General features: G+C 39.3%; 1 protein-coding gene across 1 annotated transcript; it reads right to left on the reverse strand.

Annotated features, from left to right (window-relative positions):
• Nucleotides 1-7708: 7708 nt before the first annotated feature.
• Nucleotides 7709-60452, reverse strand: TUBGCP3 (tubulin, gamma complex associated protein 3). The gene is made up of 22 exons (XM_010575794.1): nucleotides 60275-60452; nucleotides 49664-49771; nucleotides 47845-47912; nucleotides 44395-44472; nucleotides 43560-43777; nucleotides 40596-40768; nucleotides 37928-38046; nucleotides 35408-35533; nucleotides 31830-31898; nucleotides 27208-27340; nucleotides 25694-25860; nucleotides 23777-23887; nucleotides 23269-23377; nucleotides 18427-18616; nucleotides 17015-17150; nucleotides 16140-16208; nucleotides 15262-15397; nucleotides 12625-12713; nucleotides 12359-12490; nucleotides 11838-11978; nucleotides 11134-11250; nucleotides 7709-8846 (listed from the first exon to the last, which is right to left on the reverse strand). Exons 1-22 carry the CDS (start codon nucleotides 60450-60452, stop codon nucleotides 8688-8690), a joined length of 2826 nt encoding a protein of 941 aa, XP_010574096.1. The 3' UTR covers nucleotides 7709-8687.
• Between the last annotated feature and the right edge of the window lie 725 nt (nucleotides 60453-61177).

Here is a 61177-nt window from a genome sequence, read left to right on the forward strand (position 1 = left end):
AAAACCCAAGAGACAGCTAAGAAGACATCACCGGTGTGTTTTGCAGAGGGATGCTGCGCGGTGCCCAGGCCTGGCAAGGAGGCAGAGGGAATCCGGCCAAAGGCAAGCACGAGCCTTTCTACCCCACCGTCGGCAAATCGGTCGTGCCGGATTCGTTCTTCCCGCAAAACCCCAGAGCTTCGTTTTACCTTCAAAGGTCTGCCACGCACGTCGGAGTCTCCGGGGCAAACAGCTCGGTCTTTTAATCCGCTCCCCCCATCTGCCTGACGGCTCCCGAGCTGCAGGGGGGCTGCAGTGGCGCAGTCGGTGCTGCTGACCCAGCTGGCTTCTACCAATTCAGAGCAAAACCCAACTACAGCCTAATCGCTGCAAAGAGCTCTTAAAAAAATTTACCCAACTTTTCCCAGGGAGGGAGAAGTGCAATATTGGGACCCAGATGGCAAATTTCTCATCGATTTAAAGCCCCCGTGTCAAAGTTCAGGATCACTACAGCCTCCAGCAAGGGTCACCAGTATTTTTTCTCCGGGGACACCGTTCTCTTTACCATTAGACCTCAATATGAAGCTCTGAGCTCCTTTTGACAATGCAGCAGTTCGTTCAGCAAGGGTATAGCTTAGCCAGGTGGAAACTGGAATTTTTCATGCTAGAATAGGCTATAATGTAATTTAAAATACCCAGGCGTTATGAGCCCCAACCTTATCTTAGAAAGCCATAGTACATAAGCAGCACACATTAAAACAGAAGTTACGCTTCGTCTGCACTTTGAATCAGAACTCAGAATTCGTACAAAACCCCCGAAGGATCCTGGACTATGAGGCCAAAGCAGAAAATGTGTCATTTGCAATTCTCCGCTGTCCTCTAAAGGCTGTTTCAGGAATTTCAGCCTCGGAGTTTGCATAGCAAATCACTTCTGCTCTGTGTCCATGTACTCAGGCACAGGCCAGGGGGTCGAAGAAAAATGGGAGGTTTATGCAGAGCTTCAGCTGGAGCTCAGCAAACCCCTACAAGAGATGGGTCTGACCAGAGACCAGGAGGGACCACGTCGGCAAGGTGTGCGACGCCGCATCGGCCGCATCCCTGTCTGCCCAAGGGATGGGATCTGCAGGATTTCTGTCCTTCTGCGTCCTGTACATCCTTGGAAGCCCCTCGGTATGTCTGGGTGCCTGCTGCAAGGAACGCTAACCTGCGTCCGCATCAGCTTGCCGGGTTGAACTTCAAAATTTGTTGTTGCTTGGTACCTACCTACGCCTTCATAAGGAGCTCTTGAGGAGTTCTTTATTTGTAATGGAGAAAGGTCAAGCCTTAAAATAAGCCTACAATTATATAATTGCCTATTAAGAAACCCTATCGTTCAAGCCACAAGCACCTGTAAACTTCTTCTATGCAGCTGTTTCTTCTGAGTCACTTACTGTATTGCCCTTTAATGGTCTTAATTAAGGAAATGTAACATTTATTCTTTTCTTATGCTGCCTGGCTACCATCCAATTACTCTTTCTGTAATTATTTCCTATTCTGTTATTAATGTCTGGTTTGCTCTTTTGGCTTGCAGGAGCTTTGATATATTTTAACTTCCAAAACTTTTTTGTCTGTGGAATATTGGAACCTGGGCACACATTCCAACTCCACGATACGTCTGGATCTGGCAGGTACCATTCCTCTGCTGCTCTGCCTCTCACAGCTACTTTGCTGCTTTTCTCCTAGAAGATGGGACATCTTACCAGTAAAGGTGTCTCTTCACGATGCCAAAACTATTTTTTTCCTGTTTCTTCGGTGTCCCCTGAAGGCTTTTTTGAAAATGCCTACCTGTTTCTATTGCCCACAGGGGCTTATAGAGTAGATCTCACCAGCTAATTGCTCCTGTGGGCAATGAGGTAACCTGGTTGATGGAAACATCAAAGACCTGGAGTATATTGCTTGTAAAGCCTGTACCATACAATGCTGGAGTACAAAGGGAATCTGAGTCCAGGACTCTTCAGCACCTGAATGCTGTTAGGAGGGTGTTGTGGGCAATTCAGAGCAGGTGTTTGCGTAATGTTGTGCTTACGATTATTTGTTTATTTATGGCTTTCTAAAGGATCCACCTTTCCTGCAACTCTTGACTAACTTCATCTCTCAAGAACTGCATTTATAAGATCCTTTGAACTCTCCTTCCTAATTGTATCAAGGATCCCGGAACTCTCCTAGAGTTTTGAAAGGGAGAAAGGAGGCTGGTGGGGAGGGAAACCAAAGTGAAAGGGAAGTTGTGACATGACTTATTTTCAGAATGTAGCTGTCTCTATTTCTCAGTCTTCTTTGAAAAAAAAAGAATGACAAGAGGTTTAGGAAGTCAAGTCACTACACATTCCCTCTTTAGTTGTTTTGGGAAACACTGATCTCCAATTGTTCTTGCAGCTAAGTTGCAAATGGCTTTTGCAGAAGCGCAGTGCTTGTTTTGTCTGCAGTGCTTATGAAACCCATTTTCTGCAGCGTCTAATGCCCTGTCTGGCACTTTGGAGAAAAATAGTGTTGGCTTACCCGTCGTTCCGCTGCAGCTGAGAAATCTGTATCATATCTTTTTCCTTAGCAAATAAAATGACATAATAATTATATTCCTATTGGTCTACTAGCACTTCCATTAATTATGTGCCATGTATTATGTACACACATACATATGTACACAAAGAGTATAAATTTATACTGCATTAGTCTCTTTTACAAGATAAACAAAATATTCCAGTTCATTTACAGTTGTTCTAATAACCTGGATAACAGCTGTCAGAAATATGTTCTGGTTTTGTCATAAACTTTAGTTGTGTTAATAAAAGTTGCAATGAATGGAAATTCTATTTCTTTTTGCATTTATCAAATACCATTTTCACCCCACATTTTATGTTCTATTTATGCTTTCTGTTCTCCGCTAAATGGTGCAGTTTTACTCCTCTCCATCTGATGGTTCAATTGTTTTCTAGAGAATTTTGTTTTCTTCATTTTCTGCCCATTATAATATGCTCTAATTCTTATTTTTACACACCAGGTTGTTAAAGGAAAGTTCCCATTTGCCTTTTTAGTTGCTGTTGTAAGCCTGTCTGTAATTTCCCTCTGTTTCTTTACGCCCTTCAGCACTGTTCATTAGAAACAAGAGGTAAAACTCAGTACAAATACCCTCTTTTAAGGAGTGAATGTGGTGCCTTGTTAGAAAGAAAAGCAGAAGACTGTGTTCTTTGCCTCTCTCCTGGCTATTTTTGGAAAAAACTGTAAAGGGCGATGAAGTGGCCTTGACTAGTTTTGGGAATGTTCCCACTGTAGAAGTGAGAGGGGTCCTAGATCCCCAACTACCTTGTTCTTGTGGTGTGTATCTCAAATGCAAATAATTGGGTTTCATTCTCCGTGGCACTGGATTTCATACATGGGTAATCACCTTGCGACAGCTTTTTCCTATCATACCTTTTAATATTCAGACTGATGGTAATAATCACTCCAATTGCATTTTCCATACTCTAATGTTTAGCTAACTTAATGGCTGTTCTGATGACTTCTGGAGGAAAACATTTAACAGAATTTGTTCCACAAAGAGCTAAAGTAAATTAACTGCGCAGTGATAGAAATTTCACCTCCTACACAGCTCAGATTTTTCTTGCTATGTTTTTCTTTCACTATTCTTTCCTGAGCATCTTTTTGGTCACCATTTGCTGTCTTTCAGGATCCCTGCTCTCTCTCCTCTGCCCTCCTTTCCTTTTGTGAGCGACTACCCATCACCCTGGTTTCTTTAACTTTCCTGACCTCTGTATTCTCTCTGACCCTGTCCACTTCTGTTCATCTTTGTCCTTTCACCTGCCTTCGAGTCCCTATTTCCACTCATGTGGCACTCAGGTTTTGGCCCAATGGTTTTATGAGAGAACATACAATATTGGGTAGTCAAAGTGTATTAGCAAAAAGCTAGCTTCGGAACAAAAAGAAGGAAAATAAATACTGAGGCACCTTTGCTGCTTTTCAGATGAAAGACAGTAAGCACCAAGTTAACCCTTACGAGTGATTCTGATGCCTTAAAGACTGCATTACTCCAAGCTAACATAAAGTAGTTAAAATACTATATCAGAGAGCCTGGCTTAATACTTCAGAGAGACCAAGCGGTTCATACGTTAAATTTGTAGTATTCCCTGTCAACATAAAACTAAACATTTTTTAAAATTGCGGCTCAGCGAGCCCTCAGAGTGATATATGACGAGTTAAATCAATGGCTGCAGAAACTTTTCATTCTGAACAACCGCAGGCTAAGAAGGAGAATATCTTACTTGTCCCTGTTTATTGTTATCTTTGGCACTGTAAGTAATTTTGGTTTGTTAAATTAGGTAGAGCAGGTGATGGTTACAACGCCCTTCTAGAAACCATACAGAATTATTTCCTCCGACTTCTGAAACAGCAAGTTCTTGTATCTGTCCCTGCTCTACTTACAAATGTTTGCACACCTCTTGCAGGTCTCCTAGCTTTTTCCCTCTCTCCAATTAGTAGAATCTTATTAGAGGTTAAAGTGATATTTTAGGTTTCAAGTAGCCAAAAGAGGATTCTCAAAATGAATTAGGCACTTCCGAGAAGTCTCTGAGCACCTTTCCGTACGTGCGAAATGTGCTCTGTCGTCTCTGAGGCTGCTCCTTTGGGTGAAAATTGAAATGAGCACAAGTGTCTACACCCACAGCTGGTTTCCACGGTCAGCATTAGGAAACATTCATGCAATGTCACAGGGGACTCCAATCGTTAAGTCTAGAAGTTTTAAAATGAGCTTCAATTTTCTGTCCAGATGCCTCCCTTTTTTTTGATCCTTTATTACATTTCAACTCTTAGTGTGTTTAAAAATTTACACGTGCACTTAAAGAGTGCCCTTAATACTGAAAATCATTGTTAGATGTGGCGTACTGGAAGTTACAGTTTCACACTGACCAAAGATAATTGGCCATTCTTGATAGAAATGCTATTTTAAAGGGTTGAAAAAAGTTCTTGTCCAAAAAATGGACACCTTAGATATGTGGGAGGATGAAGACAGAATCCTTCCACAACTAATTTTAACAAAGTAAATCATGTAGATTTAGTTTCTTTATAAAGAAAAGTATCCTCCTATGTAGAGTTGAGAGACCTTGGCATTTGTTCACTGCATCTGGTGTGAGAGGAGAAAACCCACAGGGTCTTGAGTGAAAAATAGAATCACTAAAATAAAACTGGATTATGATTATATTCTGTCCTTGATCACCTACCCTAAACCTAAAACTAATTCACTGGAAAATACATTATACCATGGGCTTCTGCACTTCCTAGTGGATGTTTCTAAGATATTAAATTGCATCATCCTGTACCCTGAGGCAGTCAAGCTGTTGTAACTTACAGAGGGAGATTAAATTTTCAGGGCTCTTTTTTAACATTTTCTTCTTCAGAGTTCATATTAGTTAAGATATAATTTCCATGTCAGTTACCAGAACAAATATCCCTTGTAATTTAAAAGAATAAGACATAAATACTTTTCAGCTCTTTTCCTTTCAATGTATTTATGATATTGGTAGCCCCGCGCGGATAGCCCTTCACCCTAGAAGAGTTCTGCATATCGTGTGACTTCCTGAGGTGGGTGATGATTTTATCCTCGATTTCTGCATTTCTGCTTTTTGCTGCAGTTTCTCCTAAATTTCTTTAGGCCTTGGCAACTCTGAAAAGGAGGGAGCCGAGCGTGCGGGGTCAGTTAGCGATGGCCCCGGGGTAGGATGCAGAGAGCAGGAGGAGCTGCGCCTGTTCCAGCCTGGAGACACGGCCCCCAGCTCTACTTGTATTTTCAGACATTGCAGCTCCAACAGCAAAACACTGAAATTACCAGCCAGAAGCCCGCATTACGTATCTTACAAAATGAAGAATAGCTTTGTATAGTAAATGTGGTGTTAAGAATGATAATCCTTAACATTGATTGTAGTAGATAAGCAGTTCAGTGTTAAAAAATAAAGCAAAAAGCTAAAACTCCTGTTTCTCTTTAGGAACGTACCTGAACAGTGCTGCTGCCACCCACTGCAAGGCAAGCCACCGGTGTGGTGGCAGCAGGAGGAGGTTGTCAACTTTTACACTAAGTCCGCACGTTTATGTAGAATTCAGTATTGGTCTCCAGGCACAAATGAAATGCAAGATCATTTCTCTCTCGCTTTTGTTAGGAATTGCTGAATCCAGCAGCCTGACAGAGGTGAGGCTGCCACAGCTCCACAGCCCCAGGTCCAACCAGTAGCAAGGCTTGGGATGCATCCCCTATAGGCACATGCACACACCACATATGTGTGTGTATATATATATATACATATATACACATGGCCAGCCGCACAGATCACCCCAGACAGACACACAGAGCGCTCGCATGAACACAGGCAGCACCAACAGCCTCATCCTGCTCCCCCCTCTGGCTGAGCTGGGTGGAGGTCCATTAGTGGGAGATACAGATGCATTATATATTAGTGGGAGATCTATATATCTGTATCTCCCACTAATATATAGAGAGTGTGTGTGTATATATGCATATATATATTCCTTACCTTTCTAAGTACAATGTTCTGCACCAGGAGGTCAGTGAGTGAGAGAGAGGGTGCAGAGTTCTTTCTGGATCTCAATAAGAAAGGCCTGACAACAAATGGCTTAAAAAACCAGCTGTTTTAACACGACAGAATAAAACCAGGAAAATGAATAGAATAAAAAGAGGAATACAGGTAGTGAGCAAAACTTATACCCCTTCGGATGCTGGAGACCCCACCTTTGTGCAGCACGGACGGAGCCTGGATGGATTTTCCCGTGGTGCAGTGCACAGGTCCCATCCGTGGAGGGTTTCCTTCTTCCCATGCCCCGGCACGCGGGATGGGCTGGCACGGACGGGACACTCCCATCAGGTTCCCATACAGTGGCTGCTCACGCTGACATTCAGGCTCCTCAAGCCCCAGGGACGAGGCCCCGTAGAGCAGACAGGGCTGTTCAACCTCCCTAAATCCTTGAATACAGCACCATCCGCGAGGCTCGCAGTACAAACGCGGATCTCTCCCGTAGCCAGGCTTACACACAGAGTCCAGCCAGCCGCGGACCCCTGGACCCCTTCACCTCCGGATCCGTACGTCCTCTCACAGCAGCGTCCGTGGTTGCTGGCACCACACGCACACCTCCCACCCGCAATCCCACTCCAGTTGCCGCACTCAGACCCCCATCACGGACACCCAGGAGAAGGGAGGGGGATTTAGTAAGGACAGGCAACAGGCTGCACTGATCAGGTGAAGGGTAGCTGCACCAGCAGGTCCTTTAAGGACACATGGTTAAAAGCCTTACATGTTTTATTTAACAAAAGCAAGGACTCCAAGGCCTGCACAATAACGGGAATTCTGGTGTCCGGAGGGCAAACTCGCTAGTCCAGGGCTGCAAGTCAGTGCATAATCCCCATGAGAGTTCGCCTCCATCGTGACTCCCAGCAGTCTCACCTGCGCAGCCTGGCAAGTGCCTCTGCTTCCCAGGGTTCACGCAGAGCAAGGGCAAAGGGCAAAAGAGGCCACAGACCTGGTTGATCTGAGGGTCATTGTTAGTTAATGAATTGCACACAACTCTAAGTATAGATCAGACTAGTACCAAAATCCTGTAATGGGTAGGGGTCTGTGAATCAATACTCTCCTAACTGGAAGCTTCTTTCTTACCCTGTGGAAAAATCATCATCTTTCAATTATAAAAAGCAAAACACTTGATTGAAAGATAATTGTGTTTTTATTTTTCTAAGCTTGCACTTGTGGAACATAATAAATGACCTGATATAATGACAACTTTGCAAAAGAAGAATCCTCCTCACCCCAACATCTGGACAGCAATATATAAATATTTACAATGAAAAAACAGGGAAGGGAAGAAAATGAAGTCAACATTAGCCAAGTCAGTTTGTTTCTACACATCTGATTTTGAACATCAATTATTTCATTCAATTCAATCTTAACCAACACTTTCCTTTCACAGTACTGAGGCTTTAACTTCATTTTTTAGATCTTATGTGCAATAGATACACTCCTGCTCTGCTTCTGTAGTTTTCTCCTGTACAGTAACCATAGAATTTCCCTACTAAATTTTTATTTCAGTTAAACAACAAAAAAATTAAATATAGGTTTATGTCTCCTGATACAAAGGTTCTCACACAGTCAAACACATCACAACACTGAAAATCAGCATAATGAAATGCTGTATAGCTTCTTAACAAGGACATTAGGTCTGGGTCCTAATCTGTTGGCTTTAACAAAAGCTCTCTTCAAATAGAACAAGTACATATAGAAAAAATAACCTTCTTATTTTCTTGTTAAAAAAGGAAATGGTGCTTTCTATAAACAAAAGATGCAATTTCCTTGACACAGATATAAGTTACAGTGGGGAGAGCTCAGAAAGCTTCAAATAAAACCGGCATTTGTTTAAAAGGATGATTTAAGAAGCTGATTAGAAGAGGTTCAATCAGCCCATTTAGTCTGGTAATTCTAGAAACGTCAGTGTAAAAAAACCCTACTTTTTTTCCCTTTCTGCTATACAGTGTCACACAATCACATGACTGAAAACACGTTGCCTGCAGAAATGGTAGACACCGATCACGCACGATTTGGTTGTATTACGTCAACACTGATTGCCTTGTCCAACAAGAGGTTCAACATCCTTCGGATACCGAGGTGCGGTCCTTAGCAGCTGTGTCACATATGTGAGCTTCGTCTGCCTCTAGCGCCCAACGACACACGAAGCCTTGGCTCTCTTGCTTTATAATGTTCATTGAAGTCCAATCTAAAGCTAAGAAACCGAAGGCTTTCGTCAGAACTCGTTGTCAGCAGGACCAAGAACTGCTGGACGATTCCCTGGAGGAGACAGAAAAACCCAAGAGACAGCTAAGAAGACATCACCGGTGTGTTTTGCAGAGGGATGCTGCGCGGTGCCCAGGCCTGGCAAGGAGGCAGAGGGAATCCGGCCAAAGGCAAGCACGAGCCTTTCTACCCCACCGTCGGCAAATCGGTCGTGCCGGATTCGTTCTTCCCGCAAAACCCCAGAGCTTCGTTTTACCTTCAAAGGTCTGCCATGCACATCAGAGTCTCCAGGGCAAACAGCTCAGTCTTTTAAACCGCTCCCCCCGTGCCCTGCTGGCACCCCTCCATCTGTCTGACGGCTCCCGAGCTGCAGGGGGGCTGCCCCTGCAACACCCCCCCAGGGACCGTACCTGGGACACCATTTGGGACCCGACCCACGCCAGCGGGAGACCTCCCCTTGTTTCCGTGTGGCATGTGCAACGTGGGCCAGGCCAGCGTTAGACCACCGCTTGCTTCAAACACGCGTATTTGATGCGGGTTATATAGCAGCAAGCAGCACCCCAGCACAGCAGGGCGCCTGCCCAGTAGTGCAGTCGGTGCCCTACAGACCCAGTAGCTAGGCTTTATGCATTTGGAGAGGTTTTTATGTGGAACTTGCACTCAGCAAGCGGGAAGCACTCTCCTGAAGCCCATCTTCCCACTGGGCTTTAGCCAAGGGACTGCAGGAGCTGCTCAGTATGCAGGAAAGGAGAGGACTTCAGGAGAATGGGAAGACTCACTTGAAGAGCTCATTCCTGATCTCCACTAAATACTAACGTGGACATGCCCTTAACTAGAGCACCCCATTACTTCCAAAGATGACCAAGGCTGGCCAGGTAAGTCCTGCATGGAAAATCTATAGTAGGGCTCAGCAGGAATGCAGTCCACACAGGCAAAAGCTACATTGTCAACTTGTTGCAATCCTGTAGAGCACACAAATTACAATCTATTCACAGCTTACACTGAAATAATTTGGCTCTATTTTCCTCTGGGAGGGAGAACTGCAGTATTTGGATCCAGGAGCAAATTCCTCCCAGCTTTGAAGTCCTCACATCAAAGCTCAGGATCTCTACAGCCTTCAACAAAAGCCACCAGTATTTTATAACCTGGGTGTACTATCCTGTTTTCCTTCAAACTTCCACGTGAACTGAACTCTTTTGACAACGCAGCACTACGTCCAGGGTAGCTATAAGCTTGGCAAAGCTATAGGCAATACAGAAATGGATCTGATGCAAACCACCAGAGAGGAGGACTGGGAAGTGCTCTGCACATCCTGTACAGGTGCTCAGTCACAACTATAATTGCTATAAAGAACAAGTTGTACTCTTACAAGGTAAAACAAACATATGGGTAACAACCCAGCAAAACCACTTCAAACTCATTCATTTACTTAGGGAAACAATGCATGCTTACGTATTTAGCATTTGTCTAAATGTGTATTTATGGATATTGGAATAAGAAAGAAAGATACAAGAAATATCAACAGCAAGAGGGAAGAAAGCAGGCCCTACAACTTTAAGTCAAACTCAGTATCAACATTATTAAAAAAAATCCTAACTTCAGGCATGCCAAAGGTGATAAATAAGAGAAGTTAAAAGGTACACTACACTATATCAAGAGTATCTCGCATATCAAAGTCAAGAGATGAGGTGGGATAGGATTTTGGTTTTCAGTTGACCCAGGGTCTAATCCTGAAAGGCTGCTGTGGCACCTAGTGCTGTGTCATTCCCTTTCATCACTTTCCAGAATGCTTTCCTTGAAATCTAACAGCTGTTTTTTCTGGGGAATGGGAGCTTTAGAATCAGATAACAAATTAAGAGAAAGCCAGAATAATTATCATTAAAGAAGACAGCCTGCGCACATTCGCCCAAACAGCTTACACATTGCCCACCTCAGTGCATTTAAAATCAAGTGTTAGGCCCTTAATAAGGACCCTTTCTGCAGTCTTTAATAGCAATGACTTGCAAAGATGGTGAGAAAAACTGGAATGCAGAAGGAATTTTTTTTTTTTTTCCTTCAGATTACACCAGAAGATAGCTATTATTTCCACTACTGCATGACGGAGAAGACTTACATGAAGAGACTATTCCCCTTTGTCAGGGGAACATACATGATCATAACACCTACCATCTGCTGAGGAACAGTGAATCTAGGCTTTTAAGTAGAGAAGCAAAAAATGAAGACCTAGATCCACAAACTGCACACAAAAATATGGAAGTTACACCTACTCAATATCTGAAATTGAGTTCTATATATCAAAGCTCAGCATCCATATTAAAAAAAATTGTAATCTAAGGGGCACCTGGTAAAAGTGAGTCAGTATTCGCAGCTGTGAACACATTTTGGGTATTGAGTCTTGAAATTCTTTCATCCTCTTGCTCTCCTCTTCATCTTCTGACGCAGTTACACCCCACTTGCCCTACACAGAGACCAAATGAGTTAAGAGGTCAGGTGTCACATGATGAAAGTTGCTAACTGGGCCACCTTCTGCCCAGCTAAACCACCACGTTTATGCAAACCAACCATTGCCATAGTAAGCCACACATGGAGTCTCTAGTATTGAAACCATCAGTCCCCTTGGTGGTTGTACAGCACATGGAAGAAATTCGGGGTTAGCAAAGCAGGCGAGTCTCGCACCAGCACTGCATGTCCCACAGACTGACAGTAGGGAGGCAGGCATGGAGCTATGGTATTTTTTTGCAAAAGGGTTCAGAATCTTAAAGCCTCTTCTATTTCCTTCACCTAAAAGAGCCCTACATTTCTCAGCCTCCAATGGCCACTAGAGAATCTGCTCACCTAGAGGTTTTGTGCAAGACAGAAATGAAAAACACCGTTCAGCAGTTTTGTTTGAATTCACTAGCTACTGCTGATGACTTTTACATTTGTTCCAACTACAATTTTCATTTTCGCTGTACCTCTATATAGTATCTAAAATCCTGACTATGTCAAAAGGCAAGTATATCTACCTCAATTAATTTTCACGTTCTAGTAATATCCCTACTGTACCTCAAGCTCCCGCTGTTTTTTCCTCTCTTCAAATTGCAACCTCAGCTGCAACTCCTCCAAAGCAGCTCTGTACATTGCATCTTGGGCATTCTGGAGCTCAATGATCTGATCAAAAACAGCTCGAAGTTGGTTGAGAAGTACCTGTGAGACAGTTAAGCAACAAAACAATGAAGCAGTTGTACAGCAAAAGAGTTTTAAGTTACTACCATTCTTCAGGACACGAGTAAACTAAATCTTCTCATGCACAGCTGGAGAGACTGTTTTGCAAAGCTCTAAGACAGCTGTTGCACAATCACACAGCTTCTTAGGACTGAAACCAACTGGCCCACATTGTCACAAGTTTTATAATCAGCATCTGTCACTGTGTCTGGGGAATATATACAGAGCCTACCATAATAAGGTCTTATATCAGAGGAAGAAAAATGACTTTTCCCCTTGCTCCTACAACCTAAGAGAAGGTGGTTCCTAATGCATAAGCCAAGATCAGAAAGCTACAATTTCATGCAAAGGAGAAGACTTACCCTGGAATCGCTATCCAGCAAGCACCGAGCTATGATTGTGTCTAGAAAAACTTCATGAGCTGCAATGATGTGATCCAAGTCCTGTGCTTGTTGGACCTTGTTCCAGAGTTCATCCCACGAACATTCAAGCACCTGGAGCAATGATTCAGGATTGTGCTGTTTTGATTTGCTAGATGGCAAGCTCTTTGGAATTTAAGACACACAACACATACAGAATATTAAAAGTACTTAATTTTTAAGCAACTAATTGGGTGGATAGAGTATACCTCAAATGTAATGTAATACTGCATTTGATGAATGAAATGGACCATTTCTGATGCCAGAACGTGACACTGATGCAGCACCCCAGAAAGCTCTGTAAAAAAATCCAAAGAGATGGCATGTTAAAGACCGCAAGGACAGGCACAGCCATCAAACCAGCTTGGTAAACTTTTTTCTACCAAATTGAATACTTCATAAAACAGCCACTAGTCTTGGGTGGTAGCAGCAATACTGGCTGGCAACAGATGAGCAAAGAACATTGCACAATTAACTCCTAGAAAATGTGAGCCACAGATGACACCAACTGCGTGCTTGGACAGTGCTGGAAACTTGCTGAGTATCACTAGTGAAAAAGACCCTCTCGGTCCCCAGAGAATAAAACACAGTTAATGTCCCATGCCTTCTTTCAGTTGAAAATCTGAGGCCACAGATTTGCAGTTGCTTCTGGGGCCTCTCACATCTCTTACCATTAGCCTTCAAACCACAGACAGCATATTTTTGCTTTACTTAGCTACAGTGAGACCAGAAGAGAGGGGGGGTGTGACAGGGGTAGGGAATTTGTGGCTCATGTGGTCCAGGTTCTATTCCCTGATCCACGACAGAGACCCACAGGCGAGTCGCTAATGGCCTCAGCTGCTCACCTGTAAGAGAAGGTACCTCTGTTGCAGAAGGGTAATATCAAGATTACCATCAACTGCCAAAATTCTCTGGAATGAAGATACTCGGCCTTCTGGAACCAGGCAAATATCCAGACAGAAGAAGTAATTTCTTAAAAGCTGCCGAAGTAATTTGCCACTGCAGACAAGCTGCAACACTTACAACAAAAGGAATTCTACATTTTCATATCTTGGGATGTTACAGGACCATCCAATGATTTGAAAGATATTGTAGCAAGCTACTCTTTTCTTCATTTCTTATGCCTTTGCAGGAAGACTATCCCTAACACATTATGTTGCATCAGCTTTAAATAGGATCAATGAAAAAAACCTCCAGGGTTGGCTAAACAATAGAAATTCTTCAACATTGGTGAGTTGGATACATCTGTATTTCTTCTTCCAACTACTGATAGGAAAAGAGCTAGCGTGCCACTACTGTCTAGAAGTACTACTTTAAAGCATTAAAATCCCTGGCTGTTAAGACTTTTGGGGAATTGTGAATATAGCTATCCTGGAAAGTAAATGCTACCTCTTTGGGGTTGAAAAACAAAAGACCCTGGCAGCTGCTTCCTCCTATCAGTTACCATCTTCCATTTAGTGCTCTGTGACTGGAAGGGCAAGGTACTGTTTTGGAGGGAGAAAGAGAAAATAAAAGCAAGTTCTACTACTACTTCATAAATCAGTGCTAGGGTGGACTCTCCATGTATTTCAGCTTCCAACTTAGACATGCCAGTGAGTAAGAAAGAGTCCTGTCCCTCCAGGCAGAAGGCAGTACAGGTTTTTGTAAACATACTCTCCTTTGTCAGAGGCAGAAACTGAGAAATACAACACTGCTCCTTCTGCCAACAATAGCTATAACAACTTGGCCAGCATTTTAAATGTCTGCGTTACTTAAAATGTAGCCAAAACTAAAGGCGACAAGCAACTGCAGTCTACAGAAGACTGCTCCAAGGCAAAGAAAGGCCTCCCAAAGGGGTGTAGGGGGTTTGTAAAAAGGGAAGAAAAAAGGAAGAAAATCAAACTTCCTCTTGAGAACACAAGAACAAATAAAACCCTAGCAATGGGAGACAGCTCCAGCCTGAAGACCCTCAGGTGATGAGAATAAAATCTGTTAACTGCACCCTAGTCTCAAAGGGAACAAAATCCTCTCTCACAGAAGCAGAAAGGAAACGTAATCATCCTGTACAGTTCCAGAGATCAGCCTTGTGCACTAGAGCATACTTTAAAAAAGCTTGTTTCCCAGCAAACTTCTGTGGCCCACCCACCAAACAGTTCCTATTTATAAAAACATAAACAATTTTTTGTAAATATTATTATGTCACAAAGAAGTGTAACCCTCAATAGCTATTTTTTACTGAGAGAAATGTAGAGGGGTAAAAGAGTCAAGAGTGAGCCAGTACAGATGGTCACAAATATGGCTATATTCTCAGCTGAGAAGTAGGATCAAAAAGTCCCAGTCTATTAAACATACACTAGAGCCACTACGCTTAAAGAGCCTTCCTCTTTCTTCTCAAACACCTCTTTCTCTCTTAGCTTCTTCTCTTCTTAGCTAAACAAAAGCATAGGGAATAAGTGAAGGTAAAACTAGTAAATTCAGAAGTGTGTACGTGTGAGACTTACTACTTCCAGCACAAGAAAGAGGAAGACACAGGGTACAGACAGGAAGGCATCAAGGAAGATGAGTAAAAGGGGATGGAAGGGTAACAGTCTTTTTCCAGAGACATGGGATGTTTCATTTGCTCACTGCTACAAAAACTCACAACCAAGGATTAAGTAAAACAACAAACAGGAAACTTCCATTTACAATAATGTTATTTTATCTTCATCATCATGTAACATTAAACAGTCAGTCATGAGAAGCAACAAAATATAAAATTCATCTGTCCCAACAGTCTACTTTTTTCCCCTCTTAACAAACAGTTTAAAATAAGATGCAGTCATCTAAATCCAGTTTACCAGTATGTCATCCATTTGGGCCTCTCTCACCTGGTATACTTTTCAGAAGCTTTGCATTACACATGTGCCCTTTCCATATATCAGTAAGAATATACTCCATTCGCTTTGCTCTCCAAAGGAAATTAAATACTCTAAGATAGTGGCTCATGCACTCACGTGTAAATACCTACAAAACAAACAAGGTATCAGTACAAATTTAATAGACTAATGTTCTGAAGGACCAGGAACCTCTTCACAGTCCATCTTATCTGACCCATACAGTTTATTGGTAAATATTGTCAAAACAAAACCCCTGGAAACCCCAGAGCTTTTGGAAAGATCCTCCCTCAAGGGCTGAACTGAGCTACCTAACATTCAAGTAGGCACAGGGCACTACAGGAGGTGTAAGAAGGGATGAACATGGCAAAGCCTAAACATTTCGCTCTTTTCGAACTACATATGATAAGTTCTTTACAAGTTTTTTTACAGAGGCTAAATGATCAATAGTGTAGCTATTTTCTTAGTAGTTCTAATGAACACTACCTATCAAATTTCATTTAGACAATACAAAGAGGTTCTCCTCAAATACATTCTTCAGTTCCTTGCAAATTATCCCAAATTAGCAGTTACAGACTAGCAATAATGGAAGAGGAGCACGCCAGTTATTAAGTACTTGCTAAAATCTCTGCTGGAACAAATGAATTACTGATTTTCAGTAATGATTGTTTTAAATGTAGCTTTTCAGCACTCACGGTCAATCTATAAGAACTGAGATTTTGGCTCAACTGTTTATATAGTCAGTGCATCCTAGATGCCAAAAAAAAGACCCTCTGATCTTACACTCCAAAACAAAGGTTATTTAAAAAAAAAAATTTAGCAATTCAATTCAGTATCAAGACATGTTTACAGCCAGCAGTATATGACATTACCGTTGCTATTGGCCCATCAACATGATAGTCCAAGCTGAAGACATCCCATCCAGTGTCCCCAGGAGATACCTGTATTAAAAAGATATGCTACTTTCAGTGTATAATCAGAGCATACTAGCGCTGAAGACCAACTCTTGCTTACTCTTCCATTCTCCACAGCGTATGAAGAAACAAGCATCCACATCAATATGAGTTACAGGAGTTCCTTGTTCAAAGTAGTAGATCAAGCAAAAATGAATCGAAGTTTGACACAAGAGTGGGATTCACCTCACCCAAATGTTGATGTTCATAATGTCAATGTTTTTCCATTGGAGTTAGTAAAGGAAATGACAGGAAATAAAAACTTCTTAGGCAGGACTCAGCCCAAGGTATACACTTATTTCGGATGCTACAGTTCATCAGTTAACTTCCATCTCTGAGACTGGAGCGTTCTCATTAACTCAAGTTTCTTACCAGAGGTCTCCTTCATGAAACACACTTTCATTGCTTCACTCTTTGTAACTACTGGTGACAAAGAGACTACCCCCCCAGATTCTTATAAGAGAAACAGCAGCAGGAGCTGTTTGAAGAACCTCAAATCAGGGCCACCAGCATCAATTACTGTAAGATTCCAAATCTCAACTTTGTATTGTCAGTGAAACAGCTGTAAACCCACAGCTTGAAATACAAATAGACAATAGGCAGGAAATAAGAAAAGAAGGGAAGACCTATTAAATGAGGTTTACATAATTCAAAGTAGACTTCAAAGGAAAGGGGGGGAAGGGTGCGTATTTACTATATAAACATATGAAAATTTTGTTTCATGTAGATGTCTGCACATATACACACACAAAATAAGTTATGTTTCAGGTCAGAGTCACCATGATGCAACAGACCTCCAGAAGTCGAACATCCAATCGTTTGAGAATCTCCGGATTATCAAACTGGGCATTAGTTGCCCTCACCGCTGTTTCAAGGATTCCAGTTAGATTATGCTGGTATAAGGTTGTAGCTGGTCGTGCAAGCTCTGGCCTAGTGGTTATGAAACAAACAGTCATGGCATATTACCAAGATATTCTGCAGCAGCAATTTGGTAGTAACTGCAGCACACAGTGAAACACTTTTCTGACAGACTTTCAAAACCTCTCACATTACTCTTTCAGTCTCAACCACAAAGAAAATCAATGAGCAAAATATTTCAGCTGAATATGTCTATTCATATGCAGCTATACACCTGAACATCAGCATGAGGAGTAACTTTACCCTCATTTAATGCCAGTAATTTGAAATTACCAGGATTGCTAGCATAACTATTCTGTAATTTGAGTTGCATTCATATCTAAAATGAGGCAGATTACATCATTAACACATCAAACCAATAATTTCATTTCAGTTTTGAGAGACTTACTGATAGCCATCTCATGGGCTTAGAAGTGCTGGCAGAAGCACAAACCCACCCCCTCTACCTAACTTAAACTTTCCGAAGAGCTGCAACATGCAAGTAACAAGCACCTTGCACTACTCCTCTCCCCCATGATCAGGGCTGGAAAGCCCCTCACTACTGCCTCAAATGTAATACCAACTCTGCAAACCAACCTTATTCTGCTTCACCCTAATTTTCACTTAAAAAAGCATGGTCATGTACAAATTGTCACCAGACAATGTTGATTTTGATTTACAAACAAGTTAATGGAAGCTCTATTACAAAGCCTGCCTTCTAGACCAAAGGAAGGCTTTGTAAAGGACATTTTTGATAGACTAACTTTCATCAGTAGCACCAGCATGTAAAAGCAGTGAGCTTGCAAATACACTACAAACTGAAACTGATACTTGTGGGTGCACCTGAGCGCTTAAAACAGAGGCTGGTGAGGCATCAAATAATTTTTGAAAAATGCACTGAGGAGTTTTGACAGAATGTTTTGGACGAAACACCTCCAAAATATAGAAGCCTAACGTTCACAGCAATGCTGACTAGTGGCATCAAGAGCAACAGAACTTTTCTGCTTAAACTTGCTGACAGGAGTGAGAAGAGTGCTAACATCCTCGAGGCTGATACCTATCTTAGTGCAAGTTTTCAAGACATTGTGAAATGCTTCTGTATGTACTTCCTACCAAAAAGGAAGAACAAATTTTAAGCCTCAGGGTCAAGAAATTAAACCCAAAATAGAATTTAAAAGTTGTTCAATTAAATGTTTGAGTAGTAAGATTCTTAAAGGGTCCCCTTCCAAAAGCAGAACAGTTTCTGTTCTGATCATGCACATTTGCAAGCTTCAGAAATTCAACATAGTTACCCTTCCTACTCTCTTACTTGAGCAAGTCCATTAAATGCCTGATAAAGTCTCCTTGACCAAGTAGTAAGTAGCGCCTCATGGCCTGCATGTGTTCCAGTAAATTGTACTTCTTATTGAGAACATCCAGTAGGTATTTGCTGGTCTCAAAATAAGCTGCATCAATTTTCTCTTGAAATGCATTTTCCAGATCTGTGAACAAATCAGCAGCTAAAACAAAAAACAAACAAACAAAAGTTAAAATTTAATCAGTATTTTTCCAAAACTGAGGCAAAGAAGCTTCGGAATTGAAACACAGAAGCAGAGAAATTGCTATTTATTCTGATCCACTATATTATACATTTGGCACAGCCAAAGTACAAACAAGTCTAAAGCAGCCCATACTTCAACATTACTACTTTTAATCTGTGCCCAGCTTGTACTTTCCAATAAGAGCTCATATTATTGCATCACTTTTACACAGAAAGTGATTTTGTTTTTTTTTTAGCTTGCTGAAATACTGCAATTTACAGAATCAAATAATTTGAAGGAGATCTAAAAGCTCAGAGTTGAGGAAAAAGCTTTGTTGAGGGGGTGGAAGAATCTAAATCAGAAGTCACTTCTAAGGGTGGGGTGGGAGGGATGGGGGAAAGAAATCTAAGAATCAGTCAGAACATTCAACAGAAAAGAGTTCCCACATATAAATCAGAATGAAAGAGGAGGCAATATGCTTATGTTATCTGAGGGACAGCCAGCAACCCAATGTTTTCTTCTCCACCTTAAGTGCATGGCAATTTGGAGGCAGAAAGTAGGACACTGCCCTTTAGTAGGACGTGTATTTCATTCTGTTGTACAACTACAAGCTTATTAAGAAAGGGACTGCAATAAGGCTGTTAGGAGATAGCAAGAAGTGTGGCCTCTTGAGGCAACATGGAACAAAACTCCAAATACTGGACTGCCAACTATCATAAGATTCAGACCTTCCTCAGCATTAAAGGACATGCTCCCACTTTGAATAATTTTTAACCACACAACTATTGTTCTAAAGGTAAAAAAAGAAGATCCAGGTACCAAAGTAGTGTAAGACAGTGCACTGCCTGCTCCAGGATTTGTTTCAACATGCACTGCAGACAGGAAAAATTAAAACCAAGTTTCATGTTGTTCTGCTGAGATTCAGCCTCAATTAATAAAATGCTTTTAAATTGAAGAAATAAACAGTGGTTCTAATACAGAAGTCACTCTTTAATGAGGGAAACCTCACAATGGCTGGTTCAATGACATTCCCTGAAGTTTCCAAACTCTCATTCAGTAACCTGTGAAGCTCTCCGTAAGACACCAGAAGTGCAAGCATATGCAGAGATGTCAAAGAGATGACACTTGTATAACACGTTGCTGCGCTCAAAATCCCTACACTAGGAGAATACTACTTAGTCAAGTAACATGCATCAAGCTTAGGAGATGTGAGAATTAATACAGCCTGTAGTAAGGAATCCTCAAAGTCCCCTTTCCAGTCACTGACAGCAAACCAGGAGAGACAGCTCACTAAGGTCTCTGCTCACTCTGGTCAAGGCAGAGATCTAGTGTGATCTGACAAAGCAATTCCTGCATTGCTCAGGTAAGGAAGCACGCAGCAGCGTTCCCACTGCTGGGAAAAATGGAAAAACATCAGTTTGTGCAAATGCACTTGTCTCACTAGTACAGGGCAACAGGGCAGTGAGAACATCCAGTCAATTCTGACTTTCATCTAGTCTTTCCCCATCAGCAGATCCTGTCCTCTTCACTGCTATCTTCAAAAGATTGGTTCAAGTGTGGCTGCTGCACACATAGTGGTACCAGCCATCTGATCTGCCACATGGCTTCACTGCTGGCTTTAGAGGAAGAGGGAAGAACTTCCAGACGGGGAGGAAAAAAAGCTAAAAGACGTGTTTCATGGACAGAACATGGCAAGTTACAACACCCCAATGATCTGTTCCTGCAAGTGTCTTTCCACAAGATGCTGCAAGCCTAATGAGCAAAGCAGAAGAGGGAACAAGCCAACCCAAAAAGAGTTATGAGCTAATACCTTCAGCTACTGGACGCAGAGGTTGGGCCTAGGACTGGCTTAAGGCACAGGTAAACCCCACAGGAAGCAGGGAATTGCCTAGTTTGCCTGTGCCTTCATCTCTGACTTCCCATTTTAATACATGTTCAGACAGTTTTTTACATCATGATTACTTCAGCATCAAAAGGAAACTGGGGAAACACGAGAGTTAAGGTTCCAAAGCAAATTAAAGAAAGAAAAAAATACAGCCAAACTCATGAAATGTTCAGATTTAAAATGAGAAAAAGCATCCAGAATTCAGGCTGGCATCCTAGCCTTCCATCGTCTTATTATAAGTCATTATCTGAAGGGACTCTCAGGATGTTGTCAGATAGCGCAAACAAGGACGACAGAATGCATTTCCAACACCACTGACAAAGAAAGTTCTTTCTGGATTGAATGGGTAAAATGCCCTAAATACAAATGCAGTTTCGTGCAGAATTAAGGCAGTGCAATACTATGAGGTATTTGGCTGCAGATTATAAGCTCAGCATGCCTTCAGCACATGGCAGATACAGTGGATAACATCCATTTCTAAAACTACACTTCTGCCTGAAACAGGTATTCTCAGCACTTAAGATAATGTACTTGCTTTGAAGCTCTCATCTCCTACATAATAGGGAATTTTTGCAGGTCATCCATTCAATCAAGGAGAGAGAAACGAGTGCAAATTAAAAAAAATATTGGAAAAGCATGGCCATAAACACTGTGTAAAGTGGTGAAAGTAGTGTAGCCAAAGAACGTTTTTGCCTTTTTCTGGAGTAGCTGGCAAGATGATGGTTCAAATGCATTTACAGCTATTACTCACTTAGCCCTGATCCCTCTCTGCAGTTTAAGCGCATCTTTGACTAGGCAACCACTGCACATGGTACAAAAATCACATTATTAGATTAAATATTCTTGCAGACATGAATGGGATTTTATTATTAGAACATCTTCCATGGAGGTACTCATGCTGAAAGTCCATGCTGTGAAGAGTTAATGTAAAAACTAATCCAAGGTTAATCCAGAGGGAGAGGAAAAAAAAAAAAAAAGACAATCCCACAAAACTAAGCTTCAAAGTTATATATAATAAAGTTATCTTTGAGTACAGTAATAACAGAAAAGATATTGTACAAGATATCAGAAAGTGCAAAGAAGGATGTTCTTAGAAAACTAAGTAAAGAACTTGACAGAAAAACAAATGCTTAGATAATTCTTCTCTTGGCAAAAGCTGGATATACTAGTAGGACATCATTACACTTCTAGAAACTACGTACCAAATAGCATCAGAGAAATTATCCCTGTCCTGGTTTCAGCTGGGATAGAGTTAACTGTCTTCCTAGTAGCTGGTACAGTGCTATGTTTTGAGTTCAGTATGCGAAGAATGTTGGTAACACTGACGTGTTTAGTTGTTGCTAAGTAATATTTAGACTAAAGTCAAAGATTTTTCAGCTTCTCACGCCCAGCAAGAAAGCTGGAGGGGCACAAGAAGCTGGCACAGGACACAGCCAGGGCAGCTGACCCAAAGTGGCCAACGGGGTATTCCATACCATGGGACATCATGCCCAGCATATAAACTGGGGGGGTGGGGGCGGGGGAATGGCCGCTTGGGGATTAACTGGGCGTTGATCAGCGGGTGGTGAGCAATTGCACTGTGCATCATTTGTACATTCCAATCCTTTTATTATTACTGCTGTCATTTTATTAGTGTTATCATTAACATTATTAGTTTCTTCTTTTCTGTTCTATTAAACCATTCTTATCTCAACCCAAGAGCTTTACTTCTCCCAATTTTCTTCCCCATCCCACTGGGTCGGGGGGGGGAGGGGGGGAAGTGAGTGAGTGGCTGCGTGGTGCTTAGTTGCTGGCTGGGGTTCAACCACAACACCCAGTGATCTACATCTTAACAATTAGACTCTCTTTGGTATATTAAATGAGTTCTAAAAAAGTTATAGTGGTAAATTATCACCTTCACTAGAAGAAAGCACGTTGTCCTTTCTCCCAGATGTAGCAGCATCCTATGCATTACCTTACCTTCTTTGCTTAGTATTTACGCATAAAGTCTCCTTGTTTTAGATGTTTATTTGCTATCTTTCATCATAACAATGTTAATTTTATTGCAAAGAATATGCCACCAAAGAATAACCGCAAATGGTATATAAATTCTCATTCATTAAAACTGAAATCTCTTTTAAATAGAAAGAAATAACCTGAAGGAATTCTGATAGTTAAATTTTGGTTTAATGTTCAACAGCTGGCAACCCCAATTTTAAGTAATCTTCAAAAAGAATTTTATTAACCTTCCATATACTCAATTTTCTTCAGACATATTAGAGTGGTAGAGTGCATTTACAGAAAGGCTTCTGTCCTGCCTGTTTTTACTGCCCATTCTCTTATTTACAATTAATTGATTATTTATTATTTTTTAATCACAGAATTAATTCAGTATTATTACGGAATTATATGATGAAGTATATTTGATGAGGAGGCACAAGTACTAAATTCTTACCGCAGCACTCCAGAATATCCCAGCCCCCACCCCAGCCCTTTCAATGAAAGTCAGCTGAAGGCAGACTGGTTTCTCAACAGTTTCATTCAGAAATCCAGTACGTTAACAACCATCCAGCAAACCTATCAAATTAAGAAAATTGCACATATGCATCTTCATACATCTTTTGTAAAATGCAAGTATCCATTAGAATATCTTTATTTCAGGTCAGTTGAGACTTTTGTACTCCTTTCCACCCCACTATCCAAAATGTCAGTTTACAGTCTAAACTACATACTGTACAGAGCTCAGTTCAAATATTGAATACTCTACCATCTTTTGAAGACTCTGCAGATTTTGCCACAGCAATCATCTTTGTGGATGGAGTTTGATCATGACAAACTTGATGCAAAAAGTTTATGGATTTTCCTATTAGGAGGACCTGAACAAAAAAGGATATTTTTTTTTTCAAGTGATTTGCAGATAAGAAAAAAAACCACCAAACCAAAAAGCCATCCACAACTACCAGGACAACAGGATATTGTGTCATCCCTGTGTGCTCTTAGCTTCACAATCCCAACCACAGCAATCCAGAACTTCAGTGCTAACACAAAAAGGTTTTAAACACAAACTTCTCTTCCCCCCTTGAGATCTCCTTAAACAAAGTTTATCAGTTAGACAATGGAAAGGAGAAACAGTCTTATAGTCTTCTTCAGCAAACAATTATAAAATTCTTAAGAGGATTATTTATTGTTAAATTTGGTCTCTATTTTCTTAATGGAAATCTAAACAGCAGCATAGGGCAAACAAATCATCAAAAGATTAATTTTTGAATTCCTACCTTTTTTGATTGCTCCATTGTAATAAAAGAAGGGATCATTGATTTCCTCAAAGTGTATTTGTCATGCCACAACCGATCAGTTTTAACTGTAGGATCTGAAGCTACAAAAAACTGTAGATTGAAATAAATATTAAAACCAAAAGACTAATGTAAACTCTCTCCCCTAGCGTTTCATTTCAGTATTTAGAAAACTGTAAAAATATTCTGAATTGTGCCTTTAACTAAAAAAGAAAAAAAAAATTTTTGCTAGCTAACATACAGAGTTGTCCTGGCAATTGATATGTAAATTGTATGTTGACCAATATGAACGCTGAAGAAAAAGTTAAAGAGCTCACATAACTTAATCTCTTCTATACATTATGAAACCTTGACTACCTCAGGGTAAACTGTACCATCTGTAAAACATCCGCTATGAAATACAGAAGCATATAGCATTTTCCGGCAATTTGTAACACAGTTAGGGTAGAAGATAAAGTTCAGACTATAAGTGTAACATGCTTTTGTTTTACTGATTCTATTTTTACTCAAGTCCCTTTGGATTTCCTATTTTAACAGATGCAGAATTGCAGAAAACAAAAACAAACCACAAAACAAAACAAGAAGAAATCCCCAAAACCAAGAAATCCCTGCAATTGAACTGGTCATCAAATGCTAAGGTCTCTCAACTCCATGCAAGAAAATACTTTCACTTGTAAGAAACTAAAATTACAGGATTACTTTTGTTAAAGTGACTTGTGGATTGATTCTCTCCTCATCCTATCAAACAAGATACTGATTTTTTAGACAAGAACTTTTTTCACTGCCTCCAAATACCATTTCCACCAAGAACGACCAATTGTCTTTGTTCAAAAACTGTGTCTATGGTATGAAAATTGTAGCTTTCAGTATACCACATCCAACAGTTATTTTCAGTATTAAGAACACTCTTACAGTGGCCACGTAAATTTTTAAACAAAAAGTTGAAAGCTGATGAATGATATAAAACCCAAAAAAGACAACACCTCACATGTCTGAGGAGTAGCTGGGAAAAAAAGTAAAGTCTATTTTACACTTCTAGCCATAAAGATTCATAGACATTTCACACAAGTCTCCTAATGCTGAGCTTGAAGATCAGCTGTGGGCGATATTGGTACTCATTTTAATTTTGACCCAGATGGACAGTTTCAGAAATCAGACAGCATATTTCATGCTCAAGTACAGTTACTCATATGTGTCTCAGAAGTGCTCAATTCATTTTAAAAAAATGATTCTTTGGCTTCTTGGAACCAAAAAAAATGTCACTTTAACAAGACTGTACTGATTGGAGACAGGAAAAAGAGTTGGGAGAGCTTAAAAAGGCATAAAAACATTTCCAAGAAGAAAAAGGACAGTTACTAGAACTTGCTGTTACAGAAGTCAGAACAAATAACTCTGTAGAGTTTCTAGAGGAACTCTGGAACCATAAATCAATCTCTTCTACCCAATTTGACAAACTGAAGTTATTTATGAAGCTGAGGATAAGAGTGGGTCGTCAGAATAGAGTATTCTGAACTTTAGAATGCAAGCATTGTATTTGGAATAAACAGCTACAAAAGAACTCTGCATACATTACTATTGTTACACTAAGCAAGAAAAGATAGATGACTTTGCCTCTCTTCAGAAGCAAGCATCTACTGCTAGCCCATTCTGCCTCTCTTAAAACAGACCCAGGATATGATTGAAGACAACATACTGCATCACTGCAACCTCCAAATATCACACTGACTGAATCCATGCAGAGTGTCACATTTCATGTTGTTATTGTATATGTTACTTACTCATAAGTTATACATTTCCATCACAGTCTGCTTTTCAAATTCTCCTCTAAGCTTCCCACAGATTATACTCCCACAAAGCAAACGAACAGAGAAAAAATATTTATTGTATCACATACGTTACCTCATGGTATGTATCCTCCAGCTCTCCATCATAAATCCAGCGATAAAGGAAATTCAGTACAGGATGGGATACTAGGCCAAGAATGTGTTGAACCAGAGATCTCATGTAGGGATCTCCTGTTTTAGTATAGGCATGAACTGCTGAGGCTAGTTCACCACCTTTTCTCCCTGTAAGATCATAGGGGAGAGGAACAGAAACATATGAAGGAAAAAACATACACACCACACTTCAATTCAGCAGCCATTGATTTTAGCAAGTTGTATGCCACTCAGAGCTTGCTGAACAGCAATTCTAAAATGTAGCAAAAGTATATTTTTTTAACGTTGATGGGGAACTCCTAGGCATGAATCATTCATCTTACTGAAGCATTAAGCACAGTTCTCTGACACCATATTCTGTCTACTTTATGGTAGCTTGGAGGAATGCAAATTTCAAGGCATCAGATCACACACAAAGGTTGACTTTATGCTTCTTTTCTTCCCCACTGCCCCCACCAGAATAGCATTAAATGAGTCTTAGTATGTTTTCCTTCTCTCCTGTACTTGACTCTCTCTCAGACGTTTTGTGTGCATACATACACACAAACACATCTTTCCTGCTTCTTGGTTATAGTTCCCCCCAGAGCTCCTTTAGGTAATACCTCCAGTGTTCTTGCAATTGAAAGGTAAAAGATTTTTGTTAAAAAAAAAAAAAAAAAAAAAGAACTAGTACTTGTTTTCCTGTTATGCTGCACATCTTAAAGGTTCCTTGCAGCACAGGCTGTAGCATTCAAAATTTTGATGAATGTCTTAAAAGTAAAGCCCACTTTTTTTTCTAAAGTTGTTACCAATTCCAATAATCAAGGTAAAACAGATGTTGTAAGCTTTTTTGGTTAAGATGCTTTTTCCAAAGGGTCACAATCTCCATTTATTTTCAAAGACAGCAAAGCTGAAGTACCCTCAGGGAGAAGCATAGCCTATGGGTCAGCTACTGGGCAAAAATTTTGGTCAGCTCCACCACCACCCCTCAGCATTTTCTTGTGGATTGACAGCACAGCCACACACTATTTGCAGATTTGTAAAGTTTCATGGTTTCACATGAATCTGCAGACAAGTTGCAAATGACTGCTTTATGCCATCATATATAGAGGAATAGCATAACACTCGTACATCGTGAAGAGACTAAGCCAACCATTTCATAGTGTATTAGTGGGTTTTTTAACAGTGTAACATTCTCTGAAAGATGACTAACATTGAATAATTGAAAACAGCTCAAAAAGTGCGTACTTAAAATTTGAAGGATTTCTCAAGCATGTTCTAGTTTGAAAAAAAGGCAAAAAAGTCTAAGTATATCAAACCAGCAGCATAATTCGTCAGTTTTTTGCCTAAACTAAAAGGGAGAGAGAATCCTCTGGATCAGCTACTTCAAATTTTCTAAAAAAACATAACTAATATTATTGATATCCACCTTTGGCATGCACAACTACACAGAGTTACAGAACTTCCCCAGAAATATTAAATTAATGTTAAACAGACCTTGACAGTGATCAACAAGTGCTGCAAGGGTCTTTAACCTTATTTTAGGATCATATGTCCAGACTAGAAGACGGCGAAGCGTTAAACTGCTCTCAAGTCCCAAATTCACGCCCTGATCATCTTCCAATTGCAACTGATCAAATCAGAAACAGAAACACATATCAAGGAACAGAACCGGCAAAACTGAAGCAGAACTGTTGTTTCATAGTTTTAGTTCTGAAGTTAGATTTTTACTAATACACTTGAAATACCCAGTATTATATGTTCTCTCATTAAATCATTGGGCCAAAATCCAAGAGCCTCACAAGTGGAAATAGAGAATCAAGCGCAGATGAAAAGACAGAGACAAGTGGAAGTGTAATAGGGCAGACAGAGCACAAAGGCCAAGAGAGTTAAAGCAAGCAAGGTGATAGATAGTCACAAAAGAAGAGCTAAGGAAAAGAGAGCAGAGATCCTGAAAGACAGCAAATACTGGCCAAAGAGAGGCTCAGAAAAGACTAAGAAAAACATCTAAAGGAAAGGAAGGGTGTAGGAGGTAAAATTCTTATTACTGCACAGCCAGCTTATTTTAGTTGAACATGGGACAAATTCTGCTCAATGTCTTCCTCCAGAAGCCATCAGAGTTTAAGTTAGCTCTCTAGTGAGATTAAGGAATTGCTACCATTGGAAAAAAAAATAAATTAAAAGCTATTATAAGAAAAATCTGTCACAAATCTTCCAATCTGACTACCACAAATCTTCCAACACCATGGGAAATGAAAGCCAAATATTTGCAGCTCAGATGCAAATGCACATCTCACACACGTACAGATGGTGTAAGCAGGACAAGAACACAACCTAAGAATACAGAAGCAAGTTCCTAGAACAGTCCAAGCAGATAAACTCTTAGAAAAAGATGCTCTGTTTCCTGTATGGGCAACCAATCCACTCCATGCTTCCGCATCTAGCACATTTTTGGCCAAATACTATGTATCAGTTAAGTTTAAGACTAGTGTCATCCACGTTAAGCTCAGCCTTAAAGCCAGATTAGCTTCTGGATGCTCCTGGGTCCATGTTCTTTTTGTTTTGTTTTGTTTGGAAATTGGCAATAAGAGAGATATATGAGCAAGAACCACCCTTTGTCTTTAGGGAAGAGACGATACATCATCATGGAAATGGATTTTTAAATGGGCTGACAATGTGAAAACAGTCTGCAAGGAAAAGACCTGAAAAGCTTATGGAATAGTACACAGTACACTCAGGACAACTCTTTCAGAGGCAGAAACATGTTTGGGGGAAGCTGTGAAGACATAATGTAAAGTTATAGAGAGAAAGACAGTACAGAACCCTTTGATGAGATTCTTATGTACTGCTATGCCTGAACTGCTAACTGGAACAGCAGCTAACAACTCCTAAGCCGGCAGCCTGTATGACCTGCTGAATACAGGAACGCGGCATGCACTGGATTCCAAGACACAATTTTCTACATGTTTTCAAGTAACTGAAATGTACAGTTTTGTAAAGAAAGTATCTTTCAAAAAAGTGGATTTTCTTTTTTCCTGTCACTTTTGAAAATAAAATCGACAAGTCACCAAGCTCACCTCTGGGATAATCTGGCAAAAGTCTTGAGAATGCTGACTTCTTTCTTAAAGATTCCTGCTCCATCAATTATGAACATAAGGAATGCCATCCTCTGTCAGAACGCTGGCTAGATGAACTACTGCTCTATCTCCAATAATGACAAAGGAAGCACTGTACAAGAGCAGCACGCAAAGCTGACCCCTCTCTGCAGTCCGTCCCCTTCAGTCTCCTTGCAGCCCAGTTGCAGTGTTCAGGACATCAGAGGATGCATCCTGGCTCAGCCCTTCTAATAGCAGTTTACAGATCTGTCTTCCAGGAATTTGTATAATCCCTTTTCCAGCCTGTTGGTACTCCCTTTTGCCATAACATCCTCGGGAAACAAATTTTGCAAGTTGGCTACTCTGTTTTATACCAACCTCCTGCTAATTTCAGAGTGCCAAGTCCAGCAGTGCGGACAACCACCTGCGAGGTCACCAAGGTTTTTCCCCAAACTGGGCCTGCTGATGCCAAGTCCAGCACTGAGGAAGCATGCATTAGATTAGCTTTCTTCCACATAAAAGACCTTGTACTTCCCACACTGAGTCTCCCCAGCACCGATTTGCTCACACACCGTTTCGTGCTGCTCTTTGCCATGGACAGAGCATCCAGAGTACCAATGCTAGCAAGCTTTCACTGACAGACTGGGAGATTTCACTCTACCTTACCTTCTCCAGATCATCAACATCAACTAAAACCAGTGCCAGTACCTATCTTTGGTGCACACTACTGACCCTTCCCCATCCTGCAGTGTGACCTTGTGCTTCCCAGCCTTCAAGTCACAAGAGAATCTCTTCTCCACTGCTGGATCTCCTTCCTTTCTTTCACAGCCTTTGGGGAGGAAACTTGCCGAGGCTTCTTGAAAATCCAAACATAACACGCCTCTGGGATCCCCTTCAGTCAGGTGCTGAGGGACATCCCCAGAAACTCCAGTCTGCTAGTGCAGCAAAACTTTACATTACAGACACTGTATTGACTGTTCTCTACCAGAATGCATTTAATTAACGTGCTCAATACACTCATGAACTCTTAACACTGGAGATTAATCTGGCAAGGAACATAAAGAGCAGCAAAAAAACCCAGTAAAAGGAAGACTGGGAAAAATGTGTGTCCAACAACTGAATGGTGCTGGGAAAGTGGTGACAGGAAAAATGGAAAAGGCTGAGGTACTTCATACCTTTTATGCCTTTTTTTGGTGAGAACTGCCACTGGGAATACCAGATGTCACCTGAGATCAGAGGGGAAGTCTGGAACAAGGAAGACTTACTCCAAGTAGAGAAGGATCAGGTTAGGGAACATGAAACAAACCACGTATACATAAGTCTATGAAACCTGATGGAATGCATCCATGAGTATTGAGGGAGCTGGCCAATGTCACTGCAAGGCCACTCTTGATCACCTTTGCAACATCATAGCAATCAGAGAAGGTTCCTGACGACTGAGAAAAAGCAAATATCACTCCTCTCTTCAAGGAGGATCCATAGAACTACACCCCACTGAGACTCACCTCATTCCCTGGGATGCTGACAGAGCAACTAATGTTTGGAAATGGTTTCCAGGATATGGAGGACAAAAAGGATTTCCTGGGAAGAAAAGCTCAGGGAAAGGAGGAGGAAGGGAAGACATTTGTGGTGATGGAGCTTGTCTTCCCAAGCAAGTGTTCAGTGTGCTGAGGCTCTGCTTGCCAGGAAGTGGCTGGATATCTGCCTGCTGATGGCAAGTAGTGAATGAATTCCTTACTTTGCTTTGCTTACACGCACAGCTTTTGCTTTCCCTATTAAACTGTCACTAACTTGATTGACTTGTCTTTTTGCCTTCCTTCTATTTCCTCCCCGTTCCTCAAGAGACAGGGGTGAGTGAGAGGCTGGATGGGTGTTTGGCTACTGGCCAGGGTCAACCCACCACAAAGGCAAATGCAGTTTGAAAACAAGGGATGCCAGAACTTTCCTTTCGTTTTCCCCTTACATGCTTCCCCTCCCACCAGACTCATCTCTTCTTTTGGAAGGTTTAGTGGAACAGAAAAGGTAAGAGGAAGCTGCATTTCACAGAAGTCATAAATATTTTCACGGTCAAGAAGTTTTAGAAGTTAGAATAAATCAAAGCTCCAACAAACCAAGAGAGCAAACGTATTTTGGACAGAGCAGGAAATAATTACAAAAAGAGTAACTGGATAGTCGCCAGGAAAAACAAGCCAAAAGTATGTATGGCAGGCATTCCGAAAGTCAAGAGTGTTAAAGAACTGCAAGTGAGACAAAAGGAATAGATGCCTTGAAAATGTTTACAGAAACCTATGACTTAAACTACAGATTTTTTTGAATGAATTTTAAATGGCATTTTAATTTAACTTTAGGTCAATTCTCAGACTAAATTTTTCTCAATTACAAATAATGAACTCCTTGAAAGTCCCATATAAAAAAAAAGTAAGCAGAAGAAAAAAAAAATCTAATTTTTATTTTAGAGCTAGCATCTAGGTGCACATACCTATAAATATTTGTGGACAAACTGCAACATTATCAGCACCAAGCTGGTCTATACATCACAGAAAAAACACACTGAAACATCTTACTCTCTCAATACAATGGAAGCGACAAGGAAAATGCACAAACTGCCCCAGACAGAACAAAAAGTTGGAACTGTTGTTACTAGCTGCTGAACCATGCATTGCTTGAAATACAGAAAGATTTTTTTTTCTCTCTTCAAAGATGTATCAAGCTGTTTGGGATTTGAATGATAAAGATATCGCACAAGATGAAACTGACAAAAAGGATGCAAAAAAGGGACAGAGGCTTAGAAATACACATTATATCCCTTTCTTAGGTAATACATCAAATAACAGTGAATTTCTAAGAGAAAAATATTCATTGGTACATACATCCAAAGAGTAAGAAATGTACAGGTTAGAAATTGTCAGTAGAAATTGCTGTACATCTTTCCCTTTCTAATGGGATACCTAGGTATACCTTTTAGGAGATGCTCAGATAATGTAAAGCAAAATAAGAAAGTTAAACAAGAACCACTTAACTTACCTGAGAATGTAAAACAGACAGAAGTCGGTAGTATTCTTTAAGTTCCTGATGTAAGGCTGCACAAAAACTCTGTAAGAGAAATAAGAGATAAAGAAAAAAAGAAAAAAAAAAATCAGGAAAAATCTTTCTGGTTTAATCTAGAATAACTTTTATTCTATCACCACACTGTGAAGGTAGTTAGAAATTTCCTAAGAGGAATCAAGCTACAAGTTTCAGCACAAAAGCCAACTCTTAGAAAACTGGCCAACGTATAAGTACTTCCCTATGAGATGCACAGGCCTTTTCCAAGAATATATACACACTGTCAAGTGACTTTCTGATTCTTGCTGTCTTAATTCTATCAACAAACTATGATAAGCATAACTCTCCAAATAGATGTGTCACCTCAATAAAGACATTAATAATTACCATAGGGATGTGCAAATCATAACATGACCCAGAAGAAATTTTCTTTAATAACTATGTAACATACAGCATGTAGTAAAGTAATAAGAGTTTCAATTTCAGGAAGGCCTCTAATAACAGAACACAGAAGTCAGGCAACCATCATTATATTTACAGTATAGACTATATGACATGAACAACAAAACACAATGCTCAAAAGAATACTCCCAGTAAGTGCTGCTGGATCAAGTACTCTAAATTTCTGGCTTTTTATCAATTGACAGTCATATATGATTCTTCACTTAACATGGAAAAAATGAATAACACTAAGTACATCCTAAGAAATCTATAAAATGTGCAGAAGTTAACAGGCCTGAACTAAACCAAAAATTCTTCATAAAACAATTCTAAGCACAGCTACTTTGGGTTATTTTAAAAATAATTCCTGAAAGAATACTTGGTTAGTAACAGATAGTTTTCCACAGTTTGGGGTCCTGGGGTTTTGCTTTGTTTTTGTAATCATCTTAACCTAACACACAGACAAAAAAAAAAAAAAAAAAAAAAAAAAAAAAAAATTCCTGCAAAACATTTTCTAAAACCGAATTAAAAATATGGCTCATTAATTCTGGACTGAGTTGAAAATTTTGGACTTTAAGCACTTTTGGGGGTTTTGAAAATTTTTTGGTTTTTTGAAAAGTACTTCTGTGCACACACACAAATTCTTCAGAACCAATTTCTTACCTAATGATTTTGATATCTATTTTAATGGACTTTTTTAAATAGGAAATTCCCCAGGACACTCCCCTCAACCCCTTTTAAAATCATCACAGTCGAAGTAATTTGGAAAAAATACGGAAAGCCTCACAAAAAGAGCCCAAGAGCTTAAAGTAAAATATTTATTCACTAGAGTGTGTAGAAGGGAGAAATCATTACTACAAGCACAAGGAGAAAATAAATCTTTTTTCCTGCTAAGAGGCTAAGAAGCCAAAAAAAAAAAAAGTCATTAATCTTGCCATTGTATCCTTTACAAGGAAAGACAGTTCTTTTCTTCAACTCAATGTTATAAATTAGAAAGAAATTTGAAATTCATTTTATTCCAGGGGATACTGAAGGGCAAAAAGAAATCCCCTTAGGTGTAACTCCACTTTTCATTTCTTCTCACTTGCTTCTTCAGTACATTTTTGAACCTATTAAAGTAGCACTTGCCAAGATAGAGGGCAGAGTAGAGCCTTCAGAAAAACATTCAAAGGCACTATACATCTACTCAAAAAGTGAGAACAGTAATCACTGACTTCAGTAGCCAAAAGGATTTAGGATCTAACTGGCCATCAACTTTTCAGAGAAGCCTTAGAAGTTAAAATTTACATCCAGTGCCAATTCCTGCATCACAAACTACAGCTTTTTGTTTCCCAAACTGTTACGGAAAACTGGACATTATCCTAGAATTCTGCTTTGGTCTACAGCAAAAGAGAATTCAGGAAGAAAACAGAATGCTTGTTCAAGAGAAAAAAATTAAAACGCCCACTACCTCAACTAGATTTAAATGGGCAAAATGTCAAAATATAAGGCAAGTTATATTTCATTGCTGATAATTCTTTTTGCTTTCTGAGGACAAAGTAGAACTTAGATACTAAGCAGCAAAGGCAGAAGAATATAATGTTAAAGTGTAGTATATTGTTATATCTCTACTCCTAATAATTGTCAATACCTGACATTTTGCATGATAAAAACAGCCACCAGAATCATAATAAAAGAGGTGACAGACATTTTATCCTACATGTGGTTTAAACAGGGGTTTACGCAAGCATTCTTTTAAAACATTAGCCAAGAGATGCTTTAGAACGCACAATATATTCTTGTGCTAAATTCTTAATGCACAATGTGCAGCACCTGAAATTGTCAGCTCTAAAAGCCGTGAAAAGCAATGGTATATACTTTTTGCCCAGATACTGACAGCAGGAGTAGAACATATGTTTTTATTTGTACACTTATGTCCTAGAAATATATATATATATGTGCTTGCCTCAAGCAAAATTAACAGCATTAGAGCTATGCAGATTCAGCTAGCTAACTGCACAGCCCTCTGCACAGGATCTGAAACCTGCATATGGTAGCTAAGATACTGCACATTTAAATTCACTGAAGAATTAAAGTTCTCCCCTTGCTGTAAACTTGAAGGTTAAAGCCAGAGACAGTAAAAATAAGCATAAGCAGGAAGCTACTAGATAAAGTATAAGAAACTTCACCCAGATATAAGGGGGAGAGTCTGAAGAAAATGCATATACAGTAGCACTACTATATAAAACATGGAAATCAGCATTGGATCACTAGAAAAATTATTATTTATGTGTAACTAAAAGGGTTACGTAGAATAAGAGACAGAAGGGAACAGAATAAAACATTAGAAAAGTAGGAAGCACTACAGTGTCTCTACTGACCTCTTAAGAAAAATTAGATTGAAGGGAGAAGCACTTCAATTTCTTGGCAGATTAGGTAGGATGTTATGGCTAGAGGCAAGGATAACATTTCTGTCGACTCAGAAGGGATAATATCCAGTTTTACAGAGGGAGCAAGTGAGAGGAAACGGGAATGCCTTAGCAGTAAATGTGGTTTTGGGTATTACAGCAGCTGTGAAGTTACTGTAGACTACAAATCATGATGATGAAACCTATAAAAACAAAAATTAATATTCTTTTGATGCTGTATTCAAAAGAAAGGGCAGAAGATAACGGGGTATTTGCATTTTATCTAAGTTAGTGCAGTATTAACACACAAACATCAACATTAGCTGACAAGAGTGTCTCCTGCATAGGTCACTAACAACTGAATTGGTGATCAATTAGCTCAGGGATGCTACCATCCCATTTAAGCAATATTTTTGTTTATAAACATGCATGAGTACTTAACAAAATTTAAAAAAAAAGGAGATTAATAAAAGAAATCTATGCATGAGACTTTCCAGCTACAAATGACAGGGACAACTCCTTCTTACGACCAGCACGAGCACATGCCTTTCCCTTGCCTTCGGACCATGACCCATACCAAAAGTGGCAGTCCATAAAAGGAGTAAATCAAGGGATGAATGATCCCAGCTCCAAAGTTTACGCATCATTCTAGTACTGCATTTACTCAGCAGTTTCTAAGGGAAACAAGACCAAAATATTGATCTTGCTACAATTTTTTAGCTGACCTACCTGTCCCACAAGTCCAAACGCACGATCCAAGCTTCTCTGGTCTGTGTATTTTCTTATTTTATTATGTAGCCATCCCAACTCTGCAAGTCTACTTGTAGTATCTCTGAGAGATTTGGACAAGCTCACCTACAAAGTTAACAGAAACAATAACTTGCAATTAAGTCAAATCTACCATGCCAATACTTGTTTCTTCACAAAAGCCCTTCTTTCTCATAAGACAAGCCAGTTCAGGAAACAATCATTTTATATTCTACAGCAGAATAGTGCCAAAAAAGCAGATAACCATGTAATTAGCATTACATTTATACACATAAGCATTGAAAAGGCAGCAGCAACAAACTACTAGCAATTTTGTGACCTTCCCTCTTGGAAATCTTAAAATAACAGTATTCATACACTCTTTTCACATTAGGTAATTATGGAATTAACAAAAAAGTCTTCAGAAAAAGAGGAAGAAATCTGTAATTTTATGATGCAGAATCACACTTCATCTTATCGTGATAATCAGCAAGACTGAAAATATTAGAGCACTAGAAGAGGAGTCAACTACTGAAACTAATGAAGAAACCTAGAGAAAATAATTAGCTACTACTACTTGTGAAACAAACCTTTAACAGAAGACAAATGACCCAACGCCAGACTAGGTATCAGGAACCGAAACTTACAGAATCCAAATTCCAAGTTTAAGTCTGATGCACCAGCAACAGATTTTATAAACTATTTAATCACATACCCCTCTGAGATTCCTAGTCTGCTTCTACTTTTCTTACACCAGGTATCTCGCTTCACCCTGCAAGCCTGCCTTAGTCCCAACACCGTATTTAACTACTACTACTATTTTTATCTGAATCAGCACATTTCTTCCTTTAAATTACCAACACATAAGACACTGTTCTTCCTTCTTGAGATTTGCTTCTACCACATTCCGTCACATTAACCAAAACCACCATCATGAAGTTCTCAAAAATTTATTGGACAAAAACCCCCAAACAATCTGACTGATACATAAGGCCAAGAGGCAGAAATTGGGTTTTGCCCACAGCAATTGTGCCTATCCCACCTCCACAGTCAATTTTAACTTGAAGACCCAGCTGGAACAGTCCAAACCAATGCAAGCGCACTAACAAGCTACATGGATTGCCAAAGAACTAGAAGTCAAGCTCGTTCATTAAGCCTTTTAGTTAGCAGTACAGGCATTCTCTAAGATAAAAATCAGATACAGAGTGCGTTAGCTGCAGCAGCGTGGGCTTGAACCAGGCAGCAGCATTTGGTTACAAGACCAGATTTCCATCCCTTGCCCTCTTCTTTAGCTACAGAGGCACAGCTTGAACTTCTTGAACAACATCTGTAGGATATATTCTAGCCCAAACAAGCATAATTGGACACAGTTAAATTGCCCACAGCTAAAACCAGAGATGACATAAGAACTATTTAGAATTCTGCAACTATGCAGTACCTGGCAAGCAGTAAGTACAATACACATCCTCTGGAATCAAATGAGGAACAAGCAAAATTGGCTTAGTGTTATTACATTTGTATCTTTTAGATCAAATCAGAAGCTGCTAGCTTATACAGTGCTAAATGTCACCAACAGACCTAATATTAACACTGACATTAGAAAACATTCAGGCAAGAATAACAGCTTGGAAAGCATGTTTCTTTCTGTAAAAAACAGATTATGTACAATGACACTTTGTGCAGCTGAGGGAAAACTACATGCTTTGACTACTATTTTGCTTAACATGCAGTCAACACAGCTAGAGGAGGTATGAGCTTGGTCCTCCTTGTTTATCAGAAAAAGTTCCAGCTGCAGCTCTAGTCAGTCAAATAATTTCACCTTCACTGGGTCCACTAGCTCACTACAAGTGCCAATAAGGAAGAAGGATGGAAGACAACTGACTTCAAAAAAGTAACTGAAGACACAAAGTTCTCAGGAGAAAGCATTATTGACCACAAACCACCTGAATAATCAAACTCCCTGTATTAACAGATTTAGGAATTCAAACTAAAACAGTTTTTCCACCTCAAATTAGCCTATTTGATATGAAAGCTACACAGAAAATTAACGAAACCCATAGTGCCAATTTTGCAATCACTGACAAAGTTTCCTCCACATTCCTCTCGAAAAATCTATTATGCTACCTTCCGTTTGGTATATATAATCTAACTATGTATATGGAACATAATTAACTCAGTGAAGGTGTTGAGGAATTACAAACTTTGCAGCATCTACACGTACAGAAGATGACATCCTTAAATCTTGTTAATAAACAGATTCTTAACTGATTTAACAAGATTTAAGTTTTCCATTTTTCCCTCCACTAAGCAGCCCTAAATGTCACTGTAAAGTAACAAGGGGAACAATTATACATTTCACTTTCTGCTATTATTACGGTGGAGAAAAGAAAATTAGTTCAGTTATCAACATTAAGATAAGTCTGCTGTGCTCTTGGCACATGAAATGGCCCAAAATCAATTCCCCACCATTTCAGGACTGTCATATTGTCATAGTATTAGTACCTTTCCCTCCACTTTATAGCAATTTTCAGAATTGCACATTTTGATGTTTTTGCCATCTATTCCCTGGAAGACATACAAAACATCTCTTACAAGGTTTGCTTCGGTTATTTCAACAGAGCCTAGAAAGAAAAAAAAAAACAACCAGTATTTAGATTTGTTGGGACAATTAGGCTTGAGTACAACTTCAAAAAGCTATTTAGAAGCCTAGCCAAAAAAAGAAAAGAGAAAGCCTGTGTTTATAAACTGTAAAGAAATGTTTTAAGTCCTCTTAACAACCTGACAGGAAAGCCAAGAATTCCCTTTACCTGCCTCTACCAATAGCTGGGATTCTCTCAGAGCAGGTCAGCTTGGATGACACAGGGCATGTAATATTTTAACCAACACTTCAGCCAGTTCTTAAACTGATTCAATCACCAGTGCAAGTTCTGAGGCAAGCATCACAATAACATTACCTTTCTTCAAACAAACAGCTGAAGCTGTTAAATGGGACTTACAGAATAATCTCTTCTACATTCAGCCAGGAAAACAACAGAGTTAATCCAGAAGGAAGAACTGCTTGTTTAATATTTGCTTTCAATCACATAGGCCACTGCTCAGTGAAAAGATTGATCAAAACCAGACTGCCAGCTGCATAACAGCTATAGAGCTGGCAAACAGAAAAGCGTAAATACTGTTTCTGAAGATAGATATACCTTTGATTTAGTAAAGTTTTTGCTGTTGCAGCATACAGTTTGCTTCTGGCTCATATTTCTAGTTAGAGGTTAGATTATGTTTGAGATTTAGGATATTTATTGATTTAAAGGAAACAGAAGATTGAAAAAGTGCTGTGCAGGCCACTGCAACTACACCCACCTTTTCTGGGCAAAACAGCACCATCTGCTTTTGTAACTTACATTTAAGATATCAAGAATGAAACAATTTCAACAACGACTGTCCAGAAACTGAGATGCTACAACATGCTTCTCCCCAAATTTGACAGCACTCTTACCTTCATCAGTTTGCCTCCCCAACAATCCACTTTCTCAGAATAAAAACAACAAAAAATAAATTCTACTCTTATTTTGGCAAAAGTAGCCATCACCTCAAGATGCTGTTTAAAACTCAGACTCCCCTCATAATACTAAGATGTGGACAAGAGTAGCTAGTCCCCTTTAGGAACTCTTAGTGAAATGGTAAAAGATTCAAGTGCACATTTCTTTAATTGGTAAATAGTATAACAGGTATTAATATCAACCATGCAATGCTCTTGATTATACTGTCTGTGCAGGCATAGCAATAAGAAAACTCCAATTAACAGCAACCAACTTTAGAAGAAATAAACCCAACCCTTTTAATTAGCAGAAATTCATATTCATAGAACTGTATCTTCTTGACAATAGCCTTTTATATTCTGAATGCAGTCCTACTTCTAGTTCTACATCAACAAGTGACTACATTTAAGACAACTGTCAGTCCTTATAACCATACCACATAAGAATCAAGAGTCACAGCTGCTGGCTGACTGACTGAAACAAGTTTCTTGCTCTTTATGGCAATTAGTACAACAAAAATAAGAGGCAGTGCTAGATTTTACTTTTTTTTTTTTCTGTATTTATATATATTATACCCATCATATATATAAAAAGAATATATACTTATGAATATTTATATACATATACACACATGTGTCCTCTTGCACGTCAACAGCATTGTTAATTAGGTTCTAAATGCCAAATGCTGCCCTCAGATATACCAGTATAACTCTGGTCTATAAGCTCCTGCTTTGTGCACTGTTACTCATAAAGATGCAGGGGCTGGCAGATAGGCTGTATTTTAGCTTCTAACTATCCACACTTCGTTATATAGGAGTTATTTAAAAAAACAAAAAAACTCCCAGCATAAAACCCCACATCTTCTTCTCTTTCTTTGCCAGAGAGTAACAGCACTGTAGGATGACATCATCTGCTGTTAGCTCTCTTATTTGGAAAAGTCTCCCACTTTTACAGTAAAAGTAGAGTGGGTTGAAACTTACACAATTGCCACAGAGATCATCTGTTAAACAATTACTCCTTAGCTACACTTGTGTAAATTCAGAATAGATCCTCTAGGCATCAGTTTCAAGTTTACAGCCACTTAATCAAGGAAATAAATTAGTAATATTTATCTAATTTTTATTTATCGACAATATTTTTTATGTCAATTGCTCTAAATACAACCACCATAAACAGTGTGCTAATATGAAGAAAAAAGTTAAGCTCTATATTCTAGTGTGTATTTCCAAATTTTAAAAGACAGAATCACAAATCAATGAGTCTGTTTCAACAAGATCTATTCAATGAGCTCCCCTTCTGACTTTCTAAAAGCAGTAGCATCTTCTGATCATCAAAAGACTGATCATTACTCAACAAACCACAATCATGTGATTCTGACAAACACTGCAATGAAGTCAGTCTTTTAAGAGGACCAGAACACATTATCAAACCAACCACTGCAAAAAGAAATTAACAACCAGCCAAAGAGATTGTGGCCAAATATACTAGTCTTGCATATTTGCTTCTATCCTATCGAATACATTCTAGCAAAACACTCAAAAAATTCAACATGCTACGAAACTACTTCAAAATCATTAAAAAGTAATGGAGGATATAGGTAACAATTGTAATAAGTTATCTTTAACATCTTTGCTCACCACTTGTATCCCCTTCTCGCCTTGACCTTGGCACACCACGGGAGACAGCATTTGAAAAGCCTTTTGAGGTAGTGCTTTGTAAAGAAGGCTGGCTTGCAGTTAGAGTCCATGCGAGACGTGACCCTAATTGCTGACGGAGGCAGTCTCCAACGCCTGGAGCTTGATAGGATTGTCTAAACAGACAAAAGGAAGAAACATCTTTAAAAAGTTTGATTCTATACCCATCACCTGGGTTGGGGTATGCAAATTCTGAAAAATGCCCCAAACTTGAGGTGGGGGGGTTTTATGGATGTTTTGTTTGTGGGTGGTTTTTTTTAATGAAGGAACCTTAAAAAGGTGCAGAACATACAAGTAATTTATTGCTTCCTATAAGCCTACACTTCAACCCCCCCCCCAACCTGTATAAAAGAAAGGAGCTACAAATTTGTCAAATATGATTTCATATCAAAGATTGGCTTTGTTCACACTGAACTGTGTAGACATGCTGAAATGGATTAAAAGTGAAGTTACAACTATAATAAACAACAAATATTGAAGTTCTGTTACTACTTGAAACTGTAGTTACATGTCAAAGAACTAAAGGAAAATAGAGAAGGAGGAGAAAGTTCATTTTCCTGCTACTCTACTGTTTAGGATAGTTTGCATCAGGTGCCTGAAGATGTGATCAAGGAGGGAGTATCTAGACAAGCTCCGATTTCCCTTCCTCTCAAACTTATCAATTCTTCTCACAAAAACAGTCTTAAATGTAAAAAACGTTAAGACTAGAAGGTAACTTTCTGATTATTTCTGTATAATGACAATGAAAAATAAAGTTGAAAATATTTGCAAGGGATTTTTGCTGCTGACCGTTCCTCCCCTCTCCCCCAACTGATTGTAAACATTTGGAAACGAACACATATTTAAAAAAATAAACTAATTCCACAAAGCTGTGAAAGTAGTTGCAGGGAGAGATGGAACAAGATTGCAACACAAATGTCCATGTAAAAAAAGCTGAGGAGTGCCTTTCCTCTCTCAACCACCACATCGTAACTCATGGGATAGTCACACATTGTACTTATATGATTGTAGCTAGTGAACAGAACACAGCCCGCAAGACAGAGCAACTCTGTTGTGCTTAGCATTTGTAATGCCTCAACTAGAGTACAACACTGAATTTAGGCTGTTACCCTTCAAGAACGTACTCTAGAAACAAAGGGAAACATGTATAAAGAGAAGTTCAGGAGGAATGAAGCTCAAAGAAAGATCTAATCTGGGTTGCCCAGCTCACAGACTACAGGACTAAAGAGAGAGCAGTGAATTTCTATAAAATGGAACAGCCTGAACAGGTCAGACCAAGAATATGTCAGGAACAGGGTAGGTTCTGCTGATATTTTTAAGCAAGTAGATATATGAAATAACCTCATTGACATACTGTTCTATACTGTATCAGGATTATATAAAGGTTGAGGTTGGAAGGGACCTCTGGAGATCACCTCCTCCAACCCTCCTACTCAAAGAGAGAAGGTTACCTGGTGCACTGCCCAGTCATGTTTTGAATATTTTCAAGCATGGAGACTACACAACCTCTCTGGGCAATCCATTTCAGTGTTTCACAACATTCCCCCACCTTCAAACATACAGCCCACCTCACTGCAAAAGAAAGGTTTTTTTCCCCTTATGTTAACTGTAATTCCCAGTCTCACAAGTTTTGCCAATTACCTCTTGTCCTTTCCCTGGGCACTACCAAGAAAAGTCTGTCTCAGTCTTCTCTACTCCCCTGGTCAGGTATAATCATGTGGGTAAGATCCCCTGAACCTTTTCTCCTCCAGGCTGAACAGTCCCAGCTCTCACAGCCTCCCCTCACATGTCAGATGCTCCAACCCCTTAATTAGTTTAGTGGTTCCTTCTCCAGGCTCCCTCCATTCTGTCCATGTCTTTTTCTGTACCATAACTGGACCCAGCATTTCAGATGTGTCCTCACCAGTACTGAGCAGAGAGGAAGATCTACCTCCATCAACCTGTTGAACCACTCCCTCTCACAGGGATGTTTATTTTCCCTCCATAGAACATAAATTCTGTGAAGTGCATCTCTGTCAGGCTTTGTAGAGCTACAGGGGTAATACAACATGATATCCCATGGCACAAGGACTCAGATTTTGAGCATGTCACTTTCTGTGTTAGCTTATTTAACAAAGTCAACACTAGGGTAATCATCTTATGGCTTATAATGGCCAGGTTTTACCTATAAAAAATCTGAACTATTTGGTATTTTAATGTTTCACTTCCAAGTGTAGATTCACCTTGGTATGAACAGACAATTAAACCACTGCTGAACAGTAGGTGATTTAAGATTTTTTTTCCTAATAGCTAATTTTTTTTAGTCAACTCTTGTCTAATTTTTTTTTTCCCAAAAAAACCCTGTCCACTCAAGATGTGAGACAGCTTAATACAACAGCCAACCTGCTGTAAGCATGCTTAAAAGAAAGTCAGACCATGCAAGAAAGGCCACCCATTTGAAAATGGAGGATATTAAGTCTACTAATCTGACACTGGCTGAGGAATGCTTTGTAAAAGGAACTTGAGTGGGGACTTTAAATCCAAGGTTTTTATGGAAGAAAGATAAAGACTATTTTAAAGGGTTTCAGAGAACTGAGAAATTTGGAAAAGGACTTGGCACTAGAATCCAAAGGAGAGGATCCAGTAAAGTATCAGCAGTTCAGCAGATAGCTAAGTTTAAGAATGTATATGCTTGGCCAGCCATTTATGACTTCATATAATCATATAACAGCACCTGATATTCAGAACTGTTCAGCTAAGGAACTCGGTTTCTATGCACCTACAGTAGAATTTCCAATGGCATACAAATGGGGAGGGTGGGGGAACGAAAAATGAGAGAAAAAAAAAAGCAACAACAACAACAAAAAAAAAGCAGATCATCTCTACCCTTCTCCAAACCTATTTGTAAGGTAAAACAGTTTAATTTACCCTGGAAGCAGTGACTGTGGAGTTGGCGTTGGCCCATTCAGGGCATACAGGCTGATGCTGCTGATCCCACTGCTCCCCATGCTGCCAGAACTCTGGGCAGACTGAGCACTGCGGTCCTGGTAATTCAATGGAAGGCTTTGAGGCCTGGCATAGTAATAAGGGGTTGAGTGAGCATCCCGTGGCAACGCTTGAGCAAAAAGCGTGGCATAACTTGATACCTGAAAAGGAAAGGATTTGAAAAGGGAGGAATAAAACGAAAAGATTTGTGAGTTGCTTTAAGTCATGTCTTACAACAGGAGTGTAATATTCAACAACACAAAAAATAACTGAAGACCATATTTATGCAAAGAAAAATTTGTTGTTACAATTATAATGACAAAAAAGCAAGTCCCTTACAGTGAGCAAAAGTACTTTTCGCAATACAGCTTATTTTTGTCTGCAAATTGTCATTAGCAATAGCTGCAAAAAGCACTTTGGTGCTAGCAGAACTGCAACCAAAGGAGGAATTTTGCTCTCCCTATTCCATTTCAAACTCATTAGCACATGAGCAGACATTACACCACCAAGCAGAAAGCAAATAAAAAAATCCACCCACCTAATAAAGTCACAACTTCAGCTACAAATGTTGGACAGCTCATATTTCTACATTTACTTAGCACAGAAAAATTACACAGAAAAAAACTGCAGATACTTAAGTGTGTTCTTCCTTTCAGCCTCACAAACAAACACAACCTGAGGTGTTGGTTCCAAGTCTAGATAGTGATTCTTAATGACATCTAAAGTAAGTGACACACATTGACCGTTTCTCAGAACTAACAAAGGTCTCCTCACTTACCTTGTTAGACTGCTTACGTGGATCTTCACTAAGGCTAAGCAGGAGGTAGAGTATTGACCATTTATTTTTCAAAATGCCCTTTAAAAAAAAAAATTAAGACAAACAGAAATGAGTTTGGTTTAACTCTTGATAATGATGTATTTTTTTTTATTATCTAGCCTACTAACATGTACACATATAAATCAATTTTCCACACAAATAAGACCAACTCAGAGCCACATTCTTGAGAAAACTGGGAATGTGCAGTGCAGCCTCTGTATTGCTAATGTTATTAATTTTCTCCACTGTGTTCAAATCATGAACTCAACCTGCTCTGAGATCAGCAAGTACACTCAGTTTAAAATTCATAGCTTCTAAGAAAGAGGTTTATACAGAGTTGAACTTTTACCAGCATTCCCACACACTCTGACCATTTAAAACATCTCAGATCGGGATGCTACTGTAACCTAAAGGTGAAGAAGGAAAATTCTTGATACAGTCTTAAGCAAAGAACTGTCTTTTCTCCACTTTCCCCTTCACTGTCCTTTACAGGGAGGCTTCAAAAGTTTGAGGGTTTCAATTTCTATTACTTTAAATGCCATTTAAGAGAGCTACCAAAATTTTCACAGCTTAAGATAGACACGTTGTTAATGTGAAACTTGAGGTATGTGCAATATAGTCTCTAGCAAATAGACAGATACATACAGACTGCTAGAATAACACTCGCAGCAACTTTAGGTCTCAGCAGAAAGCTTAGCAGCAGAAGACAGAACAATGCTAAAGCCCAAGCTACAAAAAGAACACTTTGAAGAGAAGAGTTATGGCCAATATCAAAATGTTTTATTTTAGATAGGCAAATGTTTCTAGATATATTACTCCATAGTTCTGTGACACTCATCCTTGCACCTGAATTGATCAGGGATATAGAACCTCATAATGGACATTAAGTAGTGGAGTAAGACAAAGAAACTCACACAAGTTCCCTCACAATATTGATCAGGCTATTGTCTGGAATACTAAGCAATGCTGAATATAAAGAAAACTTCAGTCATACCAAGATTCAACAAAGAGTCTGTCCCTTATGAAGCAACGTAATTCAGTGCTATCAGTCTTGCAAAAACCACTTTCAAGGTCACTTTGAAATTCTCTTTTTTAAACACATTTTCACTCTCACCTTTTTCTATTTTTGCTGTTTCTCTGCAAATTATGCATTTTGCACATATATGTTACACGGTATAAGAATTTTGGCCATAGAACATTTCTTTCTTCAGGACAGAGCCCACTAACTAAACCTACCAAAGCTCTACATTTGTCATAAAAGCATAGAAGGAGACATTCTATAATCATTATGTAGAGCAGAAGTTTATTGTCTTCTGCTTTGATCTCAACAAGAAGCAGAAAGTAGAGGTATTGCATCTGTTGCAAGTAACTAATCCAGCAACTCATTAACAGCTGATGAAGAAGGAGCAGCAACATTACCACTGCTTCTGTGGGCCAGGACAGAGTAAGTCTAAGTGCCTCAAGACGCATGGTTTGCTCAACTGGCAAGCTGCCACTAAAATAAGCACTGACCTCCTTTTCTCTTTAGAGTAATGGATGAAATGAAGTTAAAACAGATTTACACAAGCTTTTTTCTTTCTCCTAGTTGCTTTCAAGAGAATTGCTGGAGGAAGAAAAAGCCTCATTGATTCAAGAAACGCATATTCCTTCTGTGCCCTTCCCTAAGCTCATAGGGAAAGGAAATGATTGTCCACCATTAGTAATAAACCTAACAGCAGATTGAATAATAATTGGTAGTATGAATTTCAAAGAAGGCAGTATTCAGATGATACCATTTCATGTACAGAAGATGCTAGCACAGAAAAAAACAATACAGAAGGTAAAAAGAACCTCAAACATTTGAGCAGGCAGCAAAATACAAGGAGATAGCTAATGTAAGCTTGTATTACATTCGGAAGAATAACCAAACTGATACAAACACGGACAAGGCATTTTGTTTCCAAGTTTACAGCCATCATGCTCTGCAGCTATGGTGCTTGTGAAATGCAATGGCATGGCAACACAGTACGTAAGCTACAGAAACATGTTACAGAAAACCTATATTAAAAGAACAAGATCACATAATGTAATACATGCAAGAAGAGGCTGAAACAAACGGCTGAGGTCATCAGAACAGGTGTCTGCAAACCAGTGACACTTGCTCCATTGTACAAACCAATGCAAACAATATACAAACCCACACGATAAGGAAAACAGGAAAAGTTACACAACTTCAGCTCCAAGCACTAACAAACTAATGGGTAAGTTAAGTGTGGATGAGGGGAAGGGCAGAACCGAGTTCTGACTAGTCATACTCTCCACAGAATCACTTTTTTGTCATCTTAAAATCTTAGTATTGTCCCATAAAACTCAGCCATGATCTATACATAAATTAATGAATAAAAAGCAGAAGAGGAGAGAAAAACATTTCTCCTAAATACAAAGGGCAAAATAAGGACAAATTTTCTGTGATATAGAAAGCATCATCTTTTACATTAACTGAATTTTCTTGTCAAAAATCAGGTGTGTACAAGTGACAACTGGGAATCTTATTCTATTACTGCCCACCACATTCTACCTTGCTAAATACTCAATTTTATGGAGAATCCAGAACAGATTAGCAGCAGTCATTTTTCACCTACATCAGCTGAATTTCTATCCCCACATCTTTCCCCCCTTTCACCTAGTCCATCTTCTTGCATCATGAGCTTTCTGTACACTAACATCTTTTGTCAGAAGATCAACATGCAGTATTCTTTGATTAACACTAGGGTTAGCAGAACCATCAAAGTCAGCAAACTCTTAACCTTCAACATTAAGACTTTAGAGCACTTAAAAATTCAGAAGCGTGAGGACTGTTTGAACCCTAGATTAATAAAATCAATATACTTGTAAGGCATTGCTGTAAAATAAATGATGAGAAAATTCATCAGTTTTACATATAAAATGAACAGTTATTTTTACAGAGTTCCTTCCTTCATATGAAGAGGCCCGTCATGTAACTGGACTCAAACTAAAAATGTATCCTTTATTCTCTTCCAATTTACAATTAAATCCAAATTAATTTCTAATTAATAGCAAACAGCTCATAGTAAAAAAAAAAAAAAAAGTGACTTGTAAACTTTTTCACAGAAATTACAAAATGCTTGATGTTGGAAGGCACCTTTGAAGATCATCTAGCCCAACCAACCCCCCTGCTCAAAGCAGGGTCGTCTACAGTATGTTGCCCATGACTGTGTCCAGTCAGGTTTTGACCCTCTCCAAGGATGGAGACTACACAACTTTCCTGGGCAACCTGTTCGAGTATCCAACCATCCTCTCAGTAAAAATATTGTTAATGACCTGAGCACTCTCCAGAACAACTCTATAACATCAGAAGGATGCATGTGTGTGCCTTCAGTTTCTTTACTCTTTATACAATTATTACACTACCTGTGAACTGAGTTTTCTGTAGAGTTCTGAAAACAAAGCAGCATCTGCTTCCCTTCTTTGTCGCACAACTATTAAAAAAAAAAAGAAACATGGATCAAAAAATTTGAAAGAAGTATAAGAGTTTTCCTGTTTTCATGTTATCTGCATTCCAGCCCTGAAAATTCTTGCATCAGAAGTGATGCAATGTAAGTACCTGTTTTTCTTAGAGCAATCAAAATATACACCTCTTAAATAAGTGCCCTTTTAAAGTCTAGTCTGCCATTCTGTAGGTTTAGGGAATTAAAACATAACTGAAAGCAGATATGTGTTAAAGAATGCTATAAAGCCCTTCACAAAATTAAGTGTAAATGTTCCTATTTTAGGCAATCAAAGCAAGAAACAAAAGTAGTAATGCCACTTGCTCAAAGTTAAGCAGAATTCCAAGGTCACACGCTTCTATATATTAAGAAAAATAAGTCTCAATCACTGCCAGTTACATAACAGAAGTCTTTGCTCAGAGGAAAAACATCTTCGAGCTTTAAGAGGTCTTCAGAAAAGCCTTGTTATATCAGAAAGAACCAGGTTTAAAAAAAAGAAGAAAAAAAAAGAAAGATAAAACAAAAACATCTGAAGAAACCTTAATAATAAAAAAATGCTGTTAAATGTTAGAATTGTTAATTAGCATCAAAAGCCACTGCTAAGTACACTTTGCCAAATAAGTCACTTCCTGCATGGTAACTCCAAAATATGTGTAAATTTAGAAGGATATATCCAGTCACTTGTTACATGAACACTAGCATCAGCCTACGAGCTGAAGTTGGGGAGAAGGAAGATGATGGAAGATTGCCCTCTTCAAAACTCCTGGCAATAGGCCCAAAGCATGTAGCAACTCATCATGCAGAAAGCGTATACTGTAGATTCCAGTGTTTTGGACTTGCATCTAGAGACATTCTAATGGGCTTATTTGCCTATTAGCAAGATGTGGAACCTCTGCATTAGGAAAAAATACACATGTATTTTAAAACAGTTACAACCACTGACTTTGGCCACCCTAATTCAATCTCCCTGACTGAATAGTCAAAGCTCAAATATGAATCTTTAATTTAATTAGTGTAGTTCAAGTAACTGTTTCTGGACATTCTCCTGTAGAGCAGACAATCTGCTGAAAGCAGTATTTGGCTTTTCCAGAAGAATGCATCACATCCCCATTGGATTCACACAATGCAACACTTGACTCAGAGCAGCATACAGCACAATGGAATGTAATTGCAACATAACTTACACTGTCACAGTCTAATGTTTTAGTTTTGAGAAGGTGGTTGCAGAAAACTTGTAGAGAAACTGAAGGCAAGAAATATCAGGTAGGTCACATAAACAATTCCACCAGTTCCCAGGATGCTCATTCAGCAAGTTTCACGCAGGTGCTCATGAAGTTAATTGCGCCAAAGTATAATATTTCTAAAGTGCACATCACAAAAATATAAGTCTTCTAAAAAGAACTATGAATTCGTAAAGTCTGAGTACTATTAAAGTGAAAGGAGTGCAATATTAATTGTTCTTTATTTTCATGGTGGCTAAGATACAAAGTCAATGGCAGCAAGGGAAGTCTAAACTGAGCATTCAGAAAAATCTGAGCTGTGAATACAAATAGCTACTCCGGAATACTAGCTAGGAATTAACGGAATTTCCATGATGATATTTTCAGGGATGAGTATTAATAACAGATAAGACAACTATCTGTGAGGCAGAGTTGTCCCATTTTCAGAGGAATAAAGTGATTAAATAACTTCTTGAAGAACTTCCATTCCTATTTCTAAGAAAGAAACAAAGACGTGCTTACGCTCTTTCTTGATTTTCTCCGCTACAAGAAATTCATCTCGTTCAACAGTGGGAGCAAAGTTGCTTCCAATAACTCTCACTGCATACTGAAACTGCTGGGCTGCATCAGCTGAAAGAAAAAAGGAAAACCATCTCAGTTAAGCAAAGTGTTAAAGTTCTGTTAAAATAAATTTTAAAAAAAAAAGCGTAAACGTACCTGGCTTAGATCAGGTAACATTATACTATAATCCTTAGACACACTTCTAATCAGAGGGCAGTAAAGTCCAGTTTACTCATGAGCACATTATCAATGCTATATGTACTTCAAACACACTCACCTGTATACACTCCACAAAATAACTGCGCTTAAATTTGTGAATAAGCCTTTGCTATTCTGTGCTGACAGAAGATACACTTATCCTACCCAGTTATTAGAGAGCATTAGCATACCTCAGCCAGCTCTCCCCTTCCCCACAGACTGAAATGCTGTGGGACTTGGCACAAAGTCACACAATTTAGCTCACACATAGGAACAACATAGCCATGTTTGCCAGGCACACTCTCCCACCAGGCATCCAAACTGGATTATCCTACCTGTGGATCTTTACTTAGATATCCACAACAGTGGTTTTACCAGTTTGCGTGTTGGTTTTTGGTTTGGTTTGGTTTTTAAAACAGTTTACATGGTTTCACCACTTGGGTTCAAAGCTAGCTCAGAGAGATCAGCATCATCTCCTAATGCATAATGTAAATACTAATGTAGAGGTCACAAGCCAGTGACCTCCCTCTACTGCTCCTTCCTCATGCAATAACTCTATTTTTAATATTGTTGCTGAACAGTACTGGTTTAGTGCAAGTTATCTCTGCTTTCTGGGAAGATTAATAGTTTGGTAGTGCTGAGTTAGGGCCAGGTTAGTATTAATGCCTCTACAGCATAGTCACGTTCCCATTTATTGACCTGAAAAAAAAAAAAAAACCAATCAAACAATAACCCCACAGATGTGTCAAGTGCCCTTACAAAACATCAGGTAAATTCCTACTCCTTGTAAAGGAATAACTGTAATAACATGAGGGGAAAGGTACATAAGAAAAAGCAAGTGTAAATGCGTTGTGTCAGCTGCTTGAATCCTCACACTTCCTGACTTCAGGAAAAAAAAAAAATCTAAGCAATTCTGCATATTAAGTTTGTTTTGTATATAACAATTATGTGTGCAAGTGCATCAGACTCTCTGTGTTTTATTTAGTCAGTTAAGCAGTCAAACTTTCAGAGAAAATTGTAGAGTAATGCAGCAATGATTCAGCCAAGGAAAAAGCAAGGATGCTGGCTTGGACAAATACATACAAAAGGAACAGAAAAACAGAATAGGGTAAAAGTCCACTAGAAGCAGAAATACTTTAAGCATTGAATCATCTCTTAAATTAACTAATATTTACAACTGAAAAAAAAAAATCACTTGGGAGATACGAGTCAATTGTTGATTAAATGCATTAAAATATCCAGAAATTGATGGAAAGGAGAAATTTGAAATCAGAACGTACTACATTCTTTCTGAATGCCCATTTTTTACTGTCTTGCGATATAAATGCCACCCACTGGTCCTAATCTACTAGAATACAACTGTAGACCAGCAAACATTAACCAGTTCACACAAAGCAGTACTTCACACAATCAGGAAAAAAGCCTGCTCAGACAGAATCATTAATATTTAACAGTATTTGACAATATTGGTCTACAAAAGGAGCAAGGGTATCATTCTACTTCCAGGGAAGAAAGTGCCAATATCCAGACCACTGTAAGGTCACAAGTCTGCATAACTTAAATGCCTCCCAGAAAGAACAGTTCTACTGTTAGACTAAGCAACCTCTCATTTGCAACAGGGACTTGAAAATACAAATATAAAAGAATTTAATAGTTCATCTATTGATAGCTGAAACTGAACTGATGAACCAGGTGGGAAGAGTTAAGTATGAGGAAGTGTTTCTGAGTAATTCTTAGGTATAATACATGTCATTGCAGAACAACTCAAGATTTCCAAAAGTATTCTGCAAGGCCAGTTGAAGCCAAATACTGGCACTGAGTTATCCCAAACAATAGTAAGAGTTTTATCTTCCGTTAATTCCTCAACTGTCTACCTAGCAGCAGTTAAGCAAGAGCTAGGCTTTTCCAGTAATTCTTACGTATTTTTGGCATGTTGTTATAGTGAATTAACGGGGCTACAAATTAAAAATAAAATTGCTAAGAGAGTTCCAGGTCAAGCATCTAGGATGAACTAAAGTCAGGAGGAAGGATCAAGGGTACTTTATCAGTTATGACTTGTGTCTAGATTAAATAATAAACTCCCTCACTGATTATTCACTAATAAGCAGGAGAGAATGGATCTCCAGTAAACCAGTTCAATACAAGTTATAGAAAAATACAAAAAGAAAGAAGCAATTAAAAAAACATAAAGAGATGTCATCTTAAAAAAAAAAACAACAAAAACAAACAAACACATGGACACAAATACCCCAACCACAACAAAGCCACAAGAACTTCCCCCTACAGCTCCTCCTCGCTCATTAGATGCATTACCCTCATTTTCTAAGGAAAATTATGCTCTGAAATTAACTTCTATGTCCACCTGCATCACCCTATCCCTTAGGGATTGCCTTTTTTACTTTTTTTTTTTTTTTTTTTAAAAACCAAATTTGATAGAGGTCTCGGGGATACCAAGTTAAACAGGTTTCATAGAAACTGGGGACTGGTAGCACAAACATCCAAACAACTCTCCCTGGGGGAGAGAGTGCACTGAAAGCTCAGTGGTTAAGTATTCCCTCTCGTTTGGCTGCACAGAACTGGCAGTATCAGGTACTGCCTCCTGCCCCGACCGTAGGAACAGAGACCTGGAGGGCGAGGGAAGAGGCATTTCTGAATAGAGCTACAGGGAATGAAAGTACAAGCTGGCGGTATTGCAGCTGAGCAATGCAGGGCATTTACTGAAGAGAAGATTTGCAACACAAATCCACAGGCAATAAAGACATATTTAACTTTACTGAACGAACTTGTTTACGATATACTGCAAGATCACAAATGTATCACAGTATGTTATCTTTTAAGAGGGCTGAATAACAAAATATGTAGTTGATTTTAAAAAGAAGTAATTCTGCTATGTCTGTACAATTGAGCGTTATTCATTCAGCTGCTTCTGCTCACTTTTCAGTAGATGCTATGATTTATACTGCGATTATCAGTAAGCTTAATGCTTGGAGAAAAATATAAAAATCAGAGCATTATATTTTACACTGAATGACAATGTACAGTTTTTCCAGTAAGCAATGCTATAAAAAAAATGAATAAACACAGTAAATAAATTCTTTGGTTCTGAACAAAATGTTTCATATCAGTGTTTCAAAAAGATTTAAGTGCTCTGTTTCCTCTCTGTTGTTCCCTGTGGCTTTGGAGGTTTAGATTAAATTCAAGTGAACCAAGATCTACACAATGAAAAATCAAGTGGGTTTACTGTCTTTAGTCACCTGATGAGATAATTACAAAATCCAGCGAAGATGTGTACAAAGCCTCTAGGGACACTCTGGAATTTCATTTCTCCAGAAGAATTGACTCAGAAAGATGGTTATACATTGCCAAAGTTTGGGGGGGGGGTTTCTTCGTTGATGATGTTGGAATGGGGATTTACCTCAAAACAGTAGGAGAAAATCATGGACTTTGCCATTTTTGTGTTTTCCAACCTGCCTCTGACGCTACAGCCTTTAGAAGACTACCTGTGCTTCTAGTTCTGTTGTACAAGGGAATATTGATGGCAAGAATAAGAGACAAAGAAACACATGAAAGTTTCTGGACAGAATCCTTGAAGATTTAAACCTCAATCAAATAAAAAACACAACAGATACATTATTAATAGCAAGTAGCAGGATTTTTTCCTGTAATGGGGAAGTTTTAAGAAAGATGTGTAACCTTCTATAATAAACTTCTATTTCAATACCAACCATAGCAAGACTAGTTAAAGCACAGAAACTTAGTACAGTCTTTTCCATACTGCCCTATGAAAGCTCTCTAGTTGAGAGACTACAATTCCATCAAAAAAATTCTGATTATTAAACCTGTTACACTAGTAACAACATGGAACAAAGTTATCCACACTGTACACATACAGATTTGCACTGGTAATTCAATAGCCTTGAAGCAAGACTGGTTTTATATTCTGTTTTATTCAGATTTTCATGTTTTATTCATATCAAGTCCAGCTTCTCTTTTACAAACAAAACTCCCTGCTGTGGGAGTTTCTCGAGCAGATTATTTCTTATGAGTCTGTAAAATAGCTTCAGTACCTAAAGTGATTAAACATAACTTAATACGGATATCTGTCAGTAAAATAAAGATTCACACAGTTTATAACTAATGGACACATTTAATTGCTTCCCTCCTCAAAGAACAACCATTATCACAGCAGACAGGCTTAAAATACACAGCTGTCTACGTATGTGTACCTCCTTCTTCATCAAAAAGTGATTACAGCATGACTCTCTTATGTAACAGTCAGCTCAACATACATGATGCATGAAATGGATGCAGCTATTTGCAGGGTAAGGGGGGAAACAGCACTGATCATGGCTCGTTTTCCAGAGGTCTGATCAGAGCCGTGAATGCAGGTAGAGACAGCCACTCACCCTTAGACTATATCCCTCAAGTAATACACACATACATACACAATTAATGACACTGGCAAGCTGCCATACAGCTGAGCGAAGAAACAGCACTTGTGAATCACCAAAAAAAAAAAAATTAAAAAATGTCTCCTTAGAGCAGAGCAATCTATCAATAATTCAAAGATCTATACTCTACTCAGCCATTCAAACTTTCCTACAAACAATGCAGTACTAAAACTGAACTACTTCAAAAGGCAGATAACAGCATTTTAAAGCTGCAGAAAAAACAAGTGTAGCACATGGAAAAAATACAGAAGCAATGCACAGGAAGAATTTGGTTGTAAAGAAAGCAAGGACAAACAGGACAAAACATAAAGTTTAAAGGAAAAGTTCAAGAGACAAAGATACAATTGGCCAATATACTTCCAAGAAGCCAGTATTTCAGAGGGAATGCTGAAATTGAGCAAGTTTTTTGCTAAAAAGAAGCTTCTAACATTACCTATAACTTTAGGAAGTGAACCAAAAGTCACTTTACAGTCTTATATTCTTTCAACACCATTGGCTTCAGAGATTAGCAAACTCTCTCCACTATCTCTTCCTCCAGTCACCTGTGTGTCATCTTAGACAAAAGCAGATATTCGTTATTATAAAACAATTACACTCTAAACTGCATTCAGTGCTCTAAGGGCGGCGCTGACTGGCAAACCCTGAAAAACCCCAAAATTCTTTCCTGTAACAAACTGTTTGCTAAACACCTAATGCACTACTATTGCAAAACTGTAGAACTCAAGAACCTTCTCACATATACCATGAGCAGATACTGTATTTATCAATATAGTAATGCTGCTGTATTTTCTCTGTTTTAACTATATCAGAAGTTCTACATCAGTATGAATTATTACCTGGGGAAAAAAAGCAATTGCATTAATATGATGTCATATACCAATAAACTAAAATACTAGTCCAGAATGTCATTAGTGTTACTATTTTGGTTTTGAAGAGAATCTGCACACATTGTATGCAAAACTGCTTGTTCCTGTAGAAAACATTGTGTTTGAGAAGTGCAATTTTAGGACTAGAGCAGTTATGAAGCAGTCCTGAAAAAAATTTAATTTTGTATCAGTCTTCTGCTTTAGTCAATGATCTTAAACTTCTCTGTTGTATGTTCATTTCTTTCAGAAAGAAAAATAATAGTAAAAACAAATTATAAAATGTAAACATAAAAATATTCTGTTCATGCAGGTTTTTTATCTGAAGCGTTTTAAGTTTATTCCTAATTAACAGTCTTTCCAGTCTCCACACTCCTCTCCTACAAAGGAAAAAAAGAACCCAAACCCACCAAATAAAATCCAAACCACACACACTCCCCTGTCTTTCCTTACTTCGAAGTTGTCCACAAACTTTGAAGCACAGCACAGGAAACATAACTATTCTTTAATTCTGTTAATATTCCTGGCTCTTGTTGTATTGTCAGTAAACAGATTTATAGTCCCACTGGACTATCAGCAACATGGTCAGACAACCTTCTCAGAACTTTCCCTCACTCTTAATTTTTGCCTAACTTGCCAGCTTGCATTTGCTTCTGTTATTGGCATAGGTAAAAAACCCTCCACATCACCTTTTGAATGAACTCTATGCTTTCCCCCCACCGTGAAATTTTAACATCTATTCCAATAGTTCAGAGCTTAAAAATCCCAGAACAAACCACAATAACAAAACCGCCACTCACGTTACATAGATTAACTGAAGGCCTTAGTATGGACTTCAGGTAGCAAACTGCTCTCTGAAGACTGAAATACTACTTTCTAGAGCATGCACACCTCCAGAAGTACTTTGGCACACAAAAATCTTTTTAGGATTCAAAACCAAATAGATGTAGCTTGATTATTTACAGCAATACCATTTGATTCCATTGGAGGCACTAAGAGTTCTTACAACTGACAAGCTTGTACAGCAGTCTACAAAGTCTCTAAGATTACCAAGAGGTTTGTGAAAGACAGCCAAGAACAAGAAGCTTTTTGTCAGAAGGATTAAATTCACTGCCCAAAGAGAGGCATGCAACCCTGTATAACTGCCAGAGTCCACAAATAAGGGAAGGGGGAATCATAGAAATTACTGCACAGGCAGGCAAGCTCTCTGCAAGATCAGGTATTAGTACAAAAGCAAAGCAGATAGCCTGGACAAACACAGAAGGATTGATAATACAAAACTAGACACTAGTTCTTAGACACTATGAGGACATGAGGAAGGAAGAGGTCAGCAATGGCTGCAGCCGCAGAGCGCAGGGATCCCCAATTAACCGCAGTGGGTGACTGTGGACACGCAGTGCCATGGGAAGCTAGCTTTAAGCCCTTACTTGGGAACTGGCTAAAGCACGGGAACAGAGATCTTTCAAACCTTAGATCCACCAAAAAAAAAAAAAAAAAGCTGAGGTAGATTTTTTTTTTTCCAATAGCGTTCTTCCAGGTAACTCAGCAGACCTTGTAATGAATTTCTCAGAGGCAGAGCTGTTTGTGAAAAAAACCCAGTAACTAGGACTATGCAGCTGACTGATTTTGGAAACAAAGCCAGCCATCTACTTAGTGGATGGTCCCAAAAAAGGGAGAAGAGAAAGAGGATAGCCCCACCACTGGAAGCCTCTGCAGCCATGTTCCATCATAGCACAAATTCACTTCAACATAAATCTTTAACAAGTGGGGAAGATGGAGGCCATCATGGGCAGAAATGAAAGAATCCTCAGTGGAGCCTGTTGTCTGCTGGGTTTATGGAGGACTTAAGGCATGGGATTGCAGAATGGAGACACGGATGCAGAATAACACCGCTCATCCCACATGAGCTGTAAGTGCACTGTTGTGATACAGACATTATATAAACGGAATCCTTCAGCTCCTTCTGAAGCCATAGCTTCCTCACAAACATAACAAAACACAAGTGCTGAGAAGGAACATAGCCAAGCAGAACAAACATTCTGAAGTACAAACTCAGGGAACGTACAGGCAGGAAGAACCGTTAGATTGTCAAGTCTCAACTCCTCTCTATTATTTACCCATTACATTTCACCCAATTACATTAGCACCTTGTATTTTACTAGACCACTTACTCCAGGAAGGTTTCAAAAGCTAGGATTTCAAGAAAATCACAGCAGGCTAACTACACAGATGGTTAAAGATGGCTGTTTGTACCCAGCTTCAGTCTCTTGTTACTAATTATTACTAGGAATTTCTCTAATGAATTTAAAGAGCTCTTAAGTATCTGAGCTTTTTCTCCCCTAAACTCTGTAGAAGTAATTGAACATTATAAATTACTTACCAAAGACTAAACTGATAATACTTGTAAAGTTTGCTTCAAAAAACAGAACACATATACAAAGCAGCCTACCTTCATCACTACACAAGGAGAGGAGAAGCTGCATGTAGACCACTAACCACACAAAAATACCATACTTTGAATTTATCCTGGGCTGAAAGGAAATTAGAGTTACAAGCCTGAAAAACAGTAAGATGCTAAATAACTTGTCTGGTGGTTTTCTTACCACCAAGGGATACATGCATCTACCTCAACACAGAGGATGCTGGTACTAACAAAATTCCCTTATTGTCTTTGTTCCTTGGACATAGAAACCAGGGAGGGGAACAACCACCATACACACCTTTCATGACTGAGATGTCTTTCACAGACTGCACAGTCTCTATGCACTTTGAATCAATAGCTGAGCTGATGACAAACTAACACAGGTACTACAGTTGAGTGTTTCAAGAGAAGTCTTACGTTGGAAGGGTGAGCCTTCAGTGCTAGTCCCTCATAACACAGGAGTGAAGAGCAGGGTAAGGATGGGCTTCCTATCTGTCACATGCATAAAAATACACGTAATGGTAAACATGGCAGACAACTCACACTATTATTTTTAAGTTATTACTTCAAGGGAGTCCTCAGATAACCCACAGGCGAACAGATGTAGCAAGCTACAGGTTGCACACAGCAGCTTAGCACGATTTTGAGCAAAATTTCCCCTTTCATTAGTCACACACAAAAGAGATTTTGTTTACATTGGTAGAATCCCAGCGTACAGGAATAGGTCCAACATTTATTTAAAAAATAACAAAAAACAGAGTTCTCTTGCATGTTTTTGCACATACTGCTTGCAAATAAGCTTCTTATTCCAGTCAAAAGAGATGGAGATGTATAGAAACTATGGCTTCAAAAAGAAGGCTAGACCCAAAGTTGGTAGAAGTGAGCCACTTCTCCTCAATACTCACACCTTGATTGATAAACACAGAGGTTGCTGTTTCTATTCTCATGCTCTATTTAAGTTTTATAAGTATCACAGACCTAGATGAGATACTCAGTATCAAGAAACAAGCTTAGATTGAGTTTAGATTGCAGTCCCTTTCAAATCTAAGAAAGAGTCATGAAGGAAACAGGATTAGGCAATATAGAAATAATGTCCTCACAGAGGCCTCCACTATTCCAGTAAAGCAAGACAATACCTTTTTCGATTTTTTTTTCTTGTTTTTCTTTTCAGAAGTAGAACTAGCACAATAATTTGAGGTTTCTGGTAGCAAAAAGTTTGAAGTGCTCTTAAGTAAGAACATATACTAACTGTATTAGAAAAAAGTTTCCAAGGAATGTTAAAAGCAAGAAACAGCTATAAAAGCAGAACTATAATAGCACCTTAGAATTGTAGGCTGATGTGAAATACCCTTTAATATAGTTAAACCAGCTTCTAAAAAAAAAAAAAAACCAAACGTGTGTGGTTACATAAAAACACAAGAGATATTAAACAGTTTAGAAGCTACTGTTGATTTGGGGGAGATAGGGGAAGAGTAGAAACTTGCCACATCCTGATAACATCTCACATCAGGAATTCCTGTCACAGAATTATTATAAATTGACATTTCTGGAAATGGGAAATTTATGGCCTTGCAGAAGACTTAAACATGCAAAGGAGAGGGAAAGGATTTTAGAAAACAAAACAGAACACAGAGGTCAACAGCTGTTGATCATAGAATCATGGAACCCTTTAGGTTGGAAAAGACCCTTAAGATCCCTGAGTTCAAGCAATCAACAGAATGTTTCTGTGAAGGGGTCCCTACTCAACATTTCAGTGAAGACAAAGAAATTCCAACTTCTTACCAACTCTTCCAAGCTTCTAAGATAAATCACAGAATCACAAAATGGTTTGGGTTGGAAGGGACCTTTAAAGACCATCTAGTCCAAACCCCCTGCCATGGACAGTGATGTCTTCCACTAGAACAGGTTGCTCCAAGTCCCATCCAACCTGACCTTGAACACTGCCAGGGATGGGGCATCCACAGCTTCTCTGGGCAACCTATGCCAGTGTCTCACCAAGCTCATCATAAAAAAATTCTTCCTTATGTCCAATCTAAACCTACCCTCTTTTAGTTTAAACACCATCACCCCTTGTCCTGTCACTTCAGGCCTTGGTAAAAAGTCTGTCATTCTTATAAGCCCTCTAAGTACCGAAAGGCCACAATACGGTCTCCCTGGAGCCTTCTCTTCTCCAGGCTGAACAACCCCAACTCTCTCAGCCTGTCCTCACAGGAGAGGCCATCTTCGTGGCCTCCTCTGGACCTGCTCAAGCAGGTCCTTATGTTGGGGGCCCCAGAGCTAAACACCGTACGCCGGGGACGGGGGGTCTCATGAAAGCAGAATAGAGGGAGAGAATCACTTCCCTTGGCCTGCTGGCCACACTTTTGATGGAGCTCAGGATATGGTTGGCTTTCTGGGCCATGAGCGCACATTGCCAGCTCATATACCATTTTTCATCCACCACTATCCCCAAGTCCTTCTCTGCAGGGCTGCTCCAAATCCATTCACCCCCCCAGTATGACTAATATTGGGGTTGCTCCAACCCAGGTGCAGGACCTTGCACTTGGCCTTGTTGAACTTCATGAGATTCACATGGGCCCACTCCTCAAGCCTGTCAAGGTCCCTCTGGATGGCATCCCATCCCTTTCCTCAAGCATACCAGCTGCACCACTCAGCTTGGTGTCATCTGCAAACCTGCTAAGGACATACTCAATCCCACTGTCTATATCATTAATAAAGATATTGACCAGCATCAGTCCCAATACAGACCCTCGAGGGACACCACTTGTTACTGATCTCCATTTCAACATTGACTGCAACTCTTTAGATGTGGCCATCCAGCCAGTTCATTATCCATCGAATAGTTCATATCTTTCCAATGCAGAGACAAGGAAGGTGTGTAAGATGATGAGGTGCTGTCTCCAGTAGATGGAAACATAATGTTTGAGAGAAAGAGAGAGACAGTAAGTGGGTTTTCACCTTGTCACTCATTTTCTAGACTTTTAAGATAGCAGTAGCTGACATTTAGGCCATGTTTTAGTCAGTTTCAACCCAATTCTTTACAAGTCAGTACTCAAAATTATTAGTTACCGTCATGGAAATACCTAAAGGTAACTGGGAGTGACTTGCCAGAAGAGAGTGGCATGGAGGGAGAAAAGAACACATAAAAGACTTTATAGCCACTACTAATAAGGAAGAAAGCCATCTCTCATACAAGAAAACATGTACAACAAAAGCTATGGCACAAATTTGTCTAGCGAGCGATGATTACAAAGACAGCAACTTAAAAAAGGAGACTTCGCAGATGCACCTCTTCCTTTCCACCCTCCAACTGCTTACTAAAAACAGTCTTTGCCTTGATTGCAACAGATAGAAACTTACACAAACAGGCAAGAGATTCATTCCCTTGCTGGAGGATCACAGCAGCGTCAAGCTATAGAGGACCTAGCGGATGTCAACGGCTTGAGCAGACACCGGAGGAAGGCGGAGAGATTCCTGAACGTGCAGACGAGCCACTTTTTGCCCCAAACACCCCGGCAGCGCTGCCCCATCCCCGCCAAGA

This window comes from Haliaeetus leucocephalus, unplaced genomic scaffold, assembly GCF_000737465.1.
Source record: "Haliaeetus leucocephalus isolate CR32 unplaced genomic scaffold, Haliaeetus_leucocephalus-4.0 Scaffold495, whole genome shotgun sequence".
Classification (NCBI taxonomy): Eukaryota; Metazoa; Chordata; class Aves; order Accipitriformes; family Accipitridae; genus Haliaeetus; species Haliaeetus leucocephalus.

Coding starts and splice junctions, on each gene's coding strand:
- TUBGCP3 (XM_010575794.1), bottom strand. CDS start 60,452: ATGGCCACATCTAAAGAGTTGCAGTCAATGTTGAAATGGAGATCAGTA. Junction 38,047..40,595: donor GCGAGAAGGGGATACAAGTG/GTGAGCAAAGAT, acceptor TTTTCTTTCTAG/GCTCTGTTGAAATAACCGAA. Junction 25,861..27,207: donor ACTTGTTGATCACTGTCAAG/GTCTGTTTAACA, acceptor ATGATCTTACAG/GGAGAAAAGGTGGTGAACTA.